The sequence below is a fragment of the Phocoena phocoena genome, chromosome 4 (assembly GCF_963924675.1).
Source record: "Phocoena phocoena chromosome 4, mPhoPho1.1, whole genome shotgun sequence".
Lineage (NCBI taxonomy): Eukaryota > Metazoa > Chordata > Mammalia > Artiodactyla > Phocoenidae > Phocoena > Phocoena phocoena.
The window spans coordinates 77,794,253-77,855,200 of NC_089222.1; the positions used below are offsets into that span (position 1 = coordinate 77,794,253).

Below are 60,948 nucleotides of genomic sequence, written 5' to 3' on the forward strand. Positions count from 1 at the left end.
TGTTTTTGAGCTGTAGGAATGTTTTCAAATGCAGTTGTCATTTTATATAGAAACTGCCTATCTGATAGCAAAATATTTCCATGGAGAGCTTGCCCACGGGGAGGAGAAAAAGGAGGCTGCTCTAATGAATAGATAAGCTTGATTTGCGTTTGGCAACATCCTTAGCATTTAATTCCAGCAATTAAAGTAGGCAAGTCTCCTTTGTTTCCTTTTCCTTGCCAAAACAATTAAATATTACAGAATGTTTGGAAAACAGAAAAAAATTCCTACTCATGGGCATATCACCTTAGGGTGAGCACCGCCACCACCGTTCACCGTATTTGTCTGACAACGTATGAACCAAATATGCTGCTCACCTAATTTCATTTAAGCTGCGCTGCAACCGTGAGGCAGGGTCCTGGTTCCAATCCATGGCGTGTCCCTGAATGCCAGGTTCTCTCCTCCTGTGTCTGGTCCGCCCGCCTCCACCCACGTGCCGTCCCCTACAGAGTTGCCCTCACGAGGTTCACACTTGCTTGTTGTGCAAAGTGATGTAAATATTCCCTTTCTATTCTTGTTTTCAGTCCTGACCTCGTGTTGACATACTCTGTTCATAGGAGCAAGTCCAGACTGATGATAAATGCAGAATGGCTGTGGACTGCACTTTTAAGCTTTCCCCGTCTGCAGATGTTTGCCGGAGCAGCCTGAGCTCCGGCAAGAAGCCCTCCAGGCCCGGACTCTGCTCACAAGGCTTTGTCCAATAATGCCATTTTCCTGTGTGGTGCACTGAGACTGCAAGGGGCAGGCTCTGGAGCTCGGCTGCCTGGGTTTGGGTCTGACTTCTACCTGTTTGACCTTATGTGAGTTACTTAGCTGGTCTGTGCCTCAGTTTCCCCATGAAATTGGGGATGAGAATAGTACCTGCTCCATAGGATTATTGTGTGAATTAAATGGCATAATATAAAGAGCATAGAGCACTGCCTGATACATAATAACATGGTCTTTGTTGTTATTATTTAGTCTTGGTTTTCCCACCAGCTCCCTGCCCAATCTCAAGCTTCACTTTCCTCATCTATAAAATACAGGGTTGAAACAAATGATCTTTAAGAGCCCTTCCTATTAAACTTTCTGTGATCACACTTTTCCTTTTATCTTCCCCATAGGTTTACTTGCAGTTAGGGGGATGCGGGTGGGACTGCAGGAAGCATGCCAAACACTGATGGGACAAATGCATGACTTGGAGTTTGCTAGGAATAGACCAAGGAGAGGAGACGCCAGCCTAGCCCGGCCCAGCCTGGACAGCAGAGTGCAAAGACAGGGAATGAACTTGCCCCTGGGAAAGGGGGTAGGGGTGGGGGTGGTATCCCATACCCTCACCCTCAGGTTCCAGAGCTGAAAAGTGCTGGGAAGTCTTTCCGAGCCTCTGCCCCTCCCCCACCTGGTCCCAACCTTCTCTGGGGCCCCCATCGACCAGATGGTCTAGATGGGAAGAAAAGAGAGAAATCCGTATCCAATCTGCTCTATTCAGAGCAATGGGAAGGAATCTGCATCTCAGTTTTATCTTTGTGCTGAGCTTGGCTAAGCTTTGCCCCCCAAGTGGTGAGTGATGGGTGGGTGGGAAGATGGCATTCCTGGTCCTGGGCAGGGGCAGGGGGAGGGGGAGGGAGGAGCGCCCCCCTCCCCACACCTTTCCCTCCCCACCAGACCGAAGGCAGATTGCATTCTTTCCTGCTCTTGGTTCCCCCTATTTCCTCTTCTTTTCTTTTCCTTCTCTTTTTCTCCTTTCCCAGGCAGGCAGCCAAGTGGAGACTTTGAATCGAAGCAAGGAGGGAGGGGCCCGGGAAGGAGAACCAGCTGAGCCCCCTTCCCTGAGGGTCCCCAAGGGCTCGAGGGCTGAGCTGAGGTGGGGACGGAAAGGAGCATCTCACTCTCTCCCACCCACCCTGGCCCCTGGCTGTCCAGTCTAGGCTGGAGCCCAGGGCTGCCAAGCAACTGTCAGTGCCCTGGGTGTGGGGCTCTGGACCCTGCCCTGACCGTCCAACCTCTGGAATGTCTTTCTCCAGAGCCGCTCAGGACCTGGAAAAACTGGCCTCCACAGCCAAACTCACAGGAGACTGATTTGCGGCCGGAAGTCGGCTTAATCTCCGGAAAGCGCTCTCCCTGGTCTGGAAGCCGACTCAGGAAACCAAATGAAACTCCAAAGGCTGCTTAGAGAGTGTCCGCAGCCAGGGCTCGGCAGGTGCCAGGAGGGCTGGGGCCAGTCCTCCTCGTGGGAGGGTGGTGTGTGGAGTGGCTGAGAAGTGGGCTTCTGCAGCACACAGTCCCGGATTCAAATCCCCACTCTGTGATCACCTGGCGCTGGGAGCTTGGGCATGCTCCTCAGTTTTGCTCACCTCTGTTTCCTCTCATCAGCTGAGAATGGTGATCTCTTGGCAGCTCTCAGCTTTCTTGCCAAACTGCTGTGAGATCTTGCAGGGAAAGAGCTTGGCACAGCGCCTGGCACGATCTCAACAGGCAGCAGCCACGTTTATTCGAGGTCATAGGTTGTCTTTTCCTTTCTCATTATACCTTTTTTTTAATCAGTCAAATGAAAAGAGATCCCTGGCTGCTCTGGAGACAACCCCCTTGCAGCAGTAATCTGAGTGGTCTCCACTGCTGCCTTGGTTCAGCTCTGTGACCCATGCCCCTCCTACCTGATCCTCCAGACCCTCCCGGCTTCTATGCAGGGCCACCCACTGCAGTTGGGCTGTTGTGTTCTCCACTGGGTGCCGGTGGGGGCTGAGATCCACCTGTGCTCTGAGTGCACCTAATTCCACTTCTCAGAGTTGTGCTGCAGACAGGTGGCCTGCTCTAACCCATCCCACCCGCTGCCCGCTGCCACCTAACTTTCCAAAGCACAGATCCAGCCACATCCTTCCCCTGCCCCAAACCATCGACATGTCCTCCTTTTCAGCAGAAGGAAACCTCCTGATGCTTCAGGTTCATGCTAAAGTCTCCATGATTTGGCCTTGGTCTTCCTTTGCAGACTCATCTGCTGCCCATTTCTCCAGCCTCGCTAGATTATGCGAGGATGGACAAGGGCCAAGTCTCTGCCTGTGCACTTACCATTCCGACAGTCTGGAATGCGCTTTGCCCCGATGGCTGGGCGAGCTCCTCTTCTTCCCTCAAGGCCCTATTTGAGTTCTACCTTCTACATGAGGATATAGACCTCCATCCCACCGGCATCCTCTCACTTCCCTTTCCCAGGGCACCTTGGAATCTGCTTCCTGCTCATCCTCTCCTCATGCTTCAATCTCTTGTGGGACCATAACCTGCAGGGGAACTGGGACACCCCCTCGTTCATCCTTAAACTGAATGGGATGGCGGATGACCCGATGGTTCTCAGTGCGGCCTTTCAGCGTCTCCTGCCGGAGGCAGGTGTGGGCAGTGGGCTCTGGCAAGCAGGGAGGGCCCGGTTGTGCATCACACACACACACACACACACACACTCTCTCTCTCTCTCTCTCCACCCCTGTCTCCCTCCTCCTTCGCCCCAGAGAGCCAGACAGGAGCAAAGGTCCCTCTAGGACTGCGGGCCTTCCAACAGTCCCAGACCTGGCCCTCTGCCCTTCTTTCTCTCTCCTTCACTCTCTGTCAGCTATTTCATCCCCTCCCACAGTTGCAGCTAATCCTCCTCCCACCATCTGAGCTGGGAAAATGAGCCCTGGACAAGTCCCATAGAAGGCGAGGAGTCTCAAGGGGCGGTCCGCGTGGGTGTGCATTCTCTCTCTCTCACACACGCGCGCACACACACACACATATTCACACGGCTCCAGGCACCATTACAGTGACCCCATATTGAGGACCACAGGGAATTGGGGTAGCAGCGGGAGAGAAGGCAACAGAAGCTCTGGCCAAGGCTTTGGGAAAATGCTTTCCTTGTCACTGAGGGTTTCCGAAAATAGCAAGAGTCAGCTTGTGCTGCTCTCCCTCCCCCTCTCCTAGAGCACCCCGCCCCAGTGCCAGTGACAAGCGCTTGGAGACAGGGCGAAGTACAGGCTTCCAGTGACCCCTTACCATCCAGACCCCAGGTCCAGGTCACTGTCTCTGCCTAGTGACTTCTCGTGCCATGGGCGACTGTCTCCGCTCCTCTAGTGAACCATAAGCTCCTTGAAGGTAGGGGCCAAACTTTTATCCTGTGACGTTCCACCTCCCTCACATCCTTTATCTATATAGGAACCTGCACATAGTAGGTATTCAGCAAATGCTCAGTAAAGTATTGTATTAACAAATGCATGGGTGAACCTGGGAAGACATTTAAGTGACTAGTTGAATGTTTTATGTACATGAAACTTTCATACAAATGGATTTCATAAAAGACCTACTCTGTGCTAGACTTAGTTCTGGGAGCGTGACAATCATTCTATCCAAGGCAAGGACATATTAGCCATATTTTACAGGTGACAGAACTAAGGTTTGCACTCAGGTCCTGCAGCCTCCCAAGCTCCAGACTTTCCATGGTACTCTAAAGCCTCAAGAAGGTGGGATGACCTCTGCTATGCACTGCTAGTGGAGAAATTCTATGATTATTTTCATGTCAGACTAGAAAAACATAATAGAAATAGAAATTCCTGTTTGTCTTAGGCGTGTTGGTTGTAGGTATGAGAAACCAAACTGTGTGGAATAGGAATCGTGCTTGGCTAATGATATCTGAGGCCTGAAAAAAAGGGCTTAAATTAGGAGTGAATTATTCAATAATAATAATAATAGCCAACCCTTACACAGCATCTGCTTTGTGGCAGGTGCTGATCTAAGCCTACTAGACAAAATAACTCATTCAATGTTTGCAGCAACTCTGCGAGGGAGGTATTATTATTCTCCCCATTTTACAAACAAGGAACAGACACAGAAGTGTGATGGTCAAACATGAGAAAGACACCTGGCGGTAGGCAGAGCAGAGCTGATTCTGTCATCAACAGCCCAGGTTCCTGTCTTTCTGCACCACGATCCTTATCATGGGGCTAGAGGTCACCTAAAGATGCAGGGTTGTCCTATCTTCAGGCCAGGCGGGAAAGGAGCCTTCTCAGATACGTCCCCGCAGGCCCCAAGCGACTTCCTTGCGCGTCTCACTGGCCACTGGTCTGAAGGCCAGGACAGGCCCTGAGCAGGGCAAGCTGCCCCCACCTCACCCCCAGTGATGCACAGGTGCCTTTAGGAAGAAGGAGGGCAAGAATGGACACCCAAGAGGCAATAGTGTGTAGGCGACTCCTGGTCTGACACAACTCCAACAAGCTTAGGCAAAAACAGGGACTTTGATTACAAGGATCTGGGAGCTGGTGGCTCACGGAAGTAGAACGTAGTCAGACCTCAGGAAAGGGCTAGAACTGGGAACTAGAAGGCTGGCAGCGTCCCAGGGAGACTGCTCTCTCCTGCCACTGGTCTCTGACTTCTGCTCCTCTCCTCAGCCCACAGGACAGGTGGAAGACAGCGCCCCCATGGGGCCATTAGTGTTCCAGGTTCCTCTGAAAAGACTGACTTGACCCTGGGGTTGGGGGTGGGAAGCATACACCCAAATGGCCAGGGAGAGCATCTGATTGGTCTGTTTTGACCACGTGACTTCCCTGGGTGCAGGCAGCTATGGTGGGGGGGGCGGGGATAAGGTGTGTAAGGCTGCTGAGGGTCCACCCCTTTAACGTGTGGATGGGGGCGTAGATCATTTCCAAAGATGGGGAATTCTTGGGAGTTGGGAAGTCAGGCCCCACCCCAAGGATCTAGAAAGGGTTCAAGAAGTCAGACCCTGTAACCCTCTCAGTGATGTGGAGCTTAACTGCCTCCTTTTTTCACTATGGCAGCCCCTGCTCTGCTGGCGTCTCCAGGCCCTGGTTCACGGAGCCCTGGCCATCTGCACCCCATGCTCCGGCCCCACCCCTTGCCACCCGGTTCCTTCTGTCCCTCCTCTGTACCCCTCTTAGGATCTCCCGGCTTCTTTGCCAAGGGCAGAGGAGGTCCTTGAAGGTGGTTGTCAAATAGGCTGGGCACGGCCCCTGTGGCATTGTGAAGTCAACACCTCCGCCACCCCGCAGCCTCAGGATCAGAACCCTCACCGGAACAAAGACTCTTCCTGTCTGCTCCCTAATCAGAGTCTGCCTGTCTCTGGGTGACTGTGGTCTGCGAGCCGCTTACACGTCCATCGACTGCTCGGGCTCTCTCTCCCTCTTTTCTCCTCCCTCGCCTGAGCAGAGGAGATGGGAATCCAGGTTCTGCCCTCAGTCCTTCCCACCCTCATTCCTATGCCGTGTACCCTTCCCTTCTCCTCAAGCAGCAGATGTGCTGTGCTGGGGCCAGGTGGACAGAGTGATATTAATCTAGCAATTATTGATTCAGGAGGGACTTGGAGGACATATTTACATGAAAACCGTAATGTGAGCAGAACTTCTGCTGCGGAAATTAGGTATTTTTAGGCCTGGGGTCTGGGGGAGAGGAAGGGGCCTAGGATGTGCTCCTAATTCAGGCTGGGGGCACTCAGAACCTGGCCACGCAGAGGGCCAGACCTGAGGACTCTGGGAGTGGCAGGGAGGCCTGGGAAAGAAGTGTAGGGCAGGGGGAGGGTTGGGAATAATGGGGGGAGGGCAGCTGCCTTACCACCTTCCATGTCCTGAGAGGCCAAAGGAAGAAAAGCCCCAGCTAAGGTCTAAAAAGAGTATGCTTGCATATGCATTGAACATTGACAATTAGGTGTTAATATCAGTCAGGGTCCCCATAGGAAACAGATGGCACACGCAAACTGGGAAATGTGAGGCCAGTTTAATAAAGGAACTGTTGACAGAGGTGTGGGAAGGGTTTGGGGAACCATATGGGAAGGCTCACTGTGCAATACCCTGGGGCTGATAACCAGGGGGCAGTACACCCCCAGGCCTGAAGGGAGGAAGTGGGGAGCGATTGTGGAAACCTGGAGGCCGAGAAGCTGCAGGAATGAGCTCTGACCTTCTGTGGAGGGACGCAGCGGCCCACTCTGCTGCCTCCTTCCTCCCTCCCTCCCTCCCTCCCCCTCCCCATCTTATGCCAGTTCCCCCTATTGACCAGAGGGAAGGGGGCCCCGATGCAGTCCAGACACAGAACAGGGAGGGGGAGGGAGAGTGGAGGAAAGAATAAAAGGCATCCACCGCAAGGGCGCAAGGGGATTTCCCCAGTCCTCCCCGCTCCTCTTCCTTCAGGGCACCAGAATAGCTCTAATTGATGCTCAGTCTCTGCCGGGCACTGTTCTAGGCCTTTAAAAGGTAGGGAGGGAGACGCAAGAGGGAGGAGATATGGGGGTGTATGTATATGTATAGCTGATTCACTTTGTTGTACAGCAGAAACTAACACACCATTGTAAAGCAATTATACTCCAATAAAGATGTTTAAAAAAAACAAAAAAAGGTAATACACTCCAGTATCCATGGGGGATTGGTTCCAGAAACAGCACCCCCATACCAAAACCCTCCGATGCTCAACTACCTTATATAAAATGGTGTAGTATTTGCATATAACCTATGCACATCCTCTCATATACTTTAAATCATCTCTAGATTACTTATAATACCTAATGCAATGCAAATGCTATGTAAATAGTTGCTGGGAGCATGGCAAGTTCAAGTTTTGCTTTTTGGAACTTTCTGGAATTTTTTTCCCCCAAATATTTTTGATCCACGGTTGGTTAGAGGCAGAACCCGCAGATATAGCCACCTGTAACTCCCTTAACTTTTACAACTGCTGAGGGAGTTGATATTGTTATGCTCACTCCCAATTCGGGGAAACTAAGGCAGGGAGAGGTTAAGTATTTTTTCCTAGAGTCGCACAACTGGTAAGGAGAAGGCTGGGATTTAAACTCAGGTTGACTGGCTCCAGAGGGTTGGCCTTGCCTGTTGATTCCACACTCCCCCAAGGCCAGGAATCAGAGTCAAGGAAAGGAGATGATGGGCACCCAGGATAGGACAGCAGTGCCAAGCCCTTTGCAGCAGGAAGGACCCAGCTTAGCGCTGAGGAATAAGTTCTAGTGAACAAGTGTGTGAAACATCGCTTCAGGGAATAAGTTTGAGCCAAACCTCCCTCCCAGAGGATCTCTGCTCAGAGAGATGGCCAGGCTCTCCTGGGGAGGGACAGAATTGAGCCTGAGAATGAAGGAATGAAAGAGGTGCTCCGGGGACTAATGACCCGTCGGGTGCAGGATGGGGTAGGGTAAGGGTGCATGGACGGTGTAGTCACTGGGGTACTTCTGGAAGCCTTGCAGCAATGCAGTGATAGGTTTTAATACCATTGCACACACAAGTGAGGAAACTTAAGAAGAAAATCATCCTGCTGTAGCTTTCCAGACCTTGAGTAAGTAGTGGCAGTAGGGAGGGAAGAGAGAGGAGGGGTTAGGAGCAAAAAGAGCATGAAGGAAACCCAGGGGCCTCTAGGGCTTGGGGAGGCTCATCACAATCGCCTTTGGGATCACTTACCTGCTGGCCCCAGGACTCCGCCCCCAGTGGAAGTGATTCTGATTTGCTCCTATCCCAACGGGGAATCCCTGATCTAGTTCAACCTTTCACTTCACAAATAATGAAAGTGACATCAGAGAGGTCACTGAGTGGGTTAAGGACATGTGAGGGATGTGGGATCAACAGGGCTTGGTGACACATTGGATGGCCCGGGGAAGGAAAGAGGTGGGAACTGATTCAGAGGGTCTGGTCAGGCTCCAGAGGAACCGCTGGGCAGCTCCATATTACAAGTTTCAGGGAACCAACACTAATTTTTAAAAGGTTTTTAAAATTTTTATTGAATAGGTATTAAACATATTTAATATTCAAAAATGAAAATAAAATAAAAAGGTATATATTGAGAAGACTGGATCACCATTTTGCTACTTTTAAGTAACCATTTTTTAAAGAATTAGTTTTGGTTTATTTTTCCATTGTATCGTAATGCTAATACAGCAAATATAAATATATATTCTTATTTCTACCCTCTTTTTAAAGAAATTTATCTATTATTTATTTTTATTTTTGGCTGCGTTGGGTCTTCGTTGCTGTGAACGGGTTTTTCTCTAGTTGCGGCGAGCGGGGGCTTCTCTTATTGCGGAGCACGGGCTCTGGGCACACGGGCTCAGCAGTTGTGGCTCATGGGCTCTAGAGCACAGGCTCAGTAGTCGTGGCCTACAGACTTAGTTGCTCTGCGGCATGTGGGATCTTCCCGGACCAGGGCTTGAACCCATGTCCCCTGCATTGGCAGGCGGATTCTTAACCACTGCATCACCAGGGAAGTCCTCTACCCTCTTTTTTTACCCAAAAGGTGCTATTACACTGTTCTGCACCTTTCTTTTTTCATTTAATATACCTGGAGATTCCTCCATAGCAAAATCTGGAGCAAACCCCCATTCTTTTCTGGAGCTGCATCATATTCCCTTCCAAAGACATAGCGTGGCTTATTTAGGGAGTCTCCAGTTGCTGGATATTTGGTTGTTTCCTGTCTTTTGTTATTTCAAAAAATACCACAAGGAATAATCTTGTGCATAAGTCACTTTGCCTGTGTGCAGGTGCGCTTATAGTCTATTTTTGTTTCTTAACTAACTGTGGTGAAGGAGCAGGTTTTACCTTTCAATTTACAATCTGTCGCAGATGGATACTTACGTAAAATTCAATAAAAGCAAATTCCTTGAGGAGTGAATTGAAAAAAAAAATCTAGGCAAAATACAAGTCCACATATTTTGTTATTACATCCAATAGACATAAAAATTGCTCTGTCGGGTTTCCCTGGTGGCACAGTGGTTGAGAGTCCGCCTGCTGATGCAGGGGACACGGGTTCGTGCCTGGGTCTGGGAAGATCCCACATGCCACGGAGCGGCTGGGCCCGTGAGCCATGGCCGCTGAGCCTTGCGCATCCGGAGCCTGTGCTCCGCAACGGGAGAGGCCACAACAGTGAAAGGCCCGCGTACCGCAAAAAAAAAAAAAAATGTGCTCTGTCAAATTACTATAAAGGTTTTAAAAACCACTCTCCAAATTCATTTTATCTTATCTCAGACTGGTCACAGCTTGTGGATCGGGCGACCACTTTACTCCCAGGAATTATTAGGTCAAAGGGTAAATGCCTCTGTTGTTTTGCCAGATGTTGCCAAATCCCTCTCCATCGGGTTGTACAATTTTGCCCACCCACCAGCAGTACATGAGAGCGCCCCTTTTTCCACTGCGTCACCAAGAGCTGTCATCTCACTTGGATATGTGCTAAATGACAGGTGAACAACGATATCTCAGTCCAAGTTTTCATTTGTGTTGCTCTTATTATGAGTGAGAATAGCGTCGTTCATATTTTTAAGTCCTGTTTGTATTTATATTCTTTGCCATTTTTCTACTGGACTGTTGGTCTTTCTCCTCTTAATTCTCAGGAATTCTTTGTATATTAGGAATATTAGCCCCTTGTCTCTGACATGAACTGCAAATCTTTTTCCCTTTCTTGTCATTTGCCATTTGATTTTGCTTGATGTTTGCTTTGGGGAGAGAGGGAGCATGCAGAAGTTTGTGGGTTTTATGTAGTTAAATTTGTCAATCTTTTCTTTAATACCTTCTGGATTTGGAGTCGTGGTTCTCCACTCCAAGGTTATGAAGAATTCTACCCACATTTTCTTCTAGTATTTTTCTGGTTTTATCCTTAACATTTAAACCTTTCATCCAGTGGAATTTTTCCTAGTTGGTGTGAGTTATGGATCTAAATTTATCTTTTTACAAATGACTACCCACTTGTCCTAACTCCATTTATTAAAATCCCTAAGATACCACCTTTATCATTAAAATAAATTTTAAGCCATTTGGGATCATAATAGAAAAATCTCTATAATTTGTCAGTTTTGTCCAGAATACCATTACAAGGGAAATTAGCTTTCAAGGTATGATCTATAACTTTACATTACTAGAGCAGAGCAAACTCTTAAGTATTGTAAAAAAAATTAAATTTATTTAAACAGACAAACAAACAGATCCCGTGGGGCTACCGACAGGCACGGAGGAGATCGGGAGAGGTGGGCGCTGCTGAGGGAGCGTGTGGTGAGAGTGAGTGTTTGCATTTCAGGTCTCTCCCCAGCCTGCCTCCAGGAGCTGAGAGTACAGAGGGGCCCACCATGGTGTTCCCGGGACCCCTGGCTATCACCCTGCTGCCGCCCAGCCTCACACTGCTGGTGGTGCACCTCACCAGCTCCCAGGATGTCGCCAGTGAACCCAGCAGTGAGCAGCAGCTGTGCTCCCTGAGGGAACACCCCATCGTGGCCTTTGCAGGTGAGAGCCACTTCCCTCTCGGTCCTTTTTTGCAATGACTGTGTCCTGAAGGACTTAGTGTCTCTTTGGCTGTTGGAAGTCATTTCTTGTAGGGTACGGGAGACTCTTCCTCTGGGGATAGATGTAAGAAGGATGGGCAGCCATGGGCTCGAGGGATCTGATTTTAGTCTCCAGACAATTTGTTCAGGCCCTTCATCCATTTTTCCCTGGGGGAGGAGGTGGTCTTTCTCTGGAATTCCTTTGCTGGAGAATGAGGTTATAGGTGCCCGGGGTGCTGTAGCCAAGGGTTGGTTGGTCATCTTGTGCTTCCAGCTCTTCTGGAAGCACAAGCTCTATTTCTTGGCTACCCTGGGAAAGAATGAAGCTGACTCACTCATTAGGAAGTGCCTAGAGATCTCTGGATGGGTTCCCTGTGCTGTAAGATGGCTGCAGGGATGCCTGTTTTTGGCGCCTTGGGAGCCCCCAGGGAAAGGGGCCTTGATGACAAATAACTCCTTCTGTCAAGGGAGGGCATGAGAGTGTCTTATCATAGTCTTTCCCAGACTGGAGTTTGTGAATCACTGGACATATTCTGAGGGGTCCATAAGTTCTCAATAAGTTTCTAAAATTAGTATATACATTTGATGATAATCTAAAATCATAACAAAACACAAATCCTGGAGCATCCTGCATGTTCTCCCTCAACTTATTAGCCAGTTTGGTGGTCACTGGGGGTGTTAGGACCACATCGACACTTCAGGATCCATCACCTCCATGATGGAGCTCACACTGGGATCTGCAGATGTGGTCTCAGGGGTCCCCACGTTCTTAAGTGATAAACACCCATCCTATTTCCTCTTCACAATAACACTGGCAGCGAGGCAGGGCAAGGGCTGTCACCTCTGTTTACAAATGGGGAGGGCTGAGGTGTAGACGGTTGGAGCGACTTGTCAGAGCCAGATCTCCACGTCTGCCTCCTGACTCCATCCCGGGCTCTGCCCATTCCCGGCCGCAAAGGGACCAGGTGCGTCCACCGTCAGATGCGTGGCAGCCCATCCTCTGTGATTCCACACAGCCAGCTGAGAGAGGCAAGATGGAAACCAGAGTGGAGAAATGAATCCATAAGACCGAGGCGGGCATGGGATTCGGCGGGTGGGGAAGGCAGTATGGATAGGAGTTGGGGCAGCGAGGTGGGGAGGCTGGAGGCGTTTCAGATGTGTGGGATTCCCAGCTGTGGGCTGGCTCCTGTCTCGGGGAGGAGGGTTTCCAGCTGTCTTCTCCGTGCTGTCTTGTTTGAGCTGGGATCTGAGGCTTCGAAGGCTTAAGTGGATTAGAGCAAATTAGTAATGTCCTTAAACCTACAAAATGCACGCACACCCTCTGACTTCTGATGGCTCTTGGAGGCTGTCACTGCAGGGAGGGACCAAGGAGCAGAATCCTGAGCGTGTCCCCATGCGGGGGCTGCCTGTGGCAGCTCCTAATGAGCCCTTTCTTCTCAGGGGCTTTGCTGGGACACGGTTGGCCTGGCTGATCCTGGGGCCATGGACAATGGAAGGAGAGCAGGGAAATCCCTGTCACCCAGCCAGGCTGATCTGTACTGGAACAAACTGGCTGGTGATGGGAGGAGGGTGGAGAGGTGGAGGATGTGTTCCTTGAAAGCCTGGCTTCCTTGACACCATTCTGATCTTCAGCTGTAAATTACTTGAATGAACCTGACTTCCCACCCCGCCCCCTTTCAGAAGGAAGGAATGAGGCCCAGAGTGACATAGGCAGTTGACACAGAGTAACTAAGAAATCCCCAGAGCCCCAGGTGAGCAGAGATGGTCCGTCCTAGACTGACAGCCCTGGAGACAGGCGTCATCTCTGTTTTTCCTCCTCAGGCCTCCTGGCCTCCCCAAAATTCACCCGTTCCCTCTTTCTGCTGGCTTTGGGTTTTCCTGTCTATTGGCCAAATTTTTCTTGGGCCCCTGACCCAATACCTGACTCCAGGCACGGAGCTGGACGCTGCGGGGCCTCAGAGGTGAAGAAGTTTCCTTTGAGTACTCATGTCCCTGTTGTTCCTTAAATGTCGCTCCCTTTGGTCTCCCAGTGCAGTTAGTCCTGGATGAGGGCTGGTCCTCTTGTCTCCCCACATCCTTTAGTTCTGCTGGGCACAGACTAGGGACTCCATTCATGTTGGGTGACTATGTTCTGGGTGATGCCGTGTTCCAGAGAAGCTGCCATAATCCAAGCCCGCACCAACCCCCAGCTTCCAGATGTTACATTTTACTTCTGACAGTTGAGTAGGCTTCTGACCCTGTAGCTGTGAGTTTCCCTCTCCCCTGACACCTGGCTGATCTGTGAATAACCCCTAAATACCCCAGAGGAGCTGCCAGTTGCAGAATCTGACAGACGTTTTTCTGTTTTGTAAGGTTAAATTTTCTCCTATGGGTTTCTTTTAAGGGGATCCACCTGTGTTTCTCTCCCGCCTGCACGTTATTCCTTTTGACACAGCTTGGTCTTTCGAGGTGGCAGGGAGAAGCCAGTATGGAGTTAACACTGGCAGTGGTTAATCCACAAAGTGGGTAATTGAATTGACTATAATTAAAATCACAGGCACGTCATGGAGAATGTCATTTTTCTCTTAAAGTCACTGTCCAAAGCGTTCACTGCACATGGAGCTCAGAACGTGCTCGGTGTTTTAACAACAGCCTTCCCTCTGGTCCTGTTTGCCTGTGTAATAAGAGGAAGCTGGCTCCCTTCCAAAGACAGCTCCCCCAGGATCACCTCGCTGTGCCCGCTGCATCTCCCCCCTTGCCCCTTCCCCCTTGCCCTTGTCAGTCACTTCGGGGTAAGGAAGAGGGACAGAAACTGGAAGGGACCGCCCCCCCTCCTCCACCCCCACCTCCCACTGTCTTCCTGGCTCCTGCCCTGTTTCCTCTTCCTCTCCCTTCTCCCCAAGAAAGGGTTGGAATGAAGGCTGAGCTGAGCCATCTCCAGATGGAGTTTCTCCTGGTTTGCCGCAGACCAGTCATGCCACGTCTTCCCCTGTTCAGCTGCCCACATCTGGAATACCCCTGTCAGAATGGAAGAAGGGGATTAAAGTGCAAGCCAGTTGCTACTATTGGAGAGCACCCAGTATGCTGGGGATGGCAACCCCTCTCTCTCTCTCTCTCTCACACACACACACACACACACCCCACCCGGAAAACAGATGAGCACATTCAGAGTGACAAAAACGTGCAGTATGAATGGAACGCGAAGGGTGGAGAGAATATGGAACAAAATAAGATCAGGATGGAGAGGTTATAATCCAGGAAGGCTTCCTGGAGAAGGAGGACCCTTGGCTTAGTCTCTAAGGTACCATGATATCCTATCAGGATTTCTGAGAACAGCCCTGAGGTCAGCTAAAAACCCGGCCTACCCGACTCCACATCCATTCCTTATACTGTGATCACCCAAATGCCATTGCAACTTCGTGATGATTCTTGCCAACCTATAGTCACCTGCTGAGGGCAGAGGCAGACATGAAGGATTTGCTTCATTTTGCTGTAGTTTTTCTTTCTTCTTTTTTTTAATCATCCATATCACAGTTTTCTGAAAAACATCCAACTCGCAAAACCTTCAGTTCTCCAGGGAGCGATTAAGTGTTTGCCTGCCATGCAGAAATGAAGCGTTGCTTTTACTCTGTAGTGGAGGGATAATGAGCACTGATTTATTTCCCTTGGATGACACACACACACACACACGCACGTGCGTGCACACACACACACACACACACACACACACACACTACTCTGGGCCTTCTGGGAGCCAGCTACTAATACACTGTGAGGAAGAAATCTCAGGGCCTCCTCACATTCCCCTCATCTTTACCCTATCGGCGTGAAAGCGTGAAAGTTCCTCTGCCCCACAGCTTTCTCTCTTTACTGGTCAGTTCCCTCACATCCATGAAGAAGGGGCTGAAGGAGAGCTATTAAGGGGCTGTGAGCCAAGATGGGGGAAGTGGTTCTCCATTTGGAGGGAAAGTCAGCTGGGCACTGTTCCCCAGGTGTACCCTCTCCAGACCACTGCCCCATCCATCCAGAGGGCTTGGAGGTCTCCTCTGCCCACCTGGTCCCCATGAAAGACTTTGGCCTTGGCTGGGAAGATTCTTCTTGGAGACAGAGATGGGCACTGCCCACCCACCCTCCATTCCTTCCACCTCTGTGGAGTCTTGTCTGAAAACCTGAGGCTTCTTGTACAAAAGGGAGTTGACGATTATTCATACATTCATTCAAATACTTCCAGCTGCTGGGAGGAGGCTAGAGCTCCCAGAAGCAAGATTGTCCTTGTCCCCCAGGGCAAACTACCAGATTAGACACCCAGTGAGATAGGAGCTTTGATGGCAGTCAAGAAGAGGTCTATGGGAGCCCGTCACCTTGCGTGGGGGAGTCAGGGAAGGCTTCTTGGAGGAGGTGGGGTGGGGACAAACAGGAACTGTTCCACTGAGGAACAATAGAATTGCAAAGGTTTGCAGGCTCTTGAGGGATAGATCTGGAGATGTGCACTGTGTTCTGGTTGAGTGTGGCTGGAAAGGAGGGTTTAAGGGGGAATGTATAAGCAGAAGCTTCATTCTTTCAGTGGATCACTAGATCACTAATGTGCCAGGCATTCATTCTACTTGGGAGGACAGTGGGGCCAGAACCCAAAGGAGTTGGGACTTTTCCTGGAGGAAACTGGGAGCTATTAAAGAGTTCTAAGCTAGAGAATGACATAACCAGATTTGCATTTTAGAGAGATCACTTTGTTGCCTTGTGGGAAATGGGCTGGAGGGGCAAGAGTGCAAGCCATGCCAGTTAGGATGCTGTTGGCACCAGTCCAGGCAAGAGATGATGGTGGCTTGGCTGGGGGATAGGGTGCAGAGGGCGAGATGGATGGATTTCAGAGAACGAACAGGATTTGCCAGTATGTTTGGTGTGGCTGGTGAGGGTCTCGGGGGGTCAAGGATGATTACAGGTGTCCCTTTGTGCAGCTAGGGGGTGGGTGGAGCCCTTCTCTGAGCTAGGGAACAAAGCAGGAGCAGTGACACCACCCCCACTCCCAGTCCCCCAGCAGGCTGCTCACAGAGGTGGGCAGGCAGAACCCAGGTCTCCAGGGTGCCCCTGCCTCACTGCAGCCCTTCCGTTCTTGGGTCCGATGCTGGTGCAGCTGGGAGCCCCTGGGCCAACAGTAACCAAATGGCTGCTTCTCCCTCCCCCAGATCTGAAGCCATGGGTCTCTAACTTCACCTACCCTGGAGCCCAAGATTTCTCCCAGCTCGCTCTGGATCCTTCCAGAAACCAGCTCATCGTGGGAGCCAGGTAATGAGGTACAGGAGGGTTGGGACCAGGACTGGGGGATCAATTCTAAGCGATTGAGTGGAGGGAATATCATTTGGCATGACCCTCTGTGGGCAGACCCTCACCCTGGGCTCCTATTCCACCCTACCAGGCCCTCTCTGTGTCTGAACGTCAGTCCCCCAGAAAAGGAAGCAGTGGATGGGTGGTGGGGGGAGGTGGGAAGGAAGTGACCTCCAGATCTCAGCAAGCCACATTCCTCAGGGTCTGGTAGTTATTAAGGGCAGGAATGCCTGCTGGCAACCTCCCAGCCCCTGTCCCTGCCATCCTGCCAGGACCTACCTAGCTGGTGTCCTCCCCATGCAGAGAAGGTGCCCAGGAGCCCCCTGCTGGCGGGCTGGCTGCCTGCACCTGGGACATGGGACACGGGCCATGTGCTTCTTTTATGAAGGACCTCACCTCCCTGTTGCCTGATATCAGTTAGCCCCACTGCCCAGGTCTGGTATTCAAGGGGTAATACACTCTAGGGGGGACTTGTAGAGACTTTACAGAGCAGAGTAGGAGGAGAGAGTCCTCAAAATCATAGACCTTCAGCTCCGGTAGGGAAGGGAGCTTAGAGATGGTCTGTTCCAGTGGGACCAGAAGCATCAGCAGCATTGGGAAACTTGTTAGAAGTCAAATTCTTGGGCCCTACCCCAGACTGGATGAGTCAGAAACTCTGGAGGTGGGGCCCAGCAACCTGTGTTTTAACAAGTGCTCCAGGTAAGCCTGATGCACACTGAGTCTCAGAATCACTGGCCTAATCCAACTGTCCTCAATTTCAACATGAGGAAGCAGAGGCTGGAGTGGGGAAGGTGACCTTCCCAAGACCACGTAAACAAGATGACAACAGAGTCTGGGGACGAGAACCCAGGTCCCCTAACCTCAGGGCTAGAGTTTTTTCTGCCAACCCACGTTACCACCTCCAACTGCACTGCTGTTTTTCAGAAGCTCTCCGCCCCAGAGGTTCTGATTCAGCAGGTCTGGGGTGAGGGAGGATGGTCACTGGGTTGGATGCCTCCAGGCTCCACTGTGTAGCTGACCATCCTTGACTTCTGGGCTTTCCTGAGTGGCCCCACCCCTTCATTTGCCACGTGAAAAGGAGGCAAGTCGAGGATGGAGCTCTGGACCAGATGAGCTGCGTTCTTGTCCTGGGTAATCTTGACCTTTGAGCCTCAGTTTCCTCATCCGTAAAGTCCGGGTTATGTGATGCTGCCAACATCACAGGGCTATTAAGAAGCTGGGGCTGAATGCATTTTATTTTTTTAATTTTGAAATTAACTTATTACTTTGCATCAGTGATGTGTGTTATGGTATAACATTCAGAAGGTACAAAAGTGAAAAGCAGGGCCAGCCCACTATACACCAAGCAGGACCCCTCACTGGAGGCGTGCCCTGTGGTGAGTTTGCATGTCCTCTCAAAAGTAATTTCTACATATGCAAGTATACAAGAGCGTGGACCTTATTTTCCAAGCAAAGAGAATCATTGTTTTACTTTTTATGTTGAGATAGTGGTAGATTTACGTGCAGTTGTAAGAAATAATACAGAGATCACATCCTTATATCCTTCACCCCATTCCCCCCCACACAGTGGTAACATCTTGCATAGCCATAATACAACACTGCAGTCAGGAAACTGACATTAATGCCATCCTTCCACCTGATTCAGAGTCCACCAGCTTTACATATGTAGTTTTTAGACTCCTGATGCCTTTGAAATAAGTAAGACAGAGAAAGACAAACACCGAATGTTATCATTTATATGTGGAATCTAAAAAATAAAACAAACGAATTAATATAGCAAAACAGAAACAGACTCACAGATATTGAGAACAAACTACTGGTTACCAGTGGGGGGAGGAAAGGAGGGGGGCGAGATAGGAGTCGGGGATTAAGAGAAACTATTATCTATAGAATAAATAGGCCACGAGAGTAAACTGTACAGCACAGGGAAATAAAGCCAATATTTTATAATAAGTTTAAATGGAGTATAAGCTATAAAAATGTGGAATCACTATGCTGTACACCTGAAACTACTGTAACATTGTAAATCAACTAGACAATTAAATAAATAAATAATAGAATCCTGGTGCCTTTGCTCTGAACCTTGTGGAAGCATTTTGAAAGCTGCCATTCATTCTGCACCTGCCATGTGCCCGGCACTATTTTATGTGTCCAATGTGCAGTAAGACATCTAAAACGTGTAGTAAATCAGGCACGTAATAAGTCGTGTAATCTTCACAGTAACCCCAGGCAGTAGGTTCTGTGATTATCCCCATTGTATGGACCAGGAAACTGAAACGCAGGAGGGTTAAGTCACCGGCCTGCGTTCACACTGCTCTTCCTGATACTTTTCCCCCACGTGGGGTGAGGGGAGCCATACCTTTGCCTGGGTCCTTGAGCCTGGCTGTGCCCACAGAGAACCAGGGGAAAACCTGGACTGGGTCCCTTGCACCCCTTACAGCAAATGAAGTGGGTCCTCAGCTTCTTCCTTCTCCCCCTTTCTCTTGGAGCTTCTTTCCTTCTTCCTTCTCTTCTCCCTGACATGTTCCCCCTTCTCTGTGACCCCCTGGGCCTCTGGAATTCCGGCTAGGGAAATATTTTATTCATTTATGCCCCGCCTTGTTGCATAAGGGGTTCAGGATGGTCAGGCTTCAGAGATTTCTCTCTGTTCTTATCTCCCAGAGAAGTAGACTTCGATGTGATGAATGATTCTTGTTGAGATAAAAATGAATAAAGTTTTGCAATGTTTCCTCTAATTTTTTAAAGCTGTGAGCAGATGCCTGTGTTACCTGAGCAGACAGCTGGGGCAGAGCCTTAAGCTGGAGCCCATCCGTCCCCAGGCTGGGAGGGTGGGGGCAGAGGAGGGGCCTGGGGAGGGACCTCAGAGGCCTGTAGCCAAGGTCCCCTAGTGAGGCCCACCAGGACAGAAAAGCAGCCGAGTGGGTCCTGGACCCAGAGCCAGAGGTGTCTCCTTCAGGCCCCTGGATTCTTTCATCAGGGCCTCTCCCTCTCTCTCTGGCCCACTCTACAACCTTTCCCTTCATTTCTCAGCACAGCTAAGGTAGGCCAGAACTTTCTAAAGCAATCATTCCTGAAAACTTCAGGAACCAAGAGGAATGGCCAGAAGATGTAAGAAGGAAAGAAAATTCTTAGGACAAACCCAAACTTTACATCTGTTTGACATTAATAAAGCCTTTCAACGTGCGTCACACCATTCCTCTGTCTCCACGGCCCTATGAAATAAGAATGGCAGGCATTAGTTTCTCCATTTTGCAGATGTGGACACTGAGTCCCTCAGAAGGCCCCCAGCAAGTGGCTGAGCTGGAATTCTCCCTGCCTCTGCCACAGGGGCTACTCTGAACCAGCAATCACTTTCATGTGGCTCTCTGACCAGGGGGTCCTGCCACCCTCCGAGTCCACGCATGGTGCCTAGTGGCTCCAGAGTCCGTGCAAAGCAGGCTCAGCAGCGCCTGACACCATGAGCGCTCAGTAAGTGGGCGATAGTCACAGTAGTGATGGCATCATCATTATTATTATTTCAGATTTTTGTTTTTTTAATTAAGACTTTATTTTTTTAGAGCAGTTTTCGGTTGGCAGCAAACTTGACAGGAAGGTACAGAGAGTTCCCATAGACACCCCCGCCCCACACAGGCCCAGCTTCCCTCGCCACCAGTAGCCTCCACCGCAGGTGCATTTGATGAACCTACACTGGGACATCATCATCACTCAAAGCCCAGAGTTTACCTTAAGGTTCACTCTTGGTGGTGTACATTCTGTGGGTCTGGACAAATGTATAATATCACGTACTCATCATTAGAGTAACATTCCTAGTAGTTTGACTGCCCTAAAAATCCCCTGTGCTCTGCCTGTTCATCCCCGCCGCCACCCCACCCCCTGGCAACCGCTGATCGTTTTAATGTCTCCATAGTTCTGCCTTTTCCCAGAATATCATATAATGAAATCATACAGCATATAACCTTTCCAAATTGGCTTTTTTCACTTAGTAGTATGTACTTAAGCTTCCCCTACGTCTTTCCATGGCTCGATAGCTCATTTCTTTTTAACACTGAATAATATTCCATTGTCTTGATGCACCACAGTTTACCCACGCAACTACTGAAGGACATTTTGGTGGCTTCCAAGTTCTGGCAATTATGAATAAAGCTGTTATAAACATCCGTGTGCAGGTTTTTGTGTGGATATAAGTTTCCTTATTTAAGGTTTTCGAGCAGCAGGCTGATATGATGAAAGCAGTGTTTGAGGAGGATGAATCTGGCAGCCCCGTGCAGGTGGCGATGTGGAGGAGAGGAAACACGAGGTGGCAGAGGGGCAGTTTGGGCAAGAGGAGACAGGCTGGGCCGGGGAGGTGGCTGAGGGACGGAGGAAGATGACCTGCCTGGGTCCCCACAAGAGCTCCATGAGGCTTTATGTGGAACAGAAACAGGTTCCATGGTTGGGAAGGGGGTGTGGGAGGCTGTGCCCTGGGCCTGCTGGGATGGCGGGGAACAGAGACAGCGTGGGCTTTGGGAGCAGATGCGTCTGGGTTTCAATCCCACATCCTGCACTTACTATCTCTATGATTAGGGCCATTTACCCAAACTGTTTCCTCTTCTGTAAAATGGAGTTTTCTCTCTACTCCCGGCGTGGCAGTGCAGATTAAATGAGCAAATGGAGGTGAAGCTCTCCCTGGGGTCGGCCCACTGTCAGCCGTCTGCAGTCGGCACCCAGTCCTGGCACCCCATGAGGCAGGAGCCAGGAAGCTGTTCCTGGAGACCTACCTGCAGAACCAGCCTGACTTACCATCTCTGTTTCTGTTTTCACAGGAACTACCTCTTCAGACTCAGCCTTGCCAATGTCTCCCTCCTTCAGGTACATTTGCTTCCCTTCCCTGTAATTTCCCTGGTATTTGGGGGCTGGGGCCAGGGCAGCACAAGGAGTGAGATTCAGAATTCAACCCCCAGGGTTGAAAACAGGAGCCCTGTGTTCTTTTCACTGGCTGTGGACTCACACTGGCAGTGGGGGTAATGGCTGGGAAGATATTTGGAAGTGGGGGCATGGCCACAGAAACACGGGGGCACACGCAGGGCTCCTGCGTTGTGAGGACAGGAGCTAGGTGCTCCTGTTTGCCTAGACTGAGGGCTCCCAGGACGCAGGACTTTCACTAGAACCAGTACAGTACTGGGCAGACTGGAACGGCTGGTCATGCCAAGTCCAGCTGCTAAATCCACAGGAGGGTCTCTGGGTTTGGGCCTCGAGGGAAAGGGTGGCCCTGGTTCCTTTCTTAGCCTGGCCTGAGTGATCCCATTGTAGCTCATTGTTTTCACTGAGCTGCGACTGATTTGTTATCTGCTGCCAAGAAGGACTCCCCCAGCATAATTCCCTAAGTGCTTTGGGAGGCACTTTGATGGGACTCCTTGATCCAGAACATTTATCCCAGATTGAGAAACAGATGCCATATCATCTCAGCAGAGGCTGGACATTCTAGAGAAAGGAAGGCCATCTCTTTGTCAATGAGGGGAGGGCCTCAGTTCCTGTGTCCAGGGGAGGCTTGCTGGTCTCCAGTGATCAAGTGTTCCTTGAGGACTTGCTGTGTATCAAAAGTGAGCTGGGGGCTTCCCTGGTGGCGCAGTGGTTGAGAGTCCACCTGCCGATGCAGGGGACACGGGTTTGTGCCCCGGTCCGGGAAGATCCCACATGCCGCGGAGCGGCTGGGCCCGTGAGCCATGGCCGCTGAGCCTGCGCGTCCTGAGCCTGTGCTCCGCAACGGGAGAGGCCACAACAGTGAGAGGCCCGCGTACCGCAAAAAAAAAAAAAAAAAGTGAGCTGGGGGAGGAGGGGCTATAAGACAAGCAGAGTCTCTGGCCGCTAGGGCTCACAGCACAGCCAGGAAAAGATGATGAGTGATACACACAACCTAATTAGAGAATGGTACAAGGAGTTAGTCAGGGCCTGGGCTATTTGGCATCGTGTTTCACTACAAAGGGCAGTTGGGGAAGGGGAGACCTCCTTGGTGAGCTAGTGTGACACTCTGGTCTAGTTTCTTCTAGCTGCACCTTTTTCTAGACCCCCAGGGGCCATTGCAGCTGGTTGCCACAGAGGAGGTGCTCCACAGGGAGCAGAAAGGGTGTGACCATCCAAAAGGAGGAGCCAGGAAGAACTAGGGGAAATTGAAAAGAAATTCCATTCATCGATTTTTAATAAACATTAATAAACATTAACAAACATTTATGGAATACCTACTATATGCTGGGTGCTGTCCCAGGCATGGTACTAGGCATTTGAGATCCCAAGGTGAATCAGGCTCTGTCCCTTGCCTGAAGGAGCAAGCATAAGAGATCATAAATGATTCCCTTTCCTGGATGGGACATGTTCCTGGGGCCTGGGCTGGAGCAAGGTGGAGTAAATTCCCAGAGGCAGCATCCCATGTCCTGCCAGCTTGGTTGGTCACAAGCAGCCCAGCCAGAGCCTAGTTTCCAAGTGACTTCCATGGGAAATGAACCCAAGATGCCAAACCCTGCAGGTCAGGGCCTGGGGACAGCCAGTGCACAGATGGTCCAAAGTGGGTGGGAGGAAGTGGATCCAAGCGTCCTGCCTTATGTTCAGGAGGCAGTTGGCTTTTTATTAAGTTCCCATGGTCAGCAAATGAAAGTCTTCTGGAACAGTAAAGTGGCCAAAGTGGGGAAAGAGAGACAGATGCACAGAAATAATGGCAGTGCTGTGGGAAGCATGTAAGAAGGGGTGCATGCCAGGTGCCAGGTGCCCAGAGGCATGAGGAACCCCCAGCCTCCGCAGGGTCTGAAAAGTCTTCCCAGAGAGCTGCCCTTGGGCAGCAGTTTGAAGGATGGGGTTTGGCCAGGCAGCTAAGGAGGAGACAAGGTATGAAATACCTTGGAGCACTGAGGGGGCAGTGTGGCAGGATCATGGGGTGGGAGTGGGATAAAGGTAGGAGATGAGGCCCAGGAAGAGAGAGAGTCTACATCACAGAGGGTCTTCATGGCTGAGCAGAGGGGTCCATATTTTATTTTGAAGGCAAAGAGGTATAAGCCGAGAAGTGGCATGAACAGATTTGGTGTTCAGATCACCCAGCCCAATGCAGAGAATGCATTAGCAGAGGAACTGGTTAGGAGAAACGGCAATAATCCCGGTGATTGATGGGGACAATTGAATTAAGGCAGCAGAGTGGGGATGGAGAGAAGAAAGGAAATGATCTTCAGGTGGCAGAATCTTACAGCGTCACAGCATCACACGGCTCCCCAGAGCACCAGGCACATTGTCTTCTGTGTGAAGGTGACCCCTAGAGTTGGGAAGCTGGCAGCCCTGGAGGGCTTAGCGAAGGCTTGGACTACAGTGGTGCCATCTAGGTTTCTGGCTTGCAGAGCTGGGTAGCAAAAATCAGGATGGGACTGGAGCTAGCCTGACTCTAGACACTGGCTCTCCCTCGGTTGCCCACTAGAATCACCAGAGGAGCCTTACAAAGCACTGATGCCTAAGAGGTTCTGTTCTAGGGCACAGCCGGGCACTGGGATTTTTAAAGGCTCCCAGGTGATTCCTTTGTGCAGCCAGATATAGGAGCCACTGCTCTAGGATGTTACGGCCTTTTTTGTAGATGCTGCCCAACTGGTTCGGCTTCCCCAGGTGTCCTTGACAGTTGACCGGCAGGTCCTGGGTCCCGTACCTTACCAGATGTTAGGACCCTCCGGCTTGATGCTGAGGCCTGGCGTTTGGTTCATTCTGCTCCGTGTGGATCTGGTCCCAGCCATGGGAAGGTACCTTCTGCCAGCCCTATCACTCATGATTGAGGCAGGAGCTGGGCCTCTGGGGCTTTTCTGAAGGCTTTTCTGCAGACCAGCCACAACTGCACCAGGAATTGGTTTTACCACCTTCCCAGGGTGTCTCTTAGGGCCTGACTCCAGGAGTTCAGATTGGATTCTTTGTAACAGAGCTAAGGAGATAAATAAATACAATTCATGTTCACATCCCCACCTCCCCACCATAGGGGAACCACCTAGCCGCAAAGAGGAGGGAACGAGAGAGAAGTTAGAGCGGGCTGTCCAGCATCCCCTCGACCAGGCAGGAGGCCGACCTCAGCCTCTGGTCTCCTGGTTTGTACTCTGATAAGAAAGCCCTGCCTTTTGACCATGAAAGCTGGACTTCATTGAGCGCTCCTCCATTGCCCTGTCTGGGGCTTTGGGTTCCTGTTCATAAGCTTTCAGTCCACAGCATCTGCTATCACAATTGGCTCACAGCAGCTAAATGCTAAAAATGAGCTGCAGCCCTTTGCTGAAGAGGAGACAGGGTCAAGGCCTCCCTGCTCCCCAGCCCAGCTTCCTTTACTCTCCGTCCTGCCTGGTGCACACACGCAGTTATAAATCTCCATTACAGACAACTGATCCTCCCACGTGGCCCCAGGGTATGATTTAACCAAACTTAAACCTCAGTGCTTTATTGATAGTTTAAATAATTAACACCCCTTAAAGAAAAATCTAAATACAAACAGTTCATGCAAACCAGTGTCCATTAAAAGGACTTCTAAGTACCTAACCCCTGTTAAACAATTTGTGTAAACTACTCTGCCTTAAGGAAAATAGAAAAACCCAGCTTCCTTCCAAGTCTCTAAGCAACAAGGGAGGAGAGATGCAGGTAGCGGCAGAGGGGGCAGGGTGCGTGCGGCAGAGGGGGCAGGGTGCGTGCGTGCCTGCGTGTGTGTGTGTGTGTGTGTGTGTGTGTGTGTGTGCGCGCGCGCACGCCCGTGCTTGCAGAAGGGGAGGGGAAACCAAATCAGCTCACCAGTGATTGTCATTTATCACTGTAACTTAATAAACTGGTGTGGGGGATAAAAAGGTGGCGAGTGGTCGACAGTGTTGGGGAGATGCTGAATGATAAGCTTACTTGGATTGGTCAATCAGGAGCTCATGAGCCACCTGTGCCACAGCAGTTCCAGAGGATGACATGGCTGGAGGCCTAATTGCAATGGATTTATGATCTTGGGCTGCCACATGTCCTGCATGTGCAGACGTGGGGACTGTTCTGCACATATGCATCAGGATGCACACGGGGCTTTGTTTGCGCCTGGGCAGATGGTGAGGCTGATCCTGAGCTCTTTTCTAGTTGTCTCCACATTGTCCAAACTAAGCTGGCAGCTCCATAGTTTTTTGAAATCTAAACTGATGAGTGGTGGACTTAATGCTCAGCTGTTTTAATGTTCAGCCATCGTCTCTGGTGTCCACGGGTGCTGCTGAGTCTGTAAGGAGATTATCCAATTCCTGGCTGTCTCAACTGCTTTCCCCATACCAGAAAACCATGCAGTTTCTCTTTACTAGAGATTGCCATCCTGGAATTTCTGGGACAGTCCTAGTTTAAGGCATTCTGCATGGCCGATTGATCATACACATCTTATCTCCACTCCTTCACCAAATTCACTAAAAGGACAGTGAGAAATTTTAAAAGGTACAGATCTGCAATGACAGAGAGAACAAAAGAGATGTCAGTAGAGAAGAGATGAAATGTATTCTGGGAAGGTGGGAAATGGATGGAGCAAATCATAACCAATTTGGTAGAGCAGGACAGTTTACAGAGGGAGATATGGCAGAGAAGCATCATGACTCCCCAGAAGGCCTCAGAAATTGGGGTGTTGGATATTGTGGAATGTGAGGATGAGGTACAAGGCTAAAAGGGGGAAATGGTTGAAATTATCTAAATTGAGAGGTCAGAACCCAGATCTCCTGTCCCATCCCACACAGTAATCCCTTCCTCCATTTACCCCTCCCCCAGTAAAGGGAGATTAAGACCCTTTTTTTTCATTAAAAAAAATTTTATTGAAGTGTAGTTGATTTGCAAAGTTGTGCTAATTTCTTCTGTGAAGCAAAGTGACTCAGTTATACATATACATATACATATATACTTTTTCATAGTCCTTTCCATTTTGTTTTGTCACAGGATATTGAATATAGTCCCCTGTGCCATACAGTAGGACCTTGTTGTTTATCCATCCTGTATAGAATAATTTGCCTCTGCTAATCCCAAACTCCCATTCCTTCCCTCCCCTCCCCCCCTTGGCAACCACAACTCTATTCTCTATGTCTGTGAGTCGTTCTGTATTGTAGATATGTTCATTTGTGCCGTATTTTAGATTCCACATATAAGTGATATCATATGGTATTTGTCTTTCTCTTTCTGACTTACTTTGTTCATTATGCTAATCTCTAGGTTCATCCACGTTGCTGCAAATGGCATTATTTCATTCTTTTTGATGGCTGAGTAACGTTCCATTGTCTCTATATGCCACATCTTTATTCATTCATCTGTTGATGGACATTTAGGTTGTTTCCATGTCTTGGCTATTGTAAATAGTGCTGCTGTGAACATAGGGGTGCATGTATCTTCTTGAATTATACTTTTGTCTGGGTATACGCCCAGGAGTGGAATTGCTGGATCATGTGGCAACTCTAGTTTTAGTTTTTTGAGGAGCCTCCATACTTTTTCCATAGCTGCTGCACCAGTTTACATTCCCACCAACAGTGTAAGAGTGTTCCCTGTTCTCCACACCCTCTCCAGCGTTTGTTATTTATAAAATTTTTAATGATGGACATTCTGACAGGTGTGAGCTGGTACCTTGTTGTAGTTTTGATTTGCATTTCTCTAATAATTAGCAATACTGAGCATCTTTTGATGTGCCTATTGGCCATCTGTATGTCTTCTTTGGAGAAATGTCTATTTAGGTCTTCTGCCCATTTTTCGATTGGGTTGTTTGGGTTTTTTTGTTGTTGAGTTGCATGAGCTGCTTGTATATTTTGGCAATTAAGCCCTCGTTGGTCGCATCATTTGCAAATATTTTCTCCCAGTCCGTAGGTTGTCTTTTCATTTTGTTTGTGGTTTCCTTTGCTGTGCAGAAACTTGTAAGTTGGAGTAGGTGCCATTTGTTTATTTTAGTTTTTACTTCTATTGCCTTTGGAGACTGACCTAAGAAAACATTGATACAGTTTATGTCAGAGAATGTTTTGCCTATGCTCTCTTCTAGGAGTTTTATGGTGTCATATCTTATGTTTAAGTCTTTAAGCTGTTTTGAGTTTATTTTTGTGCGTGGTGTAAGGGTGTCTTCTAACTTCATTGATTTGCATGCAGCTGTCCAACTTCCCCAGCACGACTTGCTGAAGAGACTTTTTTCCCATTTTATATTCTTGCCTCCTTTGTCAAAGATTAATTGACCCTACAGTGTGGGTTTTTTTCTGGGCTCTCTATTCTGTTCCACGTATCCATCTGTCTGTTTTTGTGCCAATACAACGTTGTTTTGATTACTGTAGCTTTGTAGTATTGTCTGAAGTCTGGGAGGGTTATGCCTCCTGCTTTAAGACCCTTTATTTAAAGACCCAACTGGTAAGCCTCCAAATTTGGAGATTCCAGGAAAGGTGAAATCGCACTGATGGGGTACGGGGCTAGAACAATATTTCTTTTTCTCTCTTTGTGCAATTTATTTATTGAAGAAAACTGGTCATTTGTCCTGTAGTGTTTCCCACAATCCTGACTTTGCTGATTGTAATCCAAATGGTACAATTTAATGTATTCCTCTGTTCCCTGTATCATCTGTGAATTGATTGTTAGATTTAAAGACTTTATTTAGTTTAGATTCTGGCAAGATTACCTCAGGGGTGTTATTGTGTACATTTTTAGGAGGTACATAGTATCCGATTTTCTCTGTTTTTTTTTTTAATGTTAGCAGCCATTGATGATTGTTTCCCAGATCCATTAATTCTTTAGGTATTACAGTATATTAGCTGGACTACTTCTACAAGGAGAAACTTCTCCTCATCTCCTATTTGATTACCCAATGATACAGTCATATAGAAAAGGCAGGATAAATATTTGATACTCTGTCTTTATTCACCAGTTTTCAAATAATGAACTGGCTTGGAAGTATCTGTCAATGATGATCAGTTAATTTAATTTTATTATTATTACGGACTCATGGCTTTAAACATTGTGGGTGTTGCAACCTATTACATTTATCTCTCATGACTATCCCATCTTTCGCCAGTAGGGGGCCTCTTCAAATTGGCTCCTGGCTCTGTGACACTATGATGTTAGACCCAAGCGGTCTACGAGGGATTCCAACTCGCCCAAGAACCGCCAAGAGTCGAGAGCCGTTGCAACACGCAAGAGGTTTATTAGGAGCCGATGCACCGGGGTTCCCTGAACCTCACGCAGGAGGCCGATGGGGAACCCCTAAAAGCGGAATCACATACTTTTTATAGGTTTATTTACTCATAGGGTGGGTATATTCTCACAATGATTGGGTAAATGTGGTGACTTTTGAATTCATTGGCTTAGGAACTTTTGTCCCACCTTCTGGCCGTTATAGTTGTCTGTTCATTGTGGCGGTTAGGGCGTATACCTGTTACGGGCAACTGGAAAATTACCCGCTGTCTGGCAAGTCCCCGTCAACTGAAAAACTCCAAGAATTGGTTTCGATAGGGAGAAGGAGTGGCGCACGATAGGGAGAAGAATTGGTTTCGATAGGGAGAAGGAGTGGCGCACGATAGGGAGAAGAATTGGTTTACGGGAACAAGTGAGGGGGTGGAAAGTCCCTAAAGGCCCCACATTCCCCCCCTTTTTTTTTGTAACTAATTTCAATCATGGAATTTCAGTTTCTTTTTGCGAGTTTTGGTATTGTTGCCTTAGCATTAAAACTTGTACCGTACTAATGCGTTCTCTAATAAAAGCTATCAGGCGATTCAGAATGCATGGTCCAAAAGTTAAAAGCAACAATAAAATAATGAGGGGCCCTAACAAGGTGGAAACTAAAGTAGTAAGCCAGGGAGATTTATCAAACCATGATTGAAACCATCCTTTTTGATTTTCCCTTTCCTGTTGTCTTTTGTCCAGGCGCTCCCTAAGTTTGTCCATAGTTTTGGTAATAGCCCCAGAATGATCAATATAAAAACAGCATTCTTCTTTTAGTGCAGCACATAGTCCGCCCTCCTTAAGGAACAGCAGATCTAATCCCCTCCTGTTTTGCATTACCACCTCTGAAAGCGAGGTGAGGGATTCTTTTAACTGAGTTATGGAACTTTCTAATGCCCGGAGGTCAACATCTACAGCTTGTCTTAAGGCATCATAATAGTGGGGTTGTTGGATGAGGGCTGTTGTACCCGTCCCTACCCCGGCTGCCATTCCTAGTCCTAGGAGTACAGCCAGGGTGAGTGTTACGGGTTCCCTCTTAAACCTTCCTCTGCCCTCATATTCATCTAGAAAGGATGAATCTGAATGATAAATGAGTCTGGGGACCAGCTGAACTAACACACAAAAATCGGTTGAAGCTTTAAGGACCTCTAAAGAAATGCAGGGGGTCAATCCTGTGTTACATGCCCACCATCCATCCGGAGGAGGGAGGAGATACCCTGAGCCCTGTGGGAGGCTTAAATTGGCACAAAGATGTCGGTGGGACGAGGGGGGCGTTCCTACACATGTACCGTTTCCTAATACTGAGGCCAGGGTCAATTTACTATTTCCTTCTTGTTTCCATCGACATTGATCTGGAGTGTTAACATTACTATAATTAGAATTATATCCTATAGCATCATAATAAGGGGGAGGAGCAGCATAGCAAAGCCAACATGATTTGGTAGCCTCCGGGTGTGTGGCATTTAAAGCCTCAAAAGCCGCCTGGACCAATGAGAGCATTCGGTCCCGGGGGGTCTTGGGCTTGATTGTTATTCCTTTTGGCTCAGAAGTTTGGTTTCTTATCTCTGGTAACGCTGTGGGAGGGGCCAAAGGTAGCGAAGAGTGCCCTATCTCAGGGTTGGGGCTTATAGGAACTGGAGTAGGGGTTTCAATTTTTAGTTTGATGGTCATTAGTAATCCATCATTATATCCTTCTTTATAAAACCTGATTCCCCATGAATGGCCATTTATACAGTTTTTATCCTTTTTTCCTGGTTCACTAAAAGAGATCTTAAGGGGGTGGCACCAATTCGAGCATTCAGGTAGGGGAGTGCCCTGGCCTGAGAAACTTGATCCCCCTGTTGAATGGGAGTAATTGGCCATTACTTTAATAAAATCCCAGCTGGAGGAGGGCTTCCAATAGGTATCTCCTGTGGTTTCACATCCCCAGCTTCGACAATAAAAGTTTTCTGTTCCCCCACATTTATAACTTAGGGATCGAGGACGATGGAATCCAGGGCATACATAGAGGGGAAGAGCCCTGAGCCTACTTCTCCGACCTAGGTCAGAACATCCTTCCCCCCATGGGTCCCAAAAATCAGGTTGGTTCGGAACTGTGTTTTGGTCATAATGACTTAGTAAGTCTCCATTGAACCCAGGTGCCCCTATAGCTAATTTACAGACATCGGGGAAAAGGTCTGGCCACCAGGTCCAAGGAGCGGCAGTATGGCTAACAGACCATATTACATCTCCAGTCTGGGAAATTACCTGCCAGGTTAAACGCTGGGGCAGGTGAGGACTAAAATTACTCACAGTCAGTAGGGGTAACAAAGTTAAAGTTATAAGTCTGATGATCGCAGGAGCTTGAGCTTGAGCGGGTTGCTGGTCTTTTGGGCTCGCCATTCCGATGTTGCAGATGCTGGTGCGGCCTTCACGTGTGAAGCGTGGATCCACGCAGCGATGCCGTCTACCTTTATAGCCGTGGGGGTGGTGAGCAGGACGATGTATGGTCCTTTCCACCGAGGCTCTAGAGTCTGGGTTCGGTGCCGACGGACGTACACGGAATCTCCGACTTGGAAGGGATGAGCCTCTGCTGGTGTTCCTGGTCGGTAAGCCTCTGCCAGCTGGGACCACACCTCCTTTTGGACCAACTGGAGTCCCAACAGCCTAGCATATAAGTCAGTGTTATTCTGGCAGTCAGGACTTAATTTCTCCCTTAGCATAAAAAGAGGAGGTGGGGCCCCGTATAGTATTTCAAATGGAGTAAGATAATAGCGGGAGGGGGTATTTCTAGCCCGGAACAGGGCTAAGGGAAGGAGCACCGTCCAATCTGTACCGCCAGTCTCTATGGACAATTTAGTTAGGGTCTCTTTTAGAGTTCTATTCATTCTCTCTACCTGTCCTGAACTCTGGGGTCTATAGGCACAATGTAATTTCCAATCAGTCCCCAGGTATTTGGCCACACCCTGACTTACCTGGGCGACGAAGGCGGGACCATTATCTGATCCTATTACCTTTGGTGCCCCGTACCGGGGGAAAATTTCTTCTAAGATCTTTTTGGCCACCACACTAGCTGTCTCCTTCTTCGTCGGGAAAGCTTCTACCCATCCTGAGAAGGTATCTATAAAAACTAAAAGATACCTGTTACCGTACCTTCCAGGGCGTATTTCAGTGAAGTCGACCTCCCAATAGGCTCCTGGGCGGTCTCCTCTGAGCCTTTTTCCGACCTCAAGTTTTCCTTTATGGGAGTTTACCTGTTGGCATGGAATGCACTCTCGTGCAATCTGCTCAGCTAATTTAGTTAGTCCAGGGGTATCATAACCTGTCTTGTGTAGTAGGGACACCATCTTTTTGGTTCCCAAATGTGTCCATCTGTGAATCTGTTGTAGCATGGATTTTGCTTGTTGAGGAGATAATGTTCCTTTGGTTATGGCTGGGGTAATTGTTCCCCTATCATTTGGTTTCCCAGGACTCTCACCTGATAGTTCTAGTATGATTTCCCGTAGAGCCACTTCTCGTGCCACCCTATCTGCCATGTTGTTGCCTCTTGTCACCGGGGTATTGTCCTTCTGGTGTCCGGGGCAATGAATGATGCTGACTTTAGTGGGGAGCATGAGGGCAGCTAGCAGTGCCACTATTTCTTCTTTGTTTTTAATTTCTTTGCCCGCCGAGGTGAGCAACCCTCTTTGTTGGTAAATGGCCCCATGGACATGGGCGGTAGCAAATGCGTACCTACTGTCCGTATAGATGTTTACTTTTTTGTTTTCTGCTAGTTCCAATGCTCTAGTCATGGCGATTAGTTCAGCCCGTTGGGCCGATGTCCCTTGAGGTAATGCGGCTGCCCAGATGACCTCTTTCCCGTCTACCATGGCAGCTCCCGCCCGACGCTTACCTTCCTCTAGGAAACTGCTTCCGTCAGTAAACCAGGTAACGTCGGCGTTGGGGAGGGGCTGATCCATCAAGTCTGGTCTGCTACGGTGTGCTGCAGCCAGTACTTCCTGACAATCATGGATGACAGTAGTGCTTTCCAGGTCAGGGTCGGGTAGCAAGGTGGCCGGGTTGAGTCCTGTGGCTGAGGTAAACTTAATACGATCTGAGTTTAACAGCAGGGCTTGGTAATGAGTCATCCTGGCATTTGTTAGCCATCTGTCGGGTGGCTGGCGAATTACACTTTCTAATGCATGGGGGGCTGTTATCGTTAGGTTCTGCCCCAAAGTCAGTTTGTCAGCATCTTTGACCAAAACGGCCACCGCGGCGATTATTTTTAAACAGGCGGGCCATCCTGCTGCCACAGGATCCAATTTCTTTGATAGGTACGCAACCGGGCGATTCCAGGGGCCCAGTTTCTGAGTTAGTACTCCCTTTGCGATGCCTTTATTCTCGGCCACGTACAGATGAAAAGGCTTAGTAACATCTGGTAGCCCCAGAGCCGGGGCTGATAGTAGGGCTCGTTTAATTCGGTCAAAAGCCCGTTGTTCTTTATCACCCCAAGCAAAAGGGATGCCATTTTTGGTCAGGGGATATAAAGGGGCTGCTAATTCAGCAAACCCCGGAATCCATAGCCTACAAAATCCGGCCGTCCCCAAAAATTCCCTAACTTGTTTGGGACTCTTGGGGGCCGGTATCCGGGCAACAGTGTCTTTCCTGCTTTCCGAAAGCCATCTCTGTCCTCCTTTTAACAAGTACCCCAGGTAACTAACCTGTCGTTGACATATTTGTGCTTTCTTTGCTGAAGCCCGATATCCCAATGTTCCCAGTTCTGTTAACAGCCTCTCAGTTCCCTTGATGCAGTCCTCTTGGGTTTCAGCAGCTAAAAGAATATCATCGACATATTGAAGTAGAGTTACCTGGGGATTGGATTCTCTATAAGATGCCAAATCCTGGTGGAGAGCCTCATCAAAAATGGTGGGGGAGTTCTTGAATCCTTGTGGCAGGCGAGTCCATGTCAGCTGGCCTGACATCCCAGAGGCTGGATCCTTCCACTCGAAGGCAAAGTAAGGCTGACTGAGAGAAGAAAGTCTCAGGCAGAAGAAAGCATCTTTAAGATCCAAAACAGTGTACCAAGTGTGCTGAGGTGGAAGAGTACTTAAGAGATTGTAGGGGTTGGGTACCGTGGGGTGGAGGTCCATCACCCGCTTATTTACCTCTCGTAGGTCTTGTACCGGTCGGTAATTATTAGCTCCTGGCTTTTTAACTGGCAAAAGAGGGGTATTCCATGCAGATTGGCACCTTACCAGGATCCCTAATTCCAGCAACCTTTGTATTTGAGGACGGATGCCATCTCGGGCTTCTTTACTCATGGGGTATTGGCCGACCGTCACCGGGGTGGCGGTTGTTTTAAGTTCTACCACCACAGGGGGCCGATATTTTGCCATTCCCATACCGGCAGTTTCTGCCCAAGCCTGTGGAAACCTAGTCATCCAATCCTGCATGTCAGCTTGTGGAGGCGAGGGTGTTTCATATATCCTGTGTTCATCTTCCAGTTTCATGGTCAAGATTTGGAGTAATCTCCCTTGGTTGTCAGTTATGGTGGGCCCTTCTGGTTGAAAGTGGATTTGGGCCCCCACCTTAGAGAGTAAGTCTCTACCTAGCAGAGGGTATGGGCACTCAGGTATGACCAAGAATGAGTGGGTTACTCGTCCCACCCCAAGATCTACTGTCCTTCGGGTGGTCCATGAGTACTGCTTATTTCCAGTGGCCCCCTGGACCCCATGACCTTTTAGTTGAAAGGGGGCCCTTTGAATGAAGGAGGACTGAGTGCTGGGCTCCGGTGTCCACCAAGAACTGGACGGGTTCCCCCTCCACTTTAAGAGTTACCCTGGGCTCGGGGAGAGGGTCCGAGCCCTGACTTCCCTAATCTTCCTCTTCCAATGTTAAGATTTTATCTCTGGTTGGCCTTCCCCCGTTCCTTTTTTTAGGGCATTCTCTTGCCCAATGACCTTTTTCTTTACAGTAGGCACATTGGTCCTTGTCTAATGGCCGCCTTCTATCCGTTGTTCGCCCTTCCTGTCTATTTCTGTCTCTACTGTTTCCTCCTCTGACTACAGTGGCCAGTATCTTACTCAAATGTCTTTCTTGCCTCTTATCTCGTCTTACCTCACGAGCCTCTTGTTCCTTCTGCTTTCTTTCTTCCCTTTCTTCCTGTCTCCCTCTTATTATATACCTTATCTGCCTCTTTTACTAAGTCCTGAAGGGAGAAACCTTGTAGGCCATCCAGCCTTTGTAACTTCTTTCTAATATCAGGGGCCGCCTGGTCAATAAAGGCCATTGCTATGGTGGCCTTATGTTCCTCAGAGGTTGGATCATAAGGAGTGAATCGTCTAAAAGCCTCCATTAAGCGTTCTAGGAACACGGTTGGCGATTCCTGGGGCCCCTGAGTTACCTCTCTTACCTTAGCCAAATTCGTGGGGCGCCTGGCCGCTCCATGGAGACCCGCCACCAGAGCCTGGCGATACATTTTCAGGTGCTCCTTACCTTCCAGGGTATTAAAGTCCCAATTCGGCCTGACGAGTGGAAAACCGGCATCAATCTCATTAGGCAACTGGGTAGGTTGTCCATTGGCGCCTAACACATTCTTTCTAGCCTCCAGGAGAACCCGTTGCCTCTCCTCAGTTGTGAGGAGAGTCTGGAGGAGCTGTTGACAATCATCCCAGGTGGGTTGGTGGGAGAAGACAAGAGACTCTATTAGAGCAGTAAGAGCCTGTGGGTTTTCAGAGAAAGTAGGGTTATGCATCTTCCAATTATAAAGATCTGCAGAGGAAAAGGGCCAGTATTGAAGGGGCCTATTCCCGTGGTTATCGGGGGGGCCATATTCTCTAAGGGGTAAAGCAGTAGAATCCGGGGAAACAGCCCTCCGGCTTCTGGTGCCCGCCGAGGGACCCCCCCTTTCCGCCATAACAGGTGGCCCTACTGGTGCGGAGGGTTGTGAAGTTGGGGGTCCTAGGGGCGACATGGGATTTAGGGCCGGAGGATAAGGAGGTGGGGAATCTAGAAGAAGCAAATCAGACTGCAGGTCAGGATATATCGCCTTTGGCGGGTCCGGGGCAGCAGATGACTTTTCCGTGTCTGGGGTTTTCTTCAGGGCCAATATCTCCGATTGTGCTGGAGCGCATGCAGACGTGCCTGTTGAGGAAACAAAGGGCCGGACCCACGGAGGCGGGGAGAGAACTAGATCTTCCCAGACCAAGATATATGGTATCTGGTCTGGGTGTCCGTGGGGTCCTGTGTTAAAGACCCTAGACTTGACTAGCCCAACCTTATCTAACAAAAAAGATCCTTCGGGTGGCCACCCTGTCTGAAATGTAGGCCACTCAGAGGTACACAGCGTTTGCCATTTTCCTTTCCTTACTTCTACCGAAAGGTTGTGGGCCCTAGCCCTAACTTCGGTCCAGTGGCTTAGGGTAAGAGAAAGAGGAGTCGTCATAGTTTGTCCCATTGTCGTCCGTCAAAAGAAAGATAATAGTACAGAAAAACAATAAAATTTCAAAAGACACACATTGATATTGTCGCCGCGAACTTAAACCCGAAACCAACTCAAATTCAGATGGCAGCTTATATAACCTGCCAGAACCAGCCGCCGCGAACTTAAACCCGAAACCAACTCAAATTCAGATGGCAGCTTATATAACCTGCCAGAACCAGATGAAGGGGAGACAAAATTTGTTTCTCCTTCCAGATGGACCACCAGGGCGTCCCCCGGGGCCCGTGGACACCAGCTTTCGGCACGTCTGCCTAGCCAGGAGTCCAATACAGATTCCACAGCAAGCCGGTTCGCACGGCTTTTTCCTAATGGCGGCTAGCAACAAACAAACGACAAACAAACAGACAATTGGGCTCGAGCCTACCTGATACCTCCGACTCCCGATGTTCTTGTGACCCGGGGGCGAGTGGGGATCCCGGACGAGCCCCCAAATGTTAGACCCAAGCGGTCTACGAGGGATTCCAACTCGCCCAAGAACCGCCAAGAGTCGAGAGCCGTTGCAACACGCAAGAGGTTTATTAGGAGCCGATGCACCGGGGTTCCCTGAACCTCACGCAGGAGGCCGATGGGGAACCCCTAAAAGCGGAATCACATACTTTTTATAGGTTTATTTACTCATAGGGCGGGTATATTCTCACAATGATTGGGTAAATGTGGTGACTTTTGAATTCATTGGCTTAGGAACTTTTGTCCCACCTTCTGGCCGTTATAGTTGTCTGTTCATTGTGGCGGTTAGGGCGTATACCTGTTACGGGCAACTGGAAAATTACCCGCTGTCTGGCAAGTCCCCGTCAACTGAAAAACTCCAAGAATTGGTTTCGATAGGGAGAAGGAGTGGCGCACGATAGGGAGAAGAATTGGTTTCGATAGGGAGAAGGAGTGGCGCACGATAGGGAGAAGAATTGGTTTACGGGAACAAGTGAGGGGGTGGAAAGTCCCTAAAGGCCCCACAATGACCCTAGTGGTCTTTGCTTCCTTACTATTTGGTGTGAGGAGATATCTAGGCTCACCTTGTACATTTCCTGTCCCAGACCTAGAATTAGTTGTTACTCCAAGAAACCTTGGCTCCTTTCAGTGGGAAATGGTTAATGATTTATTTTTAAATATCAATAGCCAAAAATCACCATACATTTGAGGAAAGCCTCTACAGTGAAAGGGAAAGATCAAGCCAAACAAGCAAACAGAATGAAGGAAGCTGTAAGAAACAGGGACAATGCAAGACATACAAGAAAACACTTTGTAAGTTAATTTTAAAAACTAATTAGAATCTTCTGAGATATAAGAATATATTTTGTTTATAAAACATTAAATTAAAAATGAAAATTTAAAAAGTGATTGGGAATAAAAATTGAATGGAAGGATTAGAAGATAAAGTTGAAGAAATATCTCTCAGAAATTAGAACGACAAAAAAAAGAAATGAAAAACAGAAAAAAATGAGAAATAACAGAAAACTAGAGGATCAATGCACAAGGGCCAACAGTGGATTGGATTAATAAGAGTTACAAAAAAGAGAACAGAGAAAAAAATGAGGAAGAAATTATGGATGAAATAACATAAGAAAATTTGCCAAAATAGAGGATGAGTCTTCACACTGAAAGGGCTGACTGAGTTCCCAAAAGAGACCCTGCACTAAGGCACATCACTGTGAATTTCAGGATACTGTTATCAAAGGTGATTCTAAAAGCTTTTAGCTTTTTTTTTCTAAAGAGGAAAAGGAAAAGAAAACGATCACTACAAAAGATTGGGAATAAGAATTACACCAGACTTCTCAGTAGCAACACTGGAATCTAGAAGACAATGGAGGAATAAATGCCTTTACAATTCTGAGTGAAAATTATTTTCAACTTAGAATTCTATACCAAAACGATCAATCAAGTATGAAGATAGAATGAATCAGACAGGCAAGAATTTTAAAAAATTGATCTACCATGTTCCTTTTCATAGGAAGATACTGGAGATGTGTTCTACCAAAATAAGCAAGTAATTCAAGAAAGGGGAAACACAGGATTCAGCAAACAGGAGAGGAGTGGAGGTAAGTCCCAGGTTAACAGCCAAGCAGGAGACATCAAGAGCAACCAGGTCATACTGGGGCAGGAGGCTGGAGGCTGGCAGGAGGAAAAGAATGGGAATTAACAGGTTATCTGAACCATCTGTGAGTACAGTTAGCCGATGGTATTGAGAGGGACTGTTGGGCATTAGGGAAAAATCAGTGATAGGTACGTTGTAAAAGAAGCCCATGAAGAAAATCAAGACAATTATTCAGTCCAGGAAAAACAGAAAGTTGGTCAAGAAAGGATACCTCATTGGAATAGAAATATTTCATTGATTCTCAGAGGCATATGTTTTCACGTTTTGCTGAGTCTGAAGTCAGGCCATGTCTTTCTGTCAAAGGCATCTTACAGTCACCATTGGCCAGACCACAGTCCTGATGGAGTTGTCTCTACCTGTGAAGGTGTGAACTTGGTCATTATTCCTGGTGTTCTCACCCAGCAACAGCCACCCATTGATATCTCAGCCCACAAACCATTTTAGGATCATATGAGGAGGGACTAGGAGTCCTGGTTGGTCAGAAAACCTTCTGTGGACACCTGCTGGTAAGATCAAGAAGGTGCCAGCATCCAACCTGCAGAATGGGGGCAATGACTTGGAAGAAAATTCTGGAAACCAGAGAGGAATACTCTTGAAGAATTGCTGCATCACTGGCTTCCTGGGTGGTTCAAAAAACGATAGTCTAAAACAAGCAAACAAACAAAACAACAGAAAATGAGCACTGATGACAATAGAAAAGTGATTCAGAAGAGATGAACTCTGAATTCAGAGAAGGTTTAAGAATATTTAATTAATTTTGCTTACATTTTTCTTTTTTGTGTGCACAAGATTAATATCTGATTAAATATATATCTAAATAAGAGCACTTCCAATAAACTTACTTTAAAAATGTAAGTAATAAAGGAGTTCGGCAGTATGTTTTCTTTCTTCATGGTTCCTATTACGATAGGTGGTGTCTTAACATTCAGTGAAATCTGGGGTTCTAGTTGGTAGCAGTGAACAATTTTCACACATTCACAATAAAGTAAATACCGGTGTTGATTTTAAAGTATTAAATAATTATATTAAAATATTAAATAATTAATATTACATAATTATAATGGGAGGACAGGGAGAGGGGAAATGTATGTGTGCTTTGGGGTGGGGAGAAATGGGGATGGGTAAGTGGAAAAAAATCTTCACCTCCGTAACAGGAAGTCAGAAGATGAAGTCTGAGATTGACACATATATATATTTTTATTTTGCCGTACGCGGGTCTCTCACTGTTGTGGCCTCTCCTGTTGTGGAGAACAGGCTCCGGATGCGCAGGCTCAGCGGCCATGGCCCACAGGCCCAGCCGCTCCGCGGCATGTGGGATCTTCTCGGACCAGGGCACGAACCCGTGTCCCCTGCATCGGCAGGCGGACTCTCAACCACTGCGCCACCAGGGAAGCCCATGACACATATTTTTGAGAAATTGGATTTTATAAAAACACATACAGAAAAATAGCTAAAGGAGTCTAAAGTAGTTTCCTTGGGAAATGGGGTTGGGGTGTGGGAAGAGTCGGTTGCTGGGGGCTTCTTAAATTACTTTTTCATACTATTTAACTTTTTCAACTCTGCGCATCATTATTTTGATAAAAATATTTTTTTAAATAAAAATAAATAAAATGACTCAAGCCTGTTCTGTGCTGTCGTCATTATAAATATACATATTCTTTTCAGGCCATATGTTCTAACTTTTGGTTTGAGAAATCTACTCACTGTGAGAGGCTGCAGGATGTAACAGAGAGAGCTTAGCTCTAGTGTCAGCTGTCTGGGTTTGCATCTTGGGTTTGTTGCTTACTAGCTTTGTGACCTTGGGAAAATTGCTCACCTTCTCTGAGCTTCATTTTCCTCACCTGTAAAATGAAGAGAGAGGTGTGTCAAGTGCCTGTCCTGGTGCTCAGCTCCATGTGACTTTGTCTACACCTTTTGATTGTATACAGCTGTCCCCCATGAGCCCCAACCCTCACAATGGGTTTCCCACCCCCTTAGAAATAAGGCTGACCCCTTTAAAGTGCCCCGGTGCTCAGGGACCCCAAGGCCCCTTTGTCCACACAGTCCCCCTGCAGCCACCCACTGTCCAGAGCTTTAGGCCTGGACATCGGCAGTATATGTGGGTCATTGCCCTTTTCTGCCCCCAGAGGCCCTGAGTTTGCTTGTTCATATCCCTCTTTCTTCTCACATCAGGCTCAGTCTTGGAGCTGATGTGGTGTTGAGTATGACAATGGCTCCATTGTTCCTGGCCAGAAGCCCATGGCTCTGTGGCCAGATACCAGGGGTCATTTGCCCTTCTCCAAGGTCTGGGAGCAGAGACCTGAGCTCCAGGCCTGGCATGGCAGGATGAGCCCAGCCTGGTCATCCATCTGATGGAGGCATGACCAAACTCACCACCCAGCTCCCAAATCCAGGGTCTGCAGAAGTCAGCCCTCCCACTGCCCCACCAGGCAGGCGCCCTGGGGCTGTGGGTGAGCTGCAGCCTGGACTGCCGCTCCGGCTCCCAGCACCTCTTCCCCTCCCACATCCTGGGTCCTGGAGCTCGGCAGGCAGTGACTGCACGCCTAGAAGGATCTTTGTTAGAAATTAAAAGCAAGTGGGTTGTTTTTCTTTCTTTTTCTTTTTCTTTTTTTTTTTTTGTTTGCCCATTTGGATAGAGGAGCTGCTTGCTCAGGGCTCCCTCTCCCAGGACAGGTAGGCAGTTCATGTTTATACATGTGACCCAGAAGTATATAATGAGCCACACTCCAGGGCTGACACTGCCTGGACATGAAGGGTATCACTTCTCCCTCCAGCTGCTCTTCGGGGACTAGGAGGGCTCTCAGAGAGTATAGGCAGAACAGATGAAGGGGAACAGCGTTTTCTGGTGGGGACAGCCCTCTCCTAAAGCCCTGGGCACTGGAGAACGTGCAATGTCCTCTGAGTCCCTGAGTGGAAGCTGTGTCCCCAAAACATGACCCCACGATAGAGCATGAGTGATACTACAGGGAAACAAGGAAGCAGCCTGTACAGAGGTGGGGCGAGGGTAGCAAGTAAGAAAGGGGAAGTCCTAGGTCCTTGAGACAGTGGGATGAAGAGGAAAAAAACACGTAGCCTTTGAACCAGGGATGTGGGTTCCAATCTCTGCTCTACCACATACCAGCGGCAAGCCATGCAGAACTTTCCAGGGTTGTAGTGGGCAGGTGAAATCGATCTCCTGTATCTAAGATTGGCCGATCTAGCCTTTCCTCCCTCCCTGCCTCCCGTTCATTCGAGGGACATCTGGCACATACTGGAGGCACAATTCCAATCTCCCACTCAGGGCCTGGGGTGGAAATGAAGGTCCTTGGCCACTCAAAGTTCCTTGGCTAACCTGGGGATAGAAGGGCTGGGGAGGTCCCAGGCCAGAGCTGCGTGGGGACGATGTGGGCTAAGGCGGTTTTTACTCCAGGCTTCCCCGACCCAAGCAGGTATGGAGGGTTTTGGGCTGAGGGGGTGTCTAGGGGTAAGGAGTCTGGCAGCCCTGCCGGGTCCACGTGGATATTGTGAGAGGAACCTTACCCTGCAGGCCGTGGCTGGCCCTTTCCCAGCTCTCTGTCCTCTCCAGCCACGGCTGCTGCCTGCTCTGGCTGTGAGGGGCACAGCCGTGTGATGTCTGTGTGCTCCTCCCACAGGCCACAGAGTGGGCCTCCAACGAGGACACACGCCGCTCCTGCCAAAGCAAAGGGAAGACCGAGGTACGTGGCCTTGGCAGCCAGGGGCCTGGCTTAGAGCCGGCGGGAGGCTTGTGGTTGTAGGGATGGAGGGGCACCGTGTCGGCACGAGGCCACCTGCATGAGAGGCCCAGCCTGGAGGAGCCAGGGGCTCCTGGTGCAGGCGAGGATGCACCCTGAGAATCTGAATGGGCGGTGAGGCAGGGAGCTGGCCTGGGAGGGAGGTGGTGGGGAGGGGAGACATCCACAGATGCAACCTCAGCTTCAGAGTGTGGTGGATCCGGAGCAGACTGCTTTCGAATATTTGCGGTGCAAATATGTGGCGTGACGGAAAGACACCCAGCTCTGCAGCTGAAGAGCTTGTCCCTCTATTACTTCCCCTTTGTTGCTTCAGGAGGAGTGTCAGAACTACGTGCGAGTCCTGATTGTCACTGGCCGGAAAGTGTTCATGTGTGGGACCAATGCCTTTTCGCCAGTGTGTTCCAGCAGACAGGTGAGGGCTGTGCAGCGTCCGGCAGACAGAGGGGGACACCAAGAGGTTCCCTCACTCAGGCACACAGCCTGGGAATGGGGCTGTCAGCTCAACACAAAAACCAAAACGAAAAGGATGCCCAGTTAGATTTGAATTTCAGGTAAAAAACAGACAGTATGTTAGTATCAGTATGTCCCAGGCAAGATTGGGGGCATCCTTACACTGAAAAATTATTCATTGTTCATCAAAATTCAACCTCACCTTAGAGGTGAGGCAATTATGGCAATTGCCCTGACTCTTGGCACACCTTCCCCTCCACGACGGCTGCTCCCTCAGAGGGACTGTGGGGTGGGCAGTGAGGAGGCGGGGGAGGGAAGCAGAGGCCTAGAGAGACCAGGGACGCAGGAGGAAACAAAACTCTGGAGGGGAAAGAACAGGCAGCCCCAGGGTCTCGGGGAAAAGCGCCCCATCTCCCCATTATCCCCAGGTGGGGAACCTCAGCCGGACTGTGGAGAAGATCAACGGTGTGGCCCGCTGCCCCTACGACCCACGCCACAACTCCACAGCCGTCATCTCCTCCCAGGGGGAGCTCTACGCAGCCACGGTCATCGACTTCTCAGGTCGGGACCCCGCCATCTACCGCAGCCTGGGCAGCAGGCCACCGCTTCGTACCGCCCAGTATAACTCCAAGTGGCTCAATGGTAAGGAGATCCAGCCCCGGGGGGCTCCCCTGGTCCTAAGCCAGCCAGCCCACCCTGACCCCCATCAGTTTCCTTCCTGCCCAACCAGAGTGGGGCAGATGGTCACCCAAGGACCACAGCATGTTGGAGAGGGACTGTGGATGAAATCACAGATGTCCTGAGGACCCAGAGCAGATAGAGGGCAGGCTACGAAGGGAGAGAAAGAGTTAGGAATTGATGAGGAGGAAAGGTTATGGGAAAGAAGAGATCGGAGGAGGGTGATTTGAGTTTCTTGCCCCTTGGAGTTGAATCCCTGCTTCTCCACTAACGAGCTGTGTGGCCTTGAGCAAGTACTTGACCTCTCTGTGCCACAATGGTCTCATCTGTAACATGGGGACGATCATAGTATATACCTCATAGCTTGTTAAGAGGACCAAACGGGTTAATCCATATAAAGTACTTAGAACAGTGTCTGGTACACAGTGAGTGCTCAGTCATCCGTGTTAACTATTATTATAACTGCACTTTGCGTTGGAGGTGGGAACAGGGTTAGAGCCCCCAGGTCACCAAGCTGGTGGGGGGTTGTCAGGATACCCATCTGAGGAAATGGAAGTAGTCGAGTACTCCCAACTCTGCCCCTTCCTCCCTCCTGGCCTGACCCACCCCTTGTTCCTCTTCTGCCCCCAGAGCCAAACTTTGTAGCAGCCTATGATATCGGGCTGTTCGCATACTTCTTGCTGCGGGAGAATGCGGTGGAGCATGACTGTGGACGCACCGTGTACTCTCGGGTGGCCCGCGTGTGCAAGAATGACATGGGGGGCCGGTTCCTGCTGGAGGACACTTGGACCACGTTCATGAAGGCCCGGCTCAACTGCTCCCGCCCGGGTGAGGTCCCCTTCTACTACAACGAGCTGCAGAGTGCCTTCCACCTGCCGGAGCAGGACCTCATCTACGGGGTCTTCACCACCAATGTGTGAGTCCCTGCCCTCCCCCCTCCCGCCCCAGATGTCAGGAATGCGCTCTGAACTGCTTCGAAGCCTGATGGCTTTGGGCAGGTCCCTCTCTGAGCCCTTGTTTCTCTTTCTGTAAAATGGGGATTGCTGTGCCTTCTGCACTGGGTCCTCTGAGGATTTTGTGACTCGCTGCCTCCTGAGAGGTGAGCCCTTGTTCTGGGTTGCTGTGACGGGCAGGCCTAGGCCAGATATGAAGAAAGTAAAAGGAGCTGGATTGTGGCTCTGGGAAGGAAGAATTGCTGGTGATGAAAGTGAAATAGGCTGCCTTCAGTGAGGGGATGGCAGCCTCAGGAGGGTCCAGCAGCTGCCCATCAGGGAGGCTCAGAGGGGACTCTTTACCCTTCCAACCTCAGGACTCCATGATCCTGCTAAATCTGTCAGAGTCTTCTGGCAATCCCGACTGCCCTGGAAAACCCAGGCTGGGAATTAGAACCCCTTTTGTTTCCTAAGTGTGAGGAAGGGTAACCCTCATGGAGATCATGAGACCCTCCTTCCACAGCCTCTTCTGTGTAAAGGCTGACCCATTCAGGTGATTTTTTTATAGAGAATGCTGAATGGGCGGCAGAGACCAAGAAACACATTTGTTGTACAGGATGCTGCGCTGGGTTCTTTGTAAGGACAGAAACATATGAAGCGTAGAGTGGAGTTTGCTTACCTAGGGCCCCAGATAGCAGGCCCTGGATGAGGGCCAGGTTAGCTACAGGAAGGATAGTCTAAGGGGATGGACAGGGAGGAGAGTAAAGCAGGGAAGCTGGAGCAGAGAAGCCATCCAAGCCAGGGGACAGACATGCAGCACAGCCCGCACAGGCCATGAGCTGACAGTGGGGACTTAGTGACCAGCCTGCTGTCAGCAGCAGAAGGTGGGCAGCCGTGAGCAAAGGGCAGGAGTCACTGCAGAGGCATCAAGGGAAAATAGCAGCATTAGTGTAGACTGCAAATTGTTTACGTATTCTGCACCTTCGCCATGCCCCCGGTTCTTGTCATGGTGGAGGTCAGGGGGATGGGGGACACACCAGTGGGCAAGAGCAGCCCTGACTCTGCCCATAAGGACCTTACATTCTCGAGAAGGGCCAGTTTTAACTGTAATAAATCCTACAGAGGGAAAGGGCAGTGTGCAGAGAAGCTGTGATCAGTGTGGAGGGTCGATGATCAGGGAGGGCTTCCTGTAGAAAGTGACATCTACAGGATGACTGGGAATCATCCTGTAGCTAGGGGAGAGGAGCATTGCAGCCTGAGGGAACAACATGTGCAAAGCTTGGGGTGGGAAAAAATGTTTGAGGAACTGAGAGGAGACCCGTGTGGCAGGAACCTGGCAGGTGAAGACGGGAGAGTCAGCCGAGGGGTGGGCATGGGAGGATTATGCCCGGAAGGGCCTTGTAGACTGCTTTAAGGGTTTTGATCTTTATCCTAAGAGTAAGGAGATGTTATTGGAGGGTTTGAAGGAGGACAGGGACTAGCTCAGATGTGCATTTTGTAACCCTCACTCCGGCTGCTGTGTGGATAATGGATCAGAGGAGACCGAACGGGCTGCAGGGACAGTGCAGGATCCTGGAGGAGACAGTGGGGACTGCGACCAGGCAGAGGGGAGCGAAATGCACACATTTGGGAGAGGGACCGAGTGCAGAGAACAGCCCTGGAAACACTTGGTGTAGTGGTATCCTCTCTCCGAACTGCCCACATCAGACTCATAGGAACGTCTGAATCCATGACTGAAAGGGATCTGAGAGGTCACCTGGCTGCGGGTGGTGGGCTGCAGCATACATTACTGGTTTGGCAACGAAGTTGTTGGTTGTTGTTGGGTTTTCTTTTTTTTTTTTTTTTTTTTTTTTGCTGTACGCGGGCCTCTCACTGTTGTGGCCCCTCCCGTTGCGGAGCACAGGCTCCGGACGCGCAGGCTCAGCGGCCATGGCTCACGGGCCCAGCCGCTCCGCGGCACGTGGGATCTTCCCGGACTGGGGCACGAACCCGTGTCCCCTGCATTGGCAGGCGGACTCCCAACCACTGCGCCACCAGGGAAGCCCTCCTTTTTTAAAATAAAATAAATAAAGCAGAATCGATCGGAATAAAAATATCAGAGTATAATGTATTTAGTAAGGGTACATATTGCTTCATGAAAATTCATTGCAAATGTGTATGTGTGCATGTATGTGTGTGTCCTACTGAGCTGTAATATAAAATATATTTCTTACAGTGGGCCAGGGACTAAAATGTTTGAAAACCATTGACTTTATTTGACCCTCCCACTGAATAAACGAAGGGGATGAGGAGGTAGCACAGAAGGATCTACCAGTGCTTCTCATCAGTGGGTCTTTCTTTCCCGGAGGCTTTCCACGGTGTGAAAACCATGTTTCCTCCTTCTGTGATACCCCTGTGGTGCGGAAGGCACCAGACTCATCATAGGCGCCTAGTAAGCCTTGGAGCTGTGCCATGCTGTGATTTGACAGCTGGCCATGGGATTTAAGGGGAAGGTGCCGAGGCCTCCAGGGAAGGCAGCGTGCCTCCATCTCTTGCCTTTCAGAAACAGCATTGCCGCATCTGCTGTCTGCGCCTTCAACCTCAGTGCCATCTCTCAGGCTTTCAATGGCCCGTTTCGCTACCAGGAGAACCCCAGGGCTGCCTGGCTCCCCATCGCCAACCCCATCCCCAATTTCCAGGTACAGCTTCTCCTCCCCTTTCCCTCTCCTCACATACCACCCTCCCCCAGACTACCAGCCGCAAGCCGATTCCCAGCTACTTAGTGCAACCACCAAATGTGTCCCTGCTGATCTATGCCCATCTGTGGGGTCCGCGATGGTTCCCTACAAGGGTGGTAACCTCAAGACTGTGGAGCAAGAAAGGGAGAATGGGTGGGATGCAGAACAAGGGAGCCTGCTCTGAGCCATCTCTAAATGTTACCCCTCACCTCCAGAGAGGCAGGGAGGGGGGACCTCAGCTCTACTCAGTGTAGGGAACCAGGAGAGCAATCACAAGCTATCTGGCCAGAATTCAGGGATTTTTAGCTGGAGTTTGCTTGCAGTCTACCCAGTATGGGTACTAATGCCTGGAGGATCTCTGAGTGCCAGGAGTGGTCAGAGCCCAGCCATGGGTGGTGTGAGCATCCCCAGTGTGGAGAAGGGGAAGTAGCCATGGCACAGAGAAAACTGCAGATGGTTGATTTGCATATCCATCCAACTTCCTGACCAGGAGGCAGAATGGAGCAGGGTGAGACCTCAGGCTTTTCAGTAGTACAGTCCTGACCCAGATCTAGCCCTCTCTGTGTCACCTTGGGCAAGTCACTCAACCTCCTTGAGCCTCTTTACCCTTATCTGGCACATGGGGATAATACCATCGACCTCATAGATACGTTGGAGGGTTGATATACACCTGAGGTGGTCTGTAGACCATTGAGCACCATGTAGTAGGTGCTCAATAAATGGTAGTTGCCTTCCAGCTTTGGTTCAGAAGGCATAAGAACCTTGAGCTGATAGGGACATGGGAGAGGGAAGGCAGGGCTTGGCCCAACATGGGGGAGGGGCACCTACAGCGACAGCATGAAATAACAGGACACTTGTTATCCACACTCATATGATCCGTTTCTAGATAATCCAGCCCCCCTTTCATCTTCCTTGTCCTCTTCTCCATCCCTGGTAGGTCCCTCATCCTCTGTCTTCCCAGCCTCATTTTCCCTTAGTTCCCAAAGATGAGACATCTTCCTGGAAGAGGGTGCAGGGCACTTAGCAGGGGACTTTGGGGGGCGGGGAGAAGGGATTGGAGAATCAGAGTCTGGGTTGCGAGGAAGGAGGGATACGGGACCGTGGCAGCCCGCCGGCTGGTCATGCGTGACCTGGTTCCCTGCCGCAGTGCGGCACCCTGCCCGAGGTGGGCCCCAACGAGAACCTGACGGAGCGAAGCCTGCAGGATGCACAGCGCCTGTTCCTGATGAGCGAGGCCGTGCAGCCGGTGACACCCGAGCCCTGTGTCACCCAGGACAGCGTGCGCTTCTCACACCTCGTGGTGGACCTTGTGCAAGCCAAGGATACTCTCTACCACGTGCTCTACATCGGCACGGGTGAGGCCGCCTCGCCCCGCCCCGCCGGCGCTCGGGGTGGGAGGAGGTTGAGCGGCAGGGGCTGGGCCGCGAGGTTCCGGGGCCTTTAAGGCCACCCTGATCTGGCCCCTCCAGAGTCCGGCACCATCCTGAAGGCGCTGTCCACGACGAGCCGCAGCCTCCGCGGCTGCTACCTGGAGGAGCTGCACGTGCTGCCCCCCGGGCGCCGGGAGCCGCTGCGCAGCCTGCGCATCCTGCACAGCGCCCGCGCACTCTTCGTGGGCTTGAGTGACGGCGTGCTGCGGGTGCCGCTGGAGAGGTGTGCCGCCTACCGCAGCCAGGGGTAAGCGGGCGCCGCGGGAAGGCGGCCGGGCGGCCGGGCGGGTGCGCCTCCAGACGCAGATGCCTGCCGATCGCACTGGGAGCTGGCGCTTAAGAGGTGGAGCTTTGGAGTCAGGTCGTCCTGGGATGGCATTCCTGGCGCAATCTCCAGTTGTGTGCCTTTGGACAAGTCATTTAACCTCTCTGAACCTTGGTTTCCTCCTCATAAAATCTCTGCAGGGTTTTTGTGAAGGATAAGTGGGATAATCTGCCAAAACCACTTATCACTCACCTGGGGAATATATGTGTTGAGCAAACGGTGGTGGCTGTCGTTATCCCTGTTGTCAAGCCCACAGTTAGGGCCTGGTGGCCGTCTCTAGACCACGTGATTTACTCTCAGTCCCCTCAGTTCAGAGAGTGGTCTTTATCTTTGAAACCACAGCACTTGCTATGCAGATGTGAGGGCAGATAGATGATACTTTGAGTCAGCCCCAAGTTTGCTTCTGTAACTTCCCCACTTAGAAGAGGCAGAAAGGCCTGGCATGGGGGGGTTGGAGGTGAGGAAACATGTGGAGATGGGCCGTTGTCTTCCCAACAGCTTCTGCAATCAGTTCTCCATACCTTAGCTTCAGGTGGATTCACAAATTTGGCAATAATGACATTGACGTTTAAGGGGGAAACAAAAGCCTGTTCCAAAGCCAAATGCAAATGTATCCCAGACTCCTAAGCACGTGAGGCTACCCTGAGCTGTACCCGTTCATTTTGGAGATAATTCAAAAATTGCCTTTAGCTGGCATAGCCACAGCCATGTGGGCTTCTGTGGCCTTTGCAACACAGGGACCTCCTGGCTGTGCCCATCTGTCCTCAAGATTTGGGAGACAAATGGCATCCAGGCTGCCAAGGGTTGTTTTCCAGCCCCGGTGGAGTGTGCTGGGATCTGAGCAGAGGCCTGGAGGGCCAGGGAGAAGGCTAGAAGGTCATGGTGTGACAGCGGGGAGTGGCGGGGAGGCGAGCACAGTGGGCAGATACCCAAGCTTCCCTCAGCCCCAGCACAGGGCTCCGTCAGCAAAGCACCTAACATTTGCGAAGCCCTCCCACGCTCAGAGCACTTCACGGGGCTGTCGGTGTGAGAAGAGGGAGGCAAGATGAAATAGGTCTGGAACACTCTCACTTCCCTCAGGGCTCTAGATGTCTGGCTGGGGAGAGAGACCTTGGCCTGAATCTGACATGTGGGGAGAGAATGGGGTATAATGGGAGGGACTTGCGTGCTGGAATTGGATGTACCTGGGACCCCATCTCAGCTTCGTCATCTGCCAGCTATATGATATTGAGCAAGTTACTTAACCTTTTGAGCTTTGGCTTTCTCCTGGGGAAAATAGGGGGAAATGTGACGGAGCAGATGGTATCTACTTTTGGCAGAGGAGCTGTAAGGATCGGGAATAATGCTCACGAAGTGCCTAGTCCAGCGAGTCATCATTGGTAGCTAGTGTCCTTATTCCTTTTTCATCTCCACAAATGCATTTAGGGGCCCTCCAGTCTCCTGGGCTCTGTGGAGTCTCAGGATTTGTGACGCTGAACACAGACAGCACTGCTTGGCAATGAAGCATGGCATTTCTCTCTTATGTGCTTCTTTAACTGCTGTGTCATTATCAAACTTTTCACATGTACTGTGTTCCCTAAGAGGTTGTAAATCCTTGAAGGCAAGTCCAATGTCCCAGTATTTTTTATACTCCACCAGGGGGCCATGCCCAGCCCCAGGCACAAAGTGGCCTGCTACACATGACTGATCCTGCAGTTGATTGATTGCTTGGCCTGAGAGCAGGCTGGTGCAGGAGAGGAGTGGGGAATGGGACTGGAAAGTGGATTGAGGCCAGCTGAGAATGCCAAGGGAGGATTTTGACTTGAATCCTGTGACTGGAGGCACTGAAGTGGTCTTTGAACGGGGGAGTGGTGTGATGGGCAGTGTGAATAGGTGTCTTACAAAGATCAATCAGACAGTGGCGAGCAGCATTGTCTCGGGGCAGATGGTTGGCCAGCGTGAGCTGCTGTGGCTCTAGGCCAGATATGACGTGATGGGGTCTGCAGTGGAACGAGAGGAGGGACAATGCCGGACGTTTCCCCATTCACGTGGTGCTGCAGACAGGGGACAGGGAGTTCGCGAAACGTGGCCAGGTGGAACAGCAAGGTAGACAGAGGTCAGTTCGGCGTCTGATACTTTTGGTTTCCTGAGTTTGGGATAAGAGGCCTTGATAGGTACAGTGGAAACCCTGCCATAAAGCTATAGGTGGATCTGAAATGTGCGGTCTCCTTACTGCAAAGTTATAAAATGACCAGAGTAAGCCCGTGCTGCCAGCAAGCTGTGCGCTCCGGGAGTCTGGGAGCCAACTGCCCGTCACACTATATCAGAATGTATGCTGTTGTGAGGCAGTTTGTCACGGGGTTTTACTGTGTCCCATGAGAGACACTTCCTGCGTCTATCCTCATTCCTTCCAAAGCTGGCAGGAGGCTGAGGGTGGTTAAGCAGAGGCCCCTTCAGGCCCCCTCCTCTGTCCAGAATCCAGGGGCTTGTCTCCAGCACCCTCCTTTCACTCAGGCAAACCTCAGCCCCATGGGGCACGACCAGGACCCTGGCCTGGCCAGAGAGACTGGTGCTCACAGGAGGACGAGCAGGGCGAGTGAACGGCTGACTGGCTCTACAGAGCAGGTGTTCTATGCATGAAGAACCGCCCCCTTCCTCCTTCCAGCACGCCTTTCATGCTGCCCTGGATGGAGGGGCCCCTTATTGCCAGCTTATCCCAACCTCCCTCCCTGGCAGGGGGTCTGGGCCCCGTTCCACTACCATCTTAATTAATGGCCACTTCCTCCCAAGCTCCACCCTGGACAGCTCCCATTGTGAAACCCTTGCTACAGCAGTGCTGGAATCCGCCTGCTTGCACATTTCACCATCCATCTCTGTCCTGCTTTAGAGCCCATGAAATGAACCTGTTGCCTCTTGTAATGGCTGCTCGAGACACTGCAGTAAAAAAGACATGATGATATATTATTGGTCTGACGGCTGCTTTTATGAAAGCAACTCTAAGCTGCCACCCACTCCTATAGTCAGAGACACTTTCACTCTCCTGTGCTTGGAGCTTTAATTTTCTTAAGAACATTCCCTGCTCTGGAAGCTCTGGAGTGGCCTCTGGCCAAAAGCAGCAAATGTGGACAAGAAAAGAGCTCAGGCGCTGGTGCCAGGGGGGTCTCGCAGGTCCCCTCAGGCGGCCAGGACTGGGGCAGGGCAGGGCAGGCGTGTCCATGGAGAATCTGGTCTCCTCTTTCTTCTCTGGGAGAATTGTGAGCAGGAGAGGCTGAGGGCAAGGGATCCTGAGTGAGGGGCTGGGACCAGCATCTACTCTGTGTTTTTCTTCACTCTTTTCTTATCCTGTCATGGATTGGAAAGACAAGGCACTTCATCTCTTGGCTTGAGAACCCTGAGGAAAGTGACCCTGGAACAGCAGTTCTAATGCTGTTCATTGCAATCACCTGAGGAGTGTTTCAAAGACCCTGGTGCCTGGGCTTAACCCAGTCCAGAAGGCCCGGAAATAGGAGGGATTTTTGTTTCATTTGCTTAAGCCTTTTGAAAGATCCCCAGGAGATTCTAATTTGTTGTCAAGACTGGGAACAACTGTTCTAGAACTGGTTAGGCCCTAGATGAAGGAAGTAGCATGAGGCAAATTGCATTCCTCCAGAATCTTCTGTTTTTATCTGTGTAAATCAATTCAAATTATCTGCTCTCATGCATTCTCCCTACTGGCAGCCATTTGTTTTTGATGGATAGAATCGTATATATGTATGTATGTATGTATTATTATTATTAATCACTCGTCATGGCTAGTTTTTTTTTAAGCTATTTAATCTATGTTGCTTATAAAGTGCCATAGCAATGCTTCTAGAGTTTGATGCCCATTTCTGAGAACTGAGGGAAATACACTCAGGAGTGGGCTTTACTGAGTTCTGATTGGCTGAATCTGCTAGCAGCACATTTGACCCAAATGTCAGCCAGTAAGCAGAACCTCAAAACCACAGGATGCTGGGACTACTTTTGCACGTGTATTGTATTCAGTCCTGTGATGTCTAGTTTGATGCATTTGCTGGCGAAACACACCTAAATCAAACCATTGATCCCAAATGAAAATACGAGCACCCGTACGTTGTATAATTCACACAAATTGTCCTCGAGAGAATAAAATGGAAACATAGTCTTGAGAAACAGATGAGTGTTCTGGATTCCCAGGTGGGCCAGGGTATGTTTACTGGGGTCCAGCGAGGCTGTCACTCACTGAAACCCCACGCATCACCTCCTTTATCGGAGGTCATGAGCGGGGGCTACTCTTCACTGCGGTGCGCAGGCTTCTCATTGCGGTGGCTTCTCTTGTTGCGGAGCACGGGCTGTACGCACGCAGGTTTCAGTAGTTGTGGCACATGGGCTCAGTAGTTGTGGCTCACGGGCTCTAGAGTGCAGGCTCAGTAGTTGTAGCGCACGGGCTTAGTTGCTCCGCAGCATGTGGGATCTTCCCGGACCAGGGCTCGAACCCGCGTCCCCTGCATTGGCAGGCAGACTCTCAACCACTGCGCCACCGGGGAAGCCCCACCCTCTTCTTTATAAGGTCTCTGTATAATCTCTTTTCTCTTTGGTCTATTGAACTCACTGAAAATAAAGAACTCACCTGACAGGTGACTTTGCCTGAAGTTTCAAGAGAAAAGAAAGATTCTATCCTGAAGACACCAAAAGGGGCAGCCCCTTGACTCCTTTGTGTATCCCTTTAGCCCTGGGCAGCCTTAGCCCCTTTGGCCAAAGGAAAATCCCTCTGCAGACTCATGTCATCGCATGGGCTCCCCCATCCTCTTTGTCATCCAGCACCTCCTTAACCCCAAACCTCTTCTGCTTTCTAACCTCCAGTTACTGCCTCACTGTCACTCTCAGTGCTCTCCTAGACCCTCTGCAGCAGGCCCACTGCTGTGGAGCGGCCAGGCCTGGCCAGAGAGGGCAGAAGTTGGCGAAAGGAGGCAGAAGGGACCTAGTGAATCCCCTGAGGTTGGCAGTGGGCTCTCTGGGTATTGGAAGGAACTTCCTTCAGGCTCCAGAATCTGATGTTCTGTTTACTTAGCAATGGACAGGAAATCCTGATTCCACAATTCCCATATTGTTTTTCCCCTCCTTGGAGTCTTAGCAGTAGAGATTTAACTCTTGTTGTTGTTGTTAAAAACTGTAGAGGATGCGATGACTAAGTCAGAAGTAAAAAGGGAAGAGAGGAGCCTAGGTTATGAGAAGTGGAGGCTTTGGGACATGCGTCAGCGTGTGAACCGTTACCTCTCCTGGCTCATTTGAGATAGACCTGCCTAGGAATAATGGGGACCTGGGATGTGACCCCTGGCTCATCCCAGCCTGAGCACATTCTTACGATGCCAAGGCATTGGACTCTGGGTCCTGCCACTGAGCGGCACAAACATGTGGATGCCCAGGTGACCCTGGACTATGCCCAGGTGTCCCCTGACCCTGCACCTGTGTTTTGAGGCAGGGGCTCACGTTCACTCAGTGTGTGAAGTAAGACACAGCCTCCAGCTGGGAAGCAGGTGCATGAGGGGAAGAGTGTGGTGGGGAGGTCTAGGTTCTAGCCTCAGCTCTGCCACGTACAGTTTGCGTGATCCTGGGGAAACGCCTGTTCCCTTCTCTGTGACTGTTTCTTCCATTGTACAATGAAAAGGTTGTTTTATGGATCCCAGTGATTCTCAGTCTGGCTCCCATTAGAATCACCCTCAAGCATTTTTTTTTTTTTTTTTGTGGTACGCGGGCCTCTCACTGCCGTGGCCCCTCCCGTCACGGAGCACAGGCTCCGGACGCGCAGGCTCAGCGGCCATGGCCCACGGGCCCAGCCGCTCCGCGGCATGTGGGATCCTCCCGGACCGGGGCATGAACCCGTGTCCCCTGCATCGGCAGGCGGATTCTCAACCACTGCGCCACCAGGGAAGCCCCCCCGCTCAAGGTTTTAAATCCCCAGCCCACCCACCCAGAAATTCTTGTCTGGGGTGGGCCCATGTATCAGTATTTTTAAAAAAGATCCTTTAGGGACTTCCCTGGTGGTCCAGTGGTTAAGACTGCGCTCCCAATGCAGAGGGCCTGGGTTCGATCCCTGGACAGGGAACTGGATCCCACATGCCTCAACTAAGAGCCCACATTCCGCAACAGAGATCTCTCACACAGTAACAAAGATCCCGCAGGCCACAACTAAGACCCGGCACAGCCAAATAAATAAATAACTACTATTTTTTTTTTAATGAAGGAATTTTTTTTTTAAAGAAGCTCCTTTAGTGATTCTAACGTGCAGCCAGGGTTGAGAACCACTGGGCCAGATCATCTGTAAGGTCCTTTCCATCACTATAATCATAGTGTCTAGCAGGGAGGAACTACCTCTTTGGATTTCTGTTCACCGCATCTTCATCTGTGGCCCTAGATGAGGACTGTGGGGCACCCAGACTCAGGGAAGGCAGTAAGCTCTTGGCTAAGTGTGTGGGTTCTGGAGCACCATAGTGTGAGTCCATGGTCGGCTCTGGGTTTCCCCCATGTAACGTGAAGATAATAACAGTACCTTCCTCATGGAGTTGTTGTATTGAGTTAATTCATGCTTCTAAAGTGCTTAAAACGATGCCTGGCACACAGTAAGTACTCAGTGAACTTCGTTATTATTGTGGAGGACAACTGAATGAAAGAAGTGCCCAGAGGAGAGTGTCCAGGTGTATTCTTGGGATGCAGGTGATGGTGGGAGTCCAGTGGGCTTGAGTCTCTGGACCTCTGTCTGGCAGGGCATGCCTGGGGGCACGGGACCCGTACTGCGGCTGGGACGGGAAGCAGCAACGTTGCAGCACACTTGAGGACAGCTCCAACATGAGCCTCTGGACCCAGAACATCACAGCATGTCCTGTGAGAACCCTTTTGTAACCCCCACCAGGGACCTCTTCCCCCGAATTCAGGCCATGACTCTCCATCAGTGTCCCCACAGCCCTGGGACCTTGTACCTTCCCTGCCCCTGCCTTGTGTGACAGGGTCCTGCTCCTGGTGTGTGTCTTCAGGTGCGAAATGTGACTCAGGATGGGGGCTTCGGCCCATGGTCACCATGGCAACCGTGTGAGCACTTAGATGGGGACAACTCAGGTTCTTGCCTGTGTCGGGCCCGGGCCTGTGACTCCCCCCGACCCCGCTGTGGGGGCTGTGACTGCCTGGGCCCAGCCATCCACGTTGCCAACTGTTCCAGGTATGTGAGGACGCAGGGCTTGCTGGCGGTGGCCTTGGAATGGGGGAGGGGGGATGGATGGAATGGGGCATCCCCAGCCAGCTGTTTGCACTAAGGGACAGAAAACACTTCAGGGCTGTGCAGGGCACTGGACAGGTGGCTGATGTCTGAGGCAGGAAACATGAGCCCTGGGAGAGTTTCCACTCCAGTGGGAGAGAACTTTCTGCCTTGCCGTGCTCTTCATACAAAAAGGTGTGGGAGTTATCCCTAGCCAGATCATATCCTCAATAAGCCTTGCAGTCCCAAACAGGAGGGACAGCATGGGATGGTGGTAGCTACTTAACCACTCTGAGCTTCTCTAAATGAGGGTTACAGTGCCCACCCTGAAGGTTGTTGGGAGGGTTAAATGAGATCATATTATATATATATTAGAAAGAGAGAGAGAGAGAGCTTGCACACTGCCTACTACCTGAGGACTCCCTAAAGTGATTAAAATAAATAACCCATAATTCTTGACACTCTTAAAATAATTTTATATACACTACATTTATTAATTTAACCATCACAACCTCATGGGGTAGGAATACAATCATTATCCTTACTTTAAAGATAAGAGTATGATGAGGCACAGAAGGTTTCGGTAACTTGCCCAGCCTTAAACAGCCAGTAATTGGTAGTGCCAAAATTTGAAAATTAGGGGCAAAGGAGACAAGAGTGGGTGGTGTCTTGAGGTTGGAGCAAAGCATGTGCAGTAGTAGAACGGGGGAGAGAGCATGGGTTTGAATACCAGGGTCTGCCAACCAACAAGGCTGAAACAAAGGTTGCAGATGGCAAAGGCCTTCTCTAGAGAATATGTCCTTTTCCCCTGCGAGTAGAGGCCATGTGGGTATATCTTTGTGCTCTAACCCTAAGCACAGCCTGATATATGGAAGAAGGCTCTCAAAGCATGTTTGAGGAGTGAACAAATGAATGAATAAGTCATTCCTGAGAAGGCCTGGTTAGGAACTATCTCCTGTCAATGGCACTTTCCGGCAACAATACAAAATCCATCTATGCAGATGTGATTAGATCTGAGAAGCTAGAGCTCAGAGGGTCATTTGTCTCTATCCCCTCCGGCCCCACCAGGAACGGGGCGTGGACACCGTGGTCATCGTGGGCCCTATGCAGCACCTCTTGTGGGATTGGATTCCAGGTCCGCCAGCGAAGTTGCAGCAACCCTGCTCCGCGCCACGGGGGCCGCATCTGCGTGGGCAAGAGCCGGGAGGAACGGTGAGCTAGGGCGTGGCTATTGGTTTCTGCGACAAGCCAGCCCCGAGGTCGCCGACTTCCCGGGCCCCCTAGAAGGTGGCCTGGATTCTCCAGGTGGTCCAGTGGACCCTGTTTTCCCAGTCTCGCAATCTCAGTGACCTCTCATAGGGAAAGGGGTGCCCGTTCCCTAGAGTAACGACTCCTCCCCCTCTCCCCCTCAGGTTCTGTAACGAAAACACGCCTTGCCCGGTGCCCATCTTCTGGGCATCCTGGGGCTCCTGGAGCAAGTGCAGCAGCCACTGTGGGATCGGTGTGCAATCGCGGCGTCGGGCCTGTGAGAATGGCAACTCCTGCCCGGGCTGCGGCGTGGTGAGGGCCGGGCCGGGGGCGGGCGCGGGATGCCTGGACCTCGAGCCAAGCGGAGTGCAGAGAAGGGGCGGGGGGCGGAGCACGGGACAGGCCTGGGGCTGCGAGACTGTGCAACAGCACCAGTCCTCATCCCGAAGGAGTTCAAGACTTGCAACCATGAAGGCTGCCCCGAAGTGCGGCGCAACACGCCGTGGACGCCCTGGCTACCGGTGAACGTGACCCAGGGCGGGGCGCGGCAGGAGCAGCGCTTCCGCTTCACGTGCCGCGCGCCGCTGGCCGACCCCCACGGGCTGCAGTTTGGCCGGAGGAGGACGGAGACCCGAACCTGCCCCGCGGACGGCTCTGGAGCCTGCGACACGGACGGTACAGCTCTGCGTCTCCCCACCCGCCGCCCTCCCTCCCAGGCCCAGAGCGATGGGGCGGGGCCGGGAGTGAGAGCTGGGGGAGGAGGGGGCAGGGAGGGGATGTGCGGTTTGGAAGAAGGCGGGAGGCCTTTGGGCTGCCGTGGGAGCCCTCTGTGGCTGAGGCCAGCCCCCCTGTATCCCCCCAGCCTTGGTGGAGGAGCTCCTGCGCAGCGGGGGCACCTCCCCGCACACGGTGAGCGGGGGCTGGGCCGCCTGGGGCCCGTGGACCTCCTGCTCCCGAGACTGTGAGCTGGGCTTCCGCGTCCGCAAGAGAACATGCACAAACCCGGAGCCCCGCAACGGGGGCCTGCCGTGCGTGGGTGACGCTGCCGAGTACCAGGACTGCAACCCCCAAGCTTGTCCAGGTAGCCCTCCACTAAGGAATCTTGGCCCAGGGAAACCCTCGCCCAGGGAACCCCCATCGGGGAGACTCCCAGGCCTCCCCAGGCTACAACTAACTCCTGCTTGGAGACCTCTCCTCCCTGCCAACTTTGTACAGGGCCGGCCCCCAGAGCAATTTTCTGCCCTGAACATGGACACGGCAGCTACTCCCAGGGACCAGGGCATTTCCTCACCCTCCGTGTCGCTGTTTTGTCTCCTTTAATGGGTTAGCTAGACAAGGAGCTTGATTTGAGGCGGAGTTGGTTTTCGGTGTCCCCTCTGCAGCCTGCATTTCTCCTGCCACCCCTGAGGGGAGGGGGACGCCCTAACAGTGGACTGTAGGGCTGGGGCAGGGCGGATGTTGAGGGCAGTGTGGCCCTGAGAGGCCTAGCCTGGGTTGGGGTAGAAGACTGTCTTGGGCCATGCCTGCACCTGCAGCCCCTCTTCATCCACCCCATCGCCTTGCAGTGCGGGGTGCCTGGTCCTGCTGGACCTCTTGGTCCCCATGCTCAGCCTCCTGCGGTGGCGGCCACTATCAACGCACCCGTTCCTGCAGCAGCCCCGCCCCCTCTCCGGGCGAGGACATCTGTCTCGGGCTGCACACGGAGGAGGCGCTGTGTGCCACACAGGCCTGCCCAGGTACTAAGTGCATCTGGCAGGGCCTGGGGAGCAATGCGGAGTCTGCGCATCCCCACTAAGGGGGTCTGGGTGGTTAACCTCATCCCAACCCACAACACACAGAAGGCTGGTCGCCATGGTCTGAGTGGAGTCCATGCACGGAGGATGGAGTCCAAAGCCGTGGCCGGTACTGCGAGGAGCTGGTCCCCGGGCCCAGCACTTGTGCTGGAAACAGCAGCCAGAGCCGCCCCTGCCCCTACCGGGAGATGCCCGGTAGGTCTTCGAGCCAGCACCTTCACACCAACCCTTCCTGCCCTGAGCCCCCAGCTTCCTTCCCCTTCTGAAGTATCCTGCGGGGTGCAGGATGAAATGCCGGGGTGGGAGGTTCACACACTTTGGGCCTTTGCACTTCCTCGTTTGATGGATGGGCCTCCCTTTCTTAGAGGTGGGGCCTGGGGGGAGACCAAGGGAAATGAAGGTCCCCAGGTGCAGTCCCACAGGTCAGCGCTGACCCAGGGGTCCTCCGAGACACACACCGACACACACCGCCCTGGAGGGACTCAAGTCCTCTCCTCCCTGCCTCTTACACCCACTCTTGCTTGTCTTCCTGTAGTGATCCTGCCTGCCTCCAGTGTGGATGAGGCCACTGGCTGTGGAGGTAAAAGGAACCTGCCCCACCTCATGGTGACCCACGCCCTGCCCCCCGCCCTTCCCAAGGAGGAGACCCACCTACTCCGAAACCTGGAGTCTCTCCACTTCTCACTCCAGACCCACAAACCTTGTTGAGGTCCCGCACTGCTTTAGACCACGTGTAGGAGAGTCTGGGCAATTCCATCCATGCCCCTCAGCTAAGAAGTGGTGGTCAAGTCTGTATTCAAGAAGAGTCACCCAACTCCACACCACTGGCTGCCTCCTCCGACCCAAGCCACAGGTGGTCCTGTGAGACAGGCCCCTGGTGACAGGCCACGCAGCCTTCCTGTTTCTGATGACTCTGGCTTCAAAGCCCTTCCCTTTATGTCTCAGAGCCTCCTATTGGGGGGCAGTTGGGGGTCTTCACAGTGGCCCTTTCCTTACCTCTTGTCTCTTCCCTCTCCCAGGGTTCAGTCTCCTCCACCTGGTGGCCACAGGCATCTCCTGCTTCGTAGGCTCTGGGCTGCTGACCTTGGCGGTGTACCTGTACTGCCAGCACTGCCGGCACCAGTCCCAGGAGTCCACGCTCGTCCATCCCGCCACCCCCAACCACCTGCATTACAAGGGCGGGGGTGCCCCTAAGAATGAGAAGTACACACCCATGGAATTCAAGGTGGGAGTCCTCTCGGAGAAGCAGAGGGCAGGGTGAAGGGTGCAGTGGTCCTGGCCCTACGCAGGACATAACTAGGCTGGCACTCGCGAGAGAGCAGTGGCGTGGTGAGCAGAACACTGTGTCAGCAGCCAGACGTTCTCTCATTGACTGGCTCCTGATTTCCTTGCTCTGGCCTGTCCTCTTTCCCCGTCTCTCCCTTCACCCCTTCCTCTCTTGTTCTTTCCTTCTCCCACAGACCCTGAATAAGAATAACCTGATCCCCGATGACAGAGCCAACTTCTACCCATTGCAGCAGACCAATGTGTACACGACCACCTACTACCCGAGTCCACTGAACAAACACAGCTTCCGGCCTGAGGCCTCACCTGGACAACGGTGCTTCCCCAACAGCTGATGCCACTGTCCTGGGGACTTGGGCTCCTTGCCTTCCTAAGGCACAGAGCAGGTGGAGGTGGGACGGTGGAGCCAGTTTGGTTTTCTCCCTCTGCACTAGGCCGAGAACTTGCTGCCTTGCCTTGTGGGGTCGCATCTGGCTTCAAAGAGCTCTGGCTGGCGGTGACCATGGGGGAGAGGGCTGGCTTCAGGCTGGCAGACGGCTGCAGTTCCAGCTCAGCCCGGGTCTCTCATGGCCTCCTTGGAACCCACCGTCATGCTGATCTCTCCTGCCATGTGTGGGCTGTGGACCTACTAGGCGTGTGAGGGAACTGGAGAGTGGAGATGGCAGGAGGGCAGGCTTTTAGGTTTGGGTTGGAAATGACAGCCCTTGTAGCTATCAGGGGCTGAGTCTGCCCCTCTTTGGCTGGCGCCAGGAAGGGCCTGGGCTACATCCTGATTATCTCTGAAAGAAACTAGTCAAATGACCCCAGTAGTTCTGGATTCTCTGCCCAGGG

At 50.8% G+C, this 60,948-nt stretch overlaps 1 protein-coding gene across 3 annotated transcripts; it reads left to right on the forward strand.

The window, feature by feature from the left end:
* The first annotated feature begins 11,047 nt into the window (after nt 1-11,047).
* On the forward strand, nt 11,048-60,452 carry SEMA5B (semaphorin 5B). 3 transcript variants are annotated; one of them, XM_065876066.1, is made up of 21 exons: nt 11,048-11,240; nt 16,441-16,540; nt 21,382-21,427; nt 41,916-41,978; nt 42,349-42,447; nt 42,914-43,127; nt 43,794-44,079; nt 46,638-46,773; nt 47,960-48,167; nt 48,282-48,489; nt 55,308-55,425; nt 55,575-55,756; nt 56,861-57,004; nt 57,205-57,352; nt 57,490-57,715; nt 57,903-58,121; nt 58,606-58,776; nt 58,879-59,028; nt 59,369-59,413; nt 59,853-60,058; nt 60,294-60,452. In XM_065876066.1, the coding sequence occupies exons 1-21, from the start codon at nt 11,087-11,089 to the stop codon at nt 60,450-60,452; spliced, it is 3,282 nt and encodes a 1,093-aa protein (XP_065732138.1). In that variant the 5' UTR covers nt 11,048-11,086. The 3 variants fall into 3 exon arrangements, with proteins under 3 accessions (XP_065732138.1, XP_065732136.1, XP_065732137.1); XM_065876064.1 differs by having other exon boundaries at nt 11,087-11,240; nt 41,916-42,013; nt 42,312-42,447; XM_065876065.1 differs by having other exon boundaries at nt 11,087-11,240; nt 57,903-58,116; nt 58,709-58,776.
* Nucleotides 60,453-60,948: the final 496 nt, after the last annotated feature.

Excerpts from the sequence above, each read along its gene's own strand:
- SEMA5B (XM_065876064.1), top strand. The coding sequence starts at position 11,087 with ATGGTGTTCCCGGGACCCCTGGCTATCACCCTGCTGCCGCCCAGCCTC. Across the intron at positions 43,128-43,793 it reads TAACTCCAAGTGGCTCAATG|AGCCAAACTTTGTAGCAGCC; the intron begins GTAAGGAGATCC and ends TTCTGCCCCCAG. Across the intron at positions 58,777-58,878 it reads TGCCACACAGGCCTGCCCAG|AAGGCTGGTCGCCATGGTCT; the intron begins GTACTAAGTGCA and ends CACAACACACAG.